This window comes from Opisthocomus hoazin, chromosome 1 (genome assembly GCF_030867145.1).
Source record: "Opisthocomus hoazin isolate bOpiHoa1 chromosome 1, bOpiHoa1.hap1, whole genome shotgun sequence".
NCBI classification, from domain to species: Eukaryota; Metazoa; Chordata; class Aves; order Opisthocomiformes; family Opisthocomidae; genus Opisthocomus; species Opisthocomus hoazin.
The window spans coordinates 38464663-38536751 of NC_134414.1; the positions used below are offsets into that span (position 1 = coordinate 38464663).

Here is a 72089-nt window from a genome sequence, read left to right on the forward strand (position 1 = left end):
GGCAATATTTGGGATGAAGAACAACAATGGACTATTTAGGCAGCCGGAGCTGATTTTCGGGAAGAGTGGTTAGCCTGGATCCTATTTAGCTGAGAATGACCTGGAATTGGGACGTGAAAACATGAAGACAACCACCCATGCATAGGCTCTCTATGAGATATGAAAGTTGAAGAAAGGCTGTTATATCTGCTGCTTTTGCCAGCTCATTTCTTCCCTGTCTACATGGGAAAGCTGTTAGGAGGTAAAGAAGGGCTGTGTCACCATCAATACACAGTAAGAATATGTGATGCTTGATACATAGTAAGAAGAAGTGATGGCAGTGTAAGTCACAGAAAAGCTTCACAGATTTTAATAGAAGATGAACCACCCTGTGATACTCTATAGAGACAAGGTCATCTTTTCAGTCTTCTGAGTTTTCTGCTGAATTCCTTAGCAGTGACATGTTTTTCTAAAAACTTCTTGAAAGGTTATCACAGTCCCTTAAGAATCATATAAACTTCTAGACTAATAACAATAGAAGATCTTCAAACTTACTGCCGTCTGGGATTTTACATCCACTAAATCCTAGAAAGCTTTACATATGGCCACAACTGCAAATATATAGAAAGTAAAGGGTGGGACTTGCAAGACCAAAGAACGTGGATAACAGGAACATGCAAAACTTCCCTCAGCGGGCTAGATGAATACCATCTGCTCAAGGCTAGAAAGGCTAGAAAGGTACATGGTCAAAAGGACTGAAGAACAATAAAAAAAAATAAAGGAGATTTACAAAATGCCTATCAGAAAAGGGGGAGAACTGAGACTCCTATGAAGCACTGCACAGCTTCCTTTCTCATTTGGTTTCTGCATCGTGTTACATGAGAGCTTTTAAGCTCTGTGGAGCAAGGGCCAGCCATTCTACATACTGTTCACAAGGAACGATATACTGCCTTGCACATGCAAATACACATAATGAATCTTATTATCATTCCTGACACAAATATTTTTGATTATTCAGAGTATCGTGGATGAGAATGAGTAATTAAAATAATATTTCAATGTAGATTTTGTTTGCACAGATACCAGAAAATATCTCTCTTTAGCAAAGCCTTTTGCTATTGCTCTTTGTACCCTAGGGAGACTTCAGATGACTGAACATTTCCCTTGGCCACCCAGCTCTGGGGAAATCATATCTTTTTGTTGGTTCCCTTGGCTTCCCAGGCAATGCAAAGAGCTGGCTCAATGTGGGACCTAAATGACAATTCACTGCCAGGAGGGAAGTAATTTTCAGGCCTCCTCCCTTTCTTCTTGCCATGAATTTAATAATACACTTTGGAAACATTATTGGGGTAATATGAAAGCAGTAACGCTGTCAGAAATCAGAAAATGCCTGATAGAACTGGTAGTTCACACAGCTTAGCGATGATTTTTAGAACTGTACATCGTATTTCACTCTTCACTGACATCCTGCAGGATTTTTCCCCAGTGAGATGTCATCTTTGCACTAAACCACCATAAGAACACTATAGGTTGGACGTCGTTGTTATTTTTCTTCCCCTTCCTCCCTGTCTCCCCCCTACTTTATATTTTTTTTTCCAGAAAGCTACTTCATGTTGCAAAGATCATCAGATGAAATGAATGCAGCCCAGCTGGGATTTGCTGGAAATGTGTTCATCTTGGCAACACCTCTTGCAGAATGACTGGGTCCCTAAAAGCTTTGTTTAAAATGATGAAATGAAAACAAAGGAGACATAATTAGCTGGTGTGTAATAATAGAAAAGGCTTGTATCCAGCTACTGTAAAAGTCATTTAATGAAGGGTAATCTGGACATAAGCCCGCACACTATAGCTGTAAAATATTTAAGCTTTTTAATGAGAGGGAAAATGGAGAGAAGGGTTTGCTAACGTGATTAGGAAAAATGCCTTTCATAACCATTTTTACAGGGGCTTGCAATTCCTGAACTGAGTTTTGTAGCTTTCTTGAAGCCAAAGCAGAGATAAAACTTTTATACCACACCAACACTTAAAAGCTACATACATCACATTGGTTTTATATGTCTGAGTGGGAACATCAGCGTACTGCTTTTTATGTCTGCAAAGGGCTACACTGGCTATTGAGTAGCATCTCCAGCTTCTTCCACTTACCTCAGATTGTAGAGTGCTTGCGGATGAGGAATCATTAATCTTAAACTTCAGTAAAAGTTGCTTTCACTGATGTTCTTTCTCATCTCCTCCTCCTTGTTCTGTTTTCATTCTCAATGTTCCCTCTCCTCCCTTTCTTTCTCCTTCCTGGAAAGCTCCTTTTTTTCATACTCCTTGTACCCGCCACTATTGGAATCAAAACAGATGCTGCTTGGTCTGAGGTGGACAAGCTGCTCTGATGTGATGAATACACACCATTATTTTTAGCCCATTCACAGGTTACTAGGCAAAATGCAGGAATTAGCTTGTGATTTTCCACGATGGGACAATCATCAATGATGTAATAAAACATATTTAGAGGTGGGAACGAGTACGATTACGGTATTTACCTAACTTTAGTGCAGATGTGTCTAAGTTTTTGTTATCTGTGCCTGGGAGGGAGGGATAATCCTGTCCTCTTGCAGGGAACACCTTCTCTCTAATCCAAAGAAAAAGCTGGACACCTGAGAAAGGTGAACACCTCTGAAAACCTCCTGGGTTATAGGTGTTCCTCTCTTCATTCAGGACAATGAATGGAGTTTCACAGCGGTACACCAGATTTCCCAGTCTTTTCTAAGATACAGAAAAGACTGAGAAGGGCCACAAGATGCTGAGACAGTGTGTATGGTTATGCATGGCTGTCTGAGACCTAGGGAGAGGAATAATGGAGACAGACTGGTTTCCACCATAAGCCTCTCTATGGAATGTCCGATGCCCACGGACAGCAGGATACCCACTGGTAGGGCCTTCTCTGCGGTCCTCTGGGCCAGCGACCATGGGGAAGGAGGGCTTGGTGACGGGGAGGAGCTGCTGGGCTGTAGTTGGGAATTTTGCCATTGAAAGTTTTCAGGGTGAAAGGAGGAAAGTCCTGGGAGTTCATGTGTCCCCACAGTGCCAAAACATCACCCAAAGCAGCGCTTGCCTGGCTGGCGCATGTGTGCTGCTGTTGTTCAGCCGGCTTCAGCTGTGCTCTTCCCTTATTTCCTAGCTGCCTGTTTTCAAGGGCTCCGTGGATTGCGCTCATTGTCAGTACAGTCAATTAGGGTAATTGTTGCCATTATTTCAGTGATATCTCACAGAAATAACATGCTTATAGACACGGCTTTCTCAATCCTTCAAAGTCATGACTGCTTCATCAGAATTTTAGCACAAAGGTTTTCCTTAAGCACACAAATAATATTTGTAGGTCTGTCTCTCATGTTCTTGGAAATTCTTCTTTAAAGTGTCCATGTAGGAATGGAGGTAATAAATATTCATGTATTTCTTCCTACCTTGATATGCTAATTCTGGTGTGAATGGTAATCAAGAAGCAGCTGAAAAAGGTTACTTGATTCTGGTCTTATTTATGAAACTTGCGATGAAATATTGTATGAGGGGTGTGTGACAACAACAGTTAAGGGCGATTTAACATTAATTGCTCGCTGGAGATACCTTCTTTGCTTTATTCATTGTATAAAATAACTAAGATTACTAGTTTACCTGTTTATTACCTCAGTGAGTTGTCTCAAATTGGGTGAAATTGGTTCTTTCTTTCCCAGCCTTCTAAATAAGGTGCTGAACTTAAGTGCTTCTAGTTGTGCACCTAATAGTCCAACCGACTTCAGTGAGTTAGTGTAAACAAACCCTAAGTGTTCGTAAGAGTGGTGGATCTTTTATAGTCACCAGCATTTAGTATAAACTGGAGAGGTCATTTCTGAGCAAGCTCGGTGGATGTTCAAGTTGACTCATTTAGTGCTTCAAGCTGAATCAGAAAAATACTTTCAGAATACTGGAGAATCTCAGATACTAAGACCCCCAGACTTTGTTTTGGAAAGCTTCATATTTGAATAAGTTGGGACACAAACCTGGACTTTGTCACTCAACTTGAGCAGAGATCCAAGCAGATTTACTATACCTCATGTTGGTGAAATGGGTGGAAGTTTGGGTTTAAATTTTGCATTGGTATTCTGAGAGGTTGATTCATCTCTGCACAGAATATTAATGTAAAAATATGAAGAGCCACAACGGTTTCTCAGCCAATTATTTTTACAAGCTGAAGATCTGAGGACTCTACTATTGATTTCAGTGGCAGCAGGGATCGGCTTTCATCAGCACCAGAACCTAATCGAGTTAGAAACGTAGCAGTGGTTCAGAGCAAACGAGTCACACCAAACTAACCTCCATGATAAATGCTTGAAGGAAAGACAAAAGACAGCTTGGCTATCTCTAAATCCATAACTCTCCTCAGCATGTGTAAACTCTGTCATGCACCATACTACACTTTTGCTAGAAGAAGTGTCATACAAATGGTCAGAATTAATCTAATTTTTTATTTTTAGCATTTCAATTGAATTGTAAAAAACAGGAATGATCGGAAAAACATATAACCCTGCCATAGCCAATTTCCCTTGTCATCAGCTAGCCTCCAATTTTAGTAAGTATGAAGTGATGTTTGTTTGTCATATTGACAAATCTTGACTCTGCTGAAAGATCAAATGACCTTTGAATGTAAGGGGTTAAGAAGACCAGATGCTCAGAACTGAGTTCATTGTAGATTCAAAGTGTTTGAAGCTAAAAGCTGAAAGACTGAGTGTTGTCTTTTCTCATTTGATGTTGCAGGTCACTGAGGTTACATGCTCCAACTACTTGAAGGCCCTGTGAATGTAAAGACTTTTCCTTTTCATCTAGCTGCTTAGTAGCAGAATAACCCATTATGGTTATAAATGGCAATTTTCTTTTCAAATGGCTGGAAAGACAAGAAGGACTAAATTTAAAACCCTGATTCAAATATGCTCAGTTTCTAACTCTTTAACATGGAAACTGGGGGATGGTATTTGACTGGTGGTAGCTGGCACTCGATTAAATAGCATCAGTTTGGATCATGAGCTGCAGCATGACCAGATGTACCCATAAACTGCAAACATCCTCTTTATTCTGTTTCCCCGTCAACACTGAGCAGGTTAAGGAAGAATATTTGGCCTTGTAAGTGGTCAAAAAGTGTCCAGTCCACAAAATGAGAAAAGTTAGTAAAAATGGTGTAGAACATGTAATATAATTAAATGCGACTTCTCTATGCTCTCTCATAATAGGCTTACTGTAAAAACATCATTACAGTTTTCTAACAGCATTTTCTTTTTGGGAGATCAGTTGTTTATCAGATTGATTTTATCGTGTAGAGGGGGTGGTTTGCCAGATTTGACACATGATATTTGTTCTGGGCCTAGATTAGCTGTGCCCAAATCATGCGGGTGATGGTGGCTGCAGGATGCAAACCTATTTTAGTGCTTGCTCTTGAGCAGTCTGAAGCAAAGTGATATTCACTGCATCAGAGATTTATTCAGTCTCATTACTGCTATTTCACCCCACTACAAGGAGGGCCTGGGTGGGGAGGACTCTGAGAATGTAAGAGTTTATTATTTCTCATTAAGGATGTGCAGAGACAATAGAGGGAAGAGTGGGACCTCTGCCAGAGGTATTGGGGGGGAAAAAGCGGGTCATTGATGCCTTCTATCAAAATGACAACTGCCAGCAGGAGTTCCTCATCAGGGACTTCTTGGGAGCAGTGGAAAAGTAGTCAGTTTTGTTGGTGATGGGAGTGATCTGGAGCTGGCATTGTATCCATTGCACCCCCCACAACCGTACTGCGGTATGACCTGCTGGTGGGAAATGGACTGTACAAAGACAGAGGTACCGCTGGCATGTAGGAATCCTGCAGAACTTTACAGATGTCAGGAAAGCACTGACAGCCTGTGCTTTTCAGATTTAGTAATCAGCTGATGCATGGCTTGTTTAGCTGTGCTATGATGGTAGCAGGCCTTTACATGCTGTTTTGTGGCGGTGAAGCTAATTAAATGTATGATTCTCATGTACTGGTTTTGCCTCACTACTGCTGAAATTTGCATGTGTTTTCATTACTCTTCTTGTTTCAGGAAGCAGATTGTAAGAATTAATTCTGTTTCAGCAAAGCACACCTCTCTTAAAAAATGCTATTTTTGCTCTGGCTGGCCCTCAGATCCAGGTGAAAATCATATACAGTCCTGGCTGACTCCCCTTTGGGCAACCTGCTCTGTTCTTGTGGATCAAGGGTGAAGGGCTTACCACAGCAGGACTGAGAGGGGAACTCTACAGGTGAGGTGACAAGTCTCCACATAGCCAACTTAATTTAACCTTTCAGCACTTCTCTTAGACCTTGGTGCTTTAGGGCTATTCCCTGCTGTAGGCTATTCCCTGCATTGGTCTTACCTAAATTTAACCATCTAAAAGTTAGGTGTCTAGCCTGAGCTAGTTAGACAACTTGCCTCCAGACTCTACTGCCAGTGGGGGGAGAGAGACAGGTGATCCATCAAGCCTGTTTTATATAGATAGACCTGACCCTCTCTGAACCATCTTTGTGCTTCTATTCTTTATGAAAGGATTTGATGGCTGCATCATTTATAGCTACTAGAGCCTGAGCCTCAGCTTTGCCATCTGTGTTGACCAGACTAAAAAGATGTACTGTCCAACATTGAAATGCTCCACAAAGATTCAAATGTCGCTGCTGAAGATGGACCCAGAGGTGGGTCACTGCCATTCTCACATCAGGGAGTGGTAGCACAGATGGAATTTAATCTGTAAACACTTTTTCTTAAATGTAATCCAAGCATGTACATTTAAAGCACTTTCCAGATTCTGGCCTCTTTGCTGTCTTCATAGAAAATTTTTACATTGCAATTGTTTTCTCCCTAGACACAAAGGAATGGGTTCTCTGTAATGTATGATGACACATTTCTCTAGAGGGACAGAAAGGAATGTTTTACTGAAAAAAGACCCATCCACCTTTCCCTTTGCAAAACGGGCAGTTATTAAGTTATTTCTGTGAATGTCCCTGCAATAATGTATTTTTTTTTTTGCATTTAAACTTGATGAGGAGCTCTTCATTAGTGCTCTTAGTTCCTTAGGAAAAGCAATCCATTGTACTAACTGGCTGGGATGCCAGATACAGAAGCTGGCACAGAATGAAACTCAGATGGTCACTATCTGCTTACTACACAGCCTGCCAGGAGTGGGATTCACTAGGAATATATGAATTGTTTAACATGTCTTCGAAAAGGAGCACATTTTTTCTAGGTGCTCGTACCTGTTGAAATGAACACCTGCTCATCACTTTGTGAAGAGCGTGAATGCTCCCTTTGCAAAACTTTGTTGGCCCTTTTAAAGTGTCTGCTCAAATACCTTAATTTTGGCCATGAGAGGTGATGTATTTTTATACAAAGCCATTGGATTTTTGGGTACTGAATATTCCTGGGTTTCAGCATCTACCAATGCTCGAAGTTTTGAGTGGTCCAATCCAAAAGAAATACAGAAACACAACTTTGATGTAGGCACCAACAAAAGGATTTATTTCACCTCTGCAAGTCAGATGTCCAGCTGAAGCTAGTTGTCTTTCTTCCTGTCTAATTAACAGAAAGAGAATCATATCCAGTATCCAAGATGCTTACATTTGTGTAATGTAAGTCACTCTTTTGAATTATATTTGTCTGTACTGGATTTAGAGAGGAATCCTGCCCCTGCTTCCCATTGTTTTCCCTTTGATGTCAGTGGGAAGTTGGATGTTAGAAATTAAGCATCTAAATATGGATCTAGGTCTTAGCTGAAAAATTTTGTTTGATTATGTTTCTGTCTGCTTCTAAGTTCACAAGTATCATCTTACCTTTTATTTTCACAGGGTAGAGGAGAAAAATCTGCATATAAATCCTTTCCTCAGAAAAATACTACGATCAGCTGAACACCAGTAATTGTGTTCTAAATCTTTATAGCCTCAGTTCTAGTCTTTAAAGTATATTTAGAATAGCATATTTAGCTGTATTTCTTCTCTTGCCTGTAGAATGCCAGGCATACCAATAGAACTATATGAATAATAAATTACAATACTGTTTATCATCTAAATTGTTGTCGTTTAGAATTTTTCTCTCAAGTGTTTCTTCTAGAAATCTATTCAACCCTCCCTGATGTCACATTTGGATGAACATTTTTCAACTGTGAATGCCTAAAGTTAGTCATCTAGATCTATATTTAGGCAAAAAATGAATGACCTGATTTTCAGAGTTGCTGATTACTTATTTTGACGCATTAATATGAATTTAACAGCTTAGCTGTAGGTGCCAAAATCTTAAGATTGTTATTTTTTTCCTGTGCACAACTTGTCTATCAAACTGCAGAACACATGCAGAATTAAATCACTAATGAGTCATGACAATATGCCATATAAAAACAATGTTACATTGATTCATTTATTTGTTTACATGGTTGGCCAGGCTAATTTTGTGCACAAAGTCCACGATGAAAGCTGTTTTACAGTGATTTGAACAGAAAAGCATATATTTCTTCCATTTCATATCAAGACAATGGTGAATTCTGTGTGAAGAAAGCACGTCTTCTGGTTGTTCTTTGTCAGATGCCAAAAAGAAATATAATCTAAAGACATTTTACTCATTCTATCAGAAAAGCAAACTTAGTTTTTCCTGATGACTTTCATTATGTTAAAAATTGAGAAAAACTGGATGCTGCACAATAAATTGACGCACACTGTAAAACAAAAGCCTTTCAGAAAACATTAAGAGCCATATGTTCATTTTAGAGATATATGGTGCCACTCTGAAATATGGCTTCCTTGTTGTGTAAAGACCCAATTCATGAAAGCGCTTGGCTGCTTACATTAACGGGTCATAACCATTGGCTTAAGGCATTGCTGAATAAGGGCTTAATAGCCTAATTTGCTATACCTTCTCTAGCTGAGTTTGAGAAGGTCCCTAAGTTACTCTGAGGATGCCAGGACTACGTAGAGAATAAGGATTGTTGAACTGTAGCGTGAATGGCAAGGCCTAGACTTTAAAGACAAGGGCAATAAATACTCTTTGTTTAGGGTGTTGTGCTATTCTCTGGTTTCACATTTAATTATTCTTGATACAGAGATGAGATTTTTGTAAAGAAAGAGGTGCAATGAAGACCAGCTGCTAGATTTCCTCATCTTTCAGAGCTGGTCTCTGGGCCCTGACCCAACAGTGGGGAGATTCCTGCTAACCACAGTGGCAGTGGGTGCAGGATCCCCCCTACTGTGCTTAATTTGCTTGAGAAAACCTTAAGGAGAATGGCTTGAATAGAAGCAAGCTGAGTGAGAACTGCACAGCTCCACCTGATATTATATTGACAGCAGGTGGTAAATGTGGATGGAAGTGCCTGACTATCACAGCATAAAGCACAGAGTCCCCTCAGCATCAGCAGCTGTGTGGTCGCTGGGGAGTTGTTTGGTTACATGTGTTTTTTTCCCATCTGTCGTTTTAACTAAATAGGTGGTCTAAATGAGTAGTGTCATGCGCAAGAACATTACATGGATTTATGACAGCTGAAATGTGTAGCACCTAGAGGATTTGGGGTCCATGAGGCAGTGAATGGATTTCAGAAAGGCATGATTTTCATCTGTGGTAGATGTAAGCTTGATCCATTATTCATCATGCTATGCAAAAGAGAATTGCGCATTGGGTTCACAGGGCAGTCTTCTGGCATTTCAGAAGGAAGAAAAAGGAATTTAAGAGAAAGATTTATATGTTTATGCTGCCTCTGTTTATGATGTGAGCAAAAGAAGTCCAATTTCCTCCTAATTAGATTATAACAGGTGCAAGCAAACCCAACAGAAGGGAAGCTGTTTGTGTAATATCTATACAGCATTTGGTGTGAGTGTAGCAGGGTAACGGGAAGCATCTCTCAGCCGTGCTTTTCCCCTCCTGCGGTCTGACACCTGCCATGTGCTCTGCCGTCGGATAGCAGTGTTGCTGGGCTCAGCAAGGTGGCTTCACCCTGTCTCGGGTAGCGGAGCAGAGTTCGGCTGTACCAGCTGAAGAAGCAAGTGAGAGTCACCTTCTGGGTCTCATTTCATGCTGTGCCTCATTCCTTGAGAACTGTGTTGCCTCGGGTGCTCCCGTTCCCTCTCCTGCACACCCTGTTTAATGCAGGCTTGGGTGTCTTGCTGTCACTCGTGTGAAAGGCATCACAGTCCTTGCCACTTCACTACTGCTGGTCCTGTCTCAGGTTCTACTTCATGCCCCCCACAGTGAACGGGGCAGCAAGCAAAGGGTAGCACATTCTACGTGCAGACATGGCATCCTCCAGCCATTTAAGCTGAGATGCTGAGATGTGAGCAGAGGCTGCTTGGGGAGTGCCACACTTTCTGCTGTGTTACTGCATAGAACTACCAGCAGAGTGATGCAGTGGACAGTTGGAGAAAGAAACGTCCGGAAGCGTCATGCCAAGAACAGCCAGAACTTGCATATCAGAAATTTTAGGTTGTCTCGATACCTACAGATGGTGGAGGTTATTCTCCTTTCTCCTCAGAATTTTATTGATGAAGTTCTATTGACGTCCCTCTGATATACTTCTGATAATGAGAAAAGAGTCCAGGTGGGCAGATACTGAACAAGGGTTATACGATGACGAATGTTTCACCCCTGTTTTTAAGCAATCCAAAGAGTAATGTACTTCAATTGAAATAAAAACTAGTGAGTTGAGAAAATTTCATTACATTTTAGAGGATGGGCAGACTTTCTACTCTCATTTTGAGTTTATAACCTAATACGTAAGAAAGGTGAAGACTGAATTTTTAATTCAACAGCTGAAGAGATCAGTACTGACATCCTGTTTGACCAGGAAGTTAATGCTACTGAAACAGAAAATCTGGAGGATTAATTTATGAGTATTATAGAGAAATGCACACAGTCATTCACGATTTTATGATGATGGAATTATTAATTGTCTTGTGGGGAAAATGAACTATTCTGATGTCATACAGTGTCTTTGTGAGGAAAAAAGTTCCATTTCTGTGTAAATACATTTAACCATTACTTCAGACTCCTAGTGAGATCATAATGACAAAGCAGTGCAAATACTGTCACAAACTGGCAGAAACCAGCCTGGCAGGAAATTCCAAACCCAATGGCAAACTTCCACAGGCTATTGGAAATCAGCTGCTGTTCCCCTAAAACAGTGACTGGGGGTATATCTTATGGGAAAAGGATGGAGTTTTTAATACATAGAAGTGCAGATGGGTCCTTGTCAGGTTTGTGGTGTGACACTCATTTACCTTCAGGTAGAAGCTGAAATTCAAACTGCAAAAACAAAAACAGGTTCCACAGGCAGGATCTGTGAAAAAAACATACTTTCTTTCAGATATTTCTTGTGACTATTCAGAAAGGCGTGTGAAGAAGTGCATTTACGACAATGCATGGCTAGTTAAGTGAACATTATAATTCTGGGGTTTTTTACAACCTGGATTTTCTCCCTACCTCTCTTTCCTTTTTACCGTTATTTCTCTGGTGCTACATTCTCACCTGTTTTTGATATGTGTTTTGAGAAATTGCTCCCAACCTGTCTACATAGAGATCTATTAATAGCTATTCATTCTCTGGGCAGGTGCTTTAATTCCATTGATAGAGTGCCTTTTTTTGAATTAGCATAGCTCAAGTCAGAGTGGACTTCAACTGATTCGGACTAAGTCACTCCTATTTTGAAGTAAGAGAGCCTATCCAAAGATTGATTGAGGAAAGAGTATTTTTCTTTGAAGTTGACACTATCTCAGTCTAAATACACTTTGTCGTGTAAACAAGCCCTCGGGAGCCTGCCATGTGTTCTGAATTACATTTGCAAGCTCTTGTGTGTATTGCAACTCATGTTCACGTGCAATTCAACCTACAGCGATTCAAGATGTTATCACTTCCCCACCTTCTCTGCTATTTATCACAGCCGGTCTGCCAGAAGTTCCTGCCAGGGTAGCAGGTAGCAGGCTGGAGCACCGGCTCGTTCAAGTCTTACCGTTCCCGTTCAAAGGGTGCCGTCTTGGCACAAACCTGGTTTCACTCGTGAGTTAAGCTGGATTGTGAACTGGAATGTGGATAGGGGACATGTTCTGTTCCTTTTGACCTTTTTTTGGAGGTGCTAAACTGTTGCAGGGGGGCAGCTGGGTGCAGCGCCATCAAGTGACTTGGCAGGCACAGAGATTTGTCAGAAGCTGCCTGAGAGGTGGTGTGGCTCAGTAGCTCACCCTGGGGTCTGGGCATTATAGACTCTGATTCTTTCCCTCATCATTGTATGAATGCCCTTGCATAGAGTCTTTGAGATTTTTCTATAAAAGGTGAATTTACAGCTTGGCCAAATTGGATCAGATTTTTTTTTAGATCAACCAGGAATATTTTTCCACCCCTACACTAGGTTCATTTGAATGTCAGGTTCCTCCGAAAGATAGCGAGGCTGTTCAGAATTCTGCCAAAAAATAGCATTCAGGAGAACTGTCTGTTCTTCTCTAACCTTGCTCTCAAAGCAAAAGCAACAAAAAATTGTACTGGTCCTCCTGAATCTTAAAAAAATACTAAGGCAAGCACTGAGCTCAGACACTTGAAATTTGGCTGTATTGCAAAGGAATGAAGATGAGGCTTCTGCCCTGGCAAACGCTTTCATAGAGGGGTCTTTACCTGTGCTTGCTCTATGACTAGATTAAGCCCACTGCAGCTGAGGGTGGATTGGACTAATAAACTCCTACAGAAAGCCTGCAGTGGTTAACAGTGGCAAAAACAATCGGTGTGCATCTTGTAGTGTGAGCATTGTTGCAGGAAAGCTTTCCTTGCTCAAGGGTCCCCAGGGCAGGGAGAGGGTGGGCTGCTTGGGCTGCTCTATTTTCTTCAGACTCTCTTGCTCCAGTTGTCTCAGAAGTAGAAAGTGGGTATGTTAATTCATTCTGAGAAGCAGGTTGGGTTGCATGATAGCAACTGCAGGTGACGCAGAAACTATCCCATCCCGAGATCCGCAGAAATCTGGCTTGCCACTATAGTTACAGTTCAGGTCAATCAGCTGCAGAGAACATCTCTGAGCATGGCTCTCCTTCGTGCTGCCCAGTATGCACATTCTCCTGTGGTCCATCTATTGATTTCTAGGAGAGCAGGGCTGCTTTGGCATTGCTTGCAGTCACAATTAGGCAAAGTGTGTATCTGGTCAGAATGGATTACTGTGTGCGTTGCAAAGCCCAAAGCATGCAATGTGCATGCCTACAGGTACAGCAAAACAGAACACCTGAATAGTTTATAAAACCAAACGAGGACTTTCTTTTCTAGGGTCAAGTATTATCTGGGTGTGAGCTTTCTTTTCACTGATCCCTGAGTGATGAATGTAGCTGAAAAGAAGGGGCTACTTACGTGAATAGCTGCTCATCTAGACTGTTTGATCATAGTCAAGTCCCTGTATAGCCCATCTCACACAAGAATGCCTGTGCCAACACTGTCGGGCTGTTTGAAGATTACAATGGACGCAGCTTGATCCCGGATATATTAATGTTCTGGTGAAGCAATGCTCCAAGGAGGCTGGGTAGGTGTAGGGTCGGTTTAACTCTGTCTGCATGCCACAGGAAAGGCATGAGAATGTGCTTCTTGCCTGGGAGCCAGTGAGGCCTTTGCAATATATGTTATGGGACTCCTTAGGGATATCGAATGTTATTGTGAAAATTTCACAATACTAATGGCTAAAGAAAGCTGCAGCTGTATCCAGCTGATCGTCTATAGGTTCTTCATCTCTCATTCCAGCTCAGATATTTTGCATGTCCTCTTCATTGTGATATCTGGCTGAAGATGAATATCTGAAGGAGGACCTTTCTGCTACCATGCCAAGCCCAGAAGATTTTGTCTTTTGAAGGGTAAATGGTTTTTACCATTGGTGCAGTTGAACATATTGTACTTTACATTGTTTGGTCCGTATAGGTGGGAGAGATCCTCTCTGTATCTGTAAGAAGAAAAGTATTACTAGAGCTGCTGTGAAAATGCATTTCTCTCATCATCTCCTTAGGCTGATCAAGGCAGCCCTGGGCTGAGATTCAAAACAACAGAAAGAGTAAGAAGCAGAGGACCACATCGTTCAGATGCGGGTTTGTTACGGGGGAGAAGATTTTTTCTTTCCCGCTTCTTAACTCTGCACAGTGTGGAGCGTGCACGTTTAGTCAAGTGGTCACTGAGCGCTTGCTGCCTCCAGGCTGGGCTGGCCACATTGCTTGTTCACGGAGCAGCTGGGGCCGTGGGTGCATGAGGCTGGTGCTGCTCTGTGGGTTGACAGAGGCAGCAGTTTTCCTGGAACGTGCAGAGCCATAAAAGCAGCTGGGAGATTTTTCCCTCTGGCCAAGTGGCTGTATTTATATTCACCAACCAGATGCACGTGCAGGCATTAGAGAAATGGCTTTTGTTTTTTTCAATAAAGGTTTTAGTGTTGTTGGGACCTGTGACATGGTGGTATGTGGAGCAGATGTTTCAAAGACATTTCTGTCGTAAGTCTTTATTACAAATGTGCCTGTAAGTGTTGAGGTTGGCATTAGCTACTCATACCATGTCCAGACATGTTCTTTTGTCACCTGGGACTGGGGACATATGTGTGAAGGACAAGTCTTTCTGAAGGAGTAGGTATTCTCACCATTGGATGCGCATTTAGGGAAGCGACAGGAACTAAATGCAAGACTCTGCGAATTTCAGCTGCAGTGTACTGAAATGCTAAACAAACAGCTGCTCAGATGAGAAGACAACCCTTACTAGGTTGGGGACGTTCCTAAATGTGTGTGAACTTTTACTTTTGAAAATGAATTTATCTGCAATGTAATGCCAAAGTAAATCAATCCTTTCAAAGTCGTGCTGGCTCTGTTTCTGAGATGCCTGTTGAAGGAGCAGTTATCTGTTGTCAGCAATAGCATGCCCCCTGCCTTGTCTTTGCCCCATGTTATTGTTGAGCAATTGTTCTTTCTTCTTTAAAAGCGTTGGCATGCAGGTTTCTCCTGCCTTTATATGTGTGGCTAGCCATCCATGCAAATCTATCATAATCCCAGTGCAATGGTACACCTCTTTCCTAGCCTGATGGCCTACGACCTTCCTTCTCCTAGAGGTTTTCTTCTACCTTTCTTTGCCATGCTGCATGAATATACCCTACTGCCTGGTTTTGTGCTTGTTTCTGGTAATGAAGTAGTTACTGCTTTTCCTTAAGTGTCCTTGCAGTGGGATTTCATTCTTCTTCACCAGCCCAGCATATTTTGATACTGCTGTCCGTGTTTCATATATATATATACACTTAGGCCTCCTCTAGGTTTTGCTTTTCATGCATTTTGATATTCTCTAACAAAGCGTGCCAGTTTTCATCTATGCTCTCTCCTTTTTGCCATCCTTTCTCTTCTGCCTGTTGTCTTCCCATTGTTACAGACCAGGACTATAATTCTCTGATTTCTTTTGGCTTTGAACTCACATTCAGATTATGCCTAGACAAAATTAATTTATCTAAGAGTCTCTGTGTTGCTTTGTTTCAGGGTAAGAAGCTTTTGTGCCAAGCCACAGAATCTGTGGCTAATCATTTCTCATTCTTCTGTCTGGCATGTACCTCACCTGCTGTCTTCTTCCTCTTGTGTCTTTCTTAGTGAAGGTCTGTCTTTTTTGACATTACAGATAATTTTTTTCTTTCAGTTTTGGCAGCTCAATCAGTTCAGTTTGTGTCAGTGGCATTTTTAAAGGTGTAACGGAAATTTTGCCGTCTCTGCAAATAATTCTCAGTTGCTCCTTCTGTTGCAGAAAGATGCCCCTTTCCTACAGCCTCAGCAAAATAAGGCTCATCCTTAGTAACCCCATTTTTTATATTAGGTGCTAATATCTCTCATACACTTTCTTATTTTGGACATTGCCCAGAGGGATGATTTTTAAAACACTAACCTGACATTCTACTGATAAAGGGATTAAATGAAAGAATTTGCATAATGTCTTCCAAAAAGATGGGCTTTATGATAGATGGCACCAAAATATATTGCATAAGAATGTGAATCACCTGGAGGGGGAAAAAGTGCAAGTAATTTGTAAAGAGATTAGCAGAGTAGGAGAGGCCTATGTTGGACATTGGTATTGTGAAATAGCAGGATTTCATTATGTCAGTAGTCACACAGCACCTTATCGAAGAGAGCTGCCCACCCTAACTTCCTTGTTTCACTACAGGACGATCCTAAAACCAAAGAAGCCCAGACTGGTTAGCTTCAGAAAGAACCATTTTGCAGCCACCTTCAGAAAAAAAAAAAGGAATATTAGCTGTTATGTTCTTGTATCACAGGATGAATTTGAATTAATACTTTCTCCATTTTCTTGGCTTTACTTCAGAAATACACAGTTTGGTGGGAGGGGGGATTTAACAAGCTTTAGGCAAGCTTTGCTAAATCCACAGCATATAGGGTACTGGACGACATGCACTGGAATGCTGATTCCATGAGGCTTGGAGTCTTATCGTGTCTGCAGGCAAAGAGTAGAAACACTTTTACATTAGACTTGCAAAATGTAATGTGCAGTGCAGTACTTTCTGAGTACGTCTGAAACGTTCTGTCAAGTTAGCACAATTAGATACTATAGCCCATTTTGAATCTCCTTCTTTTTATTTTTTGGTTTTGTTTTAAGAAAGTGTAAGTCGTACGCCTGTTCTGGGAGTGCCCTGAACAGTTCAGAGAGAATTTGAAGTAGAATAAATATATTACTTGATGATTATCCGACATATAGAACTGAGGTACATAACCTGCATTCAGTTCTTCATCCTGTTTTTGGCCTGCTAAGTTGAGACAAGTTATATCCTCTCTTTTGCCTTTATTCTGGCATGTTTAGTGTGGTCCCTGTTTCTGTAATTGTTAAGTGCCTCCTATTCTTGTTAATGCATCTAATGTCAAAACATGACTCTGAGGGAGGGAAATACTATCCAAATGCAGATGGGAAACTGAGATGTAGAGGATTATGTTCATACCACAAAGCATGATCAAGTAATATTTGACTCCAACGACTTTGGACTGAGCCAGCAGCTTTAGCGAGCAGATGATCTGAATCACCTATCCCTCTGTTGAATAATAATCACAATAATTATGCTGTAATAAACACAATGGTTAAGTTAGACTGGGTTTGAGAAGGGGTCTGCTGAACAGACCTCTGAGAGACAAAGGGGTTTCTTTGCAAAGACATTTTTGATGTATAACTCCCACTGAAATCAAAGAGAAAGTCTGTGCCCCAGGGACTTTGCCCTGGATTGCCCACTAGGTCTGTTGCGCAACAAGGAAGTACTGGTGGGTGCAGATCTACAAAGAGAAAATTCTTGTATTTTGCTGTTTTCCTAAGTGGAAATAGTAAATAAGAGTAACCTTCATGTATGACATGTAAATAAAGTTTCTCTCAAATGCAATGAGTCTGACGTTTTCCAGATGAAGGGCTCTACACAGATCTAAAGAAGATATGTTTATTTAGCAATAATTATGCTTTGACTAGGAATAAAAATGCAAGTCCCCTTTGTCTCTGTAAGGTTATGTGCAAACAGAAATATAGAATAAATTGCCAAAGCAACCGATTAACTATCATTACTTAGCTAATATTTGCTTACTATCTCGGAACTGGCTTTTAAGCATAAAACTGGTGAGAAACTATTGTTCTTTGGGGGTGATTTGCAGTACCAGCCTCTGGAAGGAACAGAGACTCACTGTTATGCTCGGAAAACAGGTTTTTCTCTTGATTAGAGATCCAGGCTCCAAACTCGCATGCTGGCTGTGCTGACTGCACAAAGCTGCCTTCAAAGCTGCCCTGCTACAGGCTGGAGCCTGCGAGTGTGGCCATGTGCGCTGCAGCGTTGCCCTCTCTGTAGCCAGCAGGACTCCAGGCACCCTACAAAGGCCGGTGGGCTTGTGCGTGCCGCAGCCAGGTGCCTTCAGGCAGTCTGCAGGCTGCCCAAGCGTTGCTGCATGGATGGGGCATGGAGCATGCTGCTCATCTGGGGTCTGCATACGTACAGATGCATCAGTACCCTCAGGCTGGTTTCCCTACTTCTCTGTGTTAGGCTTTCCTTCGAGGCTGCACCTATCCTGCTAAATGCATCCACCGCTGGGAATGATACCTGGCCCACAGAAAAGTGGCCTGTTCACACCCTGCTCAGAGCTGTCTCTTTTGCAGCAGCCTGGTGGCTTCCCTTGTATCCATGTGATGAAGCACTCATGCTTTTGGGTCTCTTCTGGGCCCCTTGGTTCTCAGATGTGATCATTGCTTTTCTGTGTGGGATTTTTTTTTATTTTTCGTTTTGTTTGGAGCATCAGAAATAACCTGAGACATGGTTTCAGTCCACCAGAGTGGTATTTCCATAAGAAGTGATATTCCAGGAGGGCTTATGGCAGGTGTTTGTCAGGATAAGACCTGGTGAGGTATTGTTGAAGGGCTGCTTAGGACCAGGCAGAGTTGATAAGGAACAAACCCTCATCAATGCCACCTTTTGGGAGTGATCTGTTTCCAGGACTGCCCTTGCAGTGGAGAAGATCAGTTGGTTCACTCCAAAAAAGAGGCTGGGAAGGAAGTGGCAATTACAAAACATCAGGATATCACAACCTGAGAGTATACTGCGAGTTAATTTGGAGGGTAGCGTAGGCTTACCAATTATCTGCAACACATATGTGCTGATTTGCACCTGAACTCTGCTCTGAAGTGGCCAAAGTGTTTTTCTTATGGTGCAGAGGATAATACATAGCCTATAGCTGTTCTGATGTGGGCCAATCTGCTCTGCTTGGACTAGAGCTCAAGCCCTCACAAAGACACTATGATTACAGCTTCAGTCTCTCTATTCCCATGAAAGTACTGTAATTTACCCCAGGAAAGCAGACCACTATAACCTGGGACGAAAAGGCCTGGATTTGTTTGCTTGCTCTACCGCCATGGCTCTGGTTCTTTTTGTTTAGACATTATCACATGCCTTCCAGGTCTTGTCTATCTTCTGTTGAATTACTAGCCATGAAATCCTCCTGCGCAGATGCAGCTTCTGCTGTAAAAAAGTGTTTGTGCAAGAACATATTATATCTATTCCCTACAAAATGAGCTTGTCCTCAAAAAAGATGCTGCTGCCAGCCTTGTGAATCTGTCGGGAGGCTTAAGCTTATGCGAAGTTTTGGTAAAAACACTTGACCCCAATGGGCCTGACTGCTCCGAAGAGTATTCTAGTATGGATGTGCCCTAAGCCTCAGCTTTCCCATTTGACACCTGGAGTTGATAGTGCTATGGTAACACAAGAAAGCCTTCTGGGTTCCTCAGCTGGGAGACAGGTTTTGTATGCAGCGGTACTACTGCTCAGAAGTAGCGCTGCTCCTGCCCTTACCACTGCCCTCCAATGCTGGAAGGGAGTAAGGGTCTCCTAAACACTTTGTCCACTTACACACAACTGCAGCCATTTGCTGCTGCCTGAGTAGAAGAACTAAGTCAAATAAAATGAAGAAGGAAAGGGCAAATACTGCACTGAGGATACAGACACAAGAAAGGACAAGAGATGACATGTTTTGGTCCAGGGACTTCTTGACTGCTTTTACAAATGCACAGACATGACCATCTGCTTAGTCCTGACTGGAACCTTCCTCCCAGACACCAAGCTCATTTTCCCAGTGATCCACGGAAGTCTGGAGAGAAATTTTAGTTTCTGTTGCACCAGGTAGAGGCTTGCATCTGACTCCACCAAGGCGTTAGCTCGTTGGAAGTGGGGAGCTTGTGAGTTGGGCTGGATGCTTTGGGAACTACAGGCAAATCACTGCTTGTCATACTGTAGTGCGGTCCAGCTGGGGAGTGTGGGGGCCACACTAGATGTTACCTGAAACTTTGTTTTGTCTCTTTCTGGATCACTGTTCTAGAGACAGGACAGTGAATCATTGTGGTCAGACGGCATGCAGCTCTGTTAAAAGACAAGAAGTGAGTAAGCATTGGTGGGTACACAGTGTTAATGCACAAGTAAGCATTAATGGCTACATAGTGTTAACGTACGACACATAAGCCTACTGGGAAGGAAATATGAGGAGATAGTCTGTTTGTGTCCCACCTGTGCTGTGTGACAGTCAAGGGAACTGAAAAGCTGTAGAGACCCCTGTGCATTTTACTTATTGTCAAAGGTCTGTCAGCCTTTGAAATCAGGGGTGTTTCTGATGTGTGAAAAGTCTAACCTGACCTACTCTTCTCTGTACCTATAAGAAGTAATAAATATCACCCAGACCTGTATTGTCTGCATGACTGAGAAGGAATAAGTAGGAATTTTTGTGATTGAGTCACAGCAAGAGGAAATGTCGGTCTACCTGTTCTAGCAAATAAGCACCCGATGTTCTGCATAACTGAGATTAAGATTAGATACCGCACCATATGGGAAAGCTTCCCTGTTAGGAAATTGGATGCAGTTAATTTCTGATGGTAACTAACTCGTGTGTTCTTTGTATGTTAGTAATTTGGCACCTATTATTATATGACTTCATGACACCACTTCTCCGGAGACCTAAAAAAATATCATGCAAGTTCCTTAAGATTTGGCTGGGGAAATCCCCAGACTCTGCTATAAAAGACCTCCTTTGTCCATTTGCTGTCACATCTGCTGGCTGAGAAGATGAAGCACACACAGGTGGCTGTGCTGCTCCTCATGCAAAACATGATTGCTCTGGCTGGAACAACGGCAACAACAGAAGTGGTAAGATAGGGGTCTCATAACCTGAGCTTTGGTGCCTTCTTGTCTTCTCACGTAATTTAGATTACTGACAATTCTTTTAATGTTACTGAAAAATTATTAGGTAAATGTTAAGATCTTTGCATGGAGGAAGTTTAAAGTGTTCCTCTATCCTTCCCCCAACTAATGTATAGGGACTGGCTAATAAATGTAAAAGTGAGGCACAGGTTTAAAATCAGAGTCAAATTCTGCCTTTGGTTAGATGAGTGCAACTCCCGGTAAGGATCTGAGTGGGTATTAAAATCTCTGTGTAGCTTCTAATTAATTGGCAAGGGCTTATAGCAGGAAAGGATCCACATCTTTGATGTGGAAGGAGTTGGGAGGTGGGGGCTTTTCCAGTTGCATGATTGCTGTCATACTCTGTGACCAGACACATGAAAGCCCTGCTGGGTGGTATTTGTGGGGTGCTCTCCCTTCCCCATAAAACTGTGTCTGATTGGGCAAGAGAGGAGTTCAAATTACAGCCATCAATCACAAAAAAACCAACAACAAAACCAACAACAAATCTGGGGAGTAAGGGAGGATTTTTTTTTTAATTTAAAAAGTAAAAAATTACATTAGTGAAAGATTTGTTTTGATTTTGCACTGCCTCTTTTATTAAAAAAATAAAAATAAAACTGGGCTTAAATTATGGGAAGAAAAAGCTTGCAAATAGCTTAAAAGCTCTTCCAAATGAAACAAAACATTTTGGTTCTGTTTGACCCAAAGTGACTGCCTTTTGTATTTTTAGTTAAAACTTGGAAAAAAGCCCATTTTGACTCCCAGTGACTCTCTCTGATTTGTCTGGTTTAGTTACCAGCCAGAAAAATCCTGCGTGTGCCCAATTGTACATGTTTTGAAGACTGGGAGCGCTGTGGATGCAGGCAGTGAAGTCAGCATCTCCTGGGAAGGTGCATTTATCTGCTCAAGGAACGGAAAGTTGCAAAAGTCAAGATGATGTAAATATGCATTGATAAACTGAGTGTAGAAAGCTCAATATATGAGACATTTCTCCTCAGCCTGCTTAGCTTTAAGCTAGTCCCCAGTTTGTGTAATTTACACCATTTGAGATGCTCTCTGCCCTACCACTGTTAATTGCTACTTGCTGCCCCCCCCCGCCATGTTCAGTGTAATCATATGAGCACACAAATGCTTGTTCAAATGGATTTGTTTGACAAACTGTCCCACAAAAGTGGCTTACGCTGTGCCTTTTAATAGACCTGCCCTTTGCCAGCCATTTGGATTTCCCCACCATCCCCTGGCTCGGGAATGGGGCTCCGGCTGGGATGTGGGGAATGCAGAAAGACCCAGGGGTGAGTGTCCTGTTGCCCATTTGATGCTCCATCTGTCACACCATTTGACACCGCGGGTGTCCTGCTGCAGTTCCCAGTTTGCCACAGAATTTGGTGAGACCCCACTACAGTGGTGACAGTGTGCTGCATCACGGCGATGCTCCGTGCCCTGCACACTGCGCGGGGACACTGCACAGCTTCAGGGACACACAGTACATTGCCAGGGTGGCAGCCGCTCTCCTTGCTGCGGCAGGAAGGCAAGAGCCAGCCACAGATGAAAATTAAAGGGGATGTATACAGTCTTCATACATAAAAGACTCCCAAGGTGGACTTGGCTGTACTGTTGGCAATGTGGCGGCTCGTCCCGGCTCTCCCTCCCCACAGCGGGATGCTGTCCCCTCTGTGGTCCTCATAGTGGAGCAGGACTCGTGCCCCAGCTGTCACAGCTCGCAGCCTGACAGCTTGGCGTGCAAGGGGCAGCAAGCCCTGTGCCGAGAGGCTGGAGCGCAAGCTGGGCGGCGAGGACCCGGCATCCCTGCTGGGAGGACGGTAGTCTCTGGATTTGGGGCATGGGGGCATGGCGCTGTCATTTCAGACTGCCACGCAACCTGCCAGGGCTTCCCATCAGAGTCCCAGCTCACTCCTCCTGGGCAGGCTGAGCGTCCCCTGCCTTGCGCTGGTCACACAGAGCCTTGCTTCGAGAAGAGGTGTCCGTAAAGTGACACTGTGCCCGGGGAAAAGTTAGTGTCCTCAGAAGCAGATGAGAAAAGCTGATTAATTTTACAGTTGCTGGGGATGGCTCCCGTAACAAAATCAAAGTGCTTTGGAGCTGCAGGATTGAGGCTGGCTGGTGGGGAAGGGACAGTGCTGTATGCAGGAATTCTCACTGAAAGAGGCTTTCCTTTGCATTTTAGGCTCCTCATCTTGATACGACCCTTCTGTATCTGACTCAGCCTAGCAAGACGACTGAAGATCTGCGCACTTCCCCGAAGGTAAGACCATTGCTGTTCTTCAGTAAAGTCTGGAAAAGAGTAAAATTATGAACATGCGTTCCATTTTTCAGATGTTACAGAGTCACTCACAGACTTAACTCTGATACAGGTACATCAGTTAGGCTGCCTAGGAAAAGGCATTTAGGTGTTGTGTATCCAGGCTTTTAGGCAGTAGCGAATTCCCAAAATCATCAGTGCTGCTGCCGTGTCGTTCAATCCCTTAAGTCACATTCAAAGGTCTGTCATTACCCTGGTGAGTACTGAACCAGACCCAAGACATGAAATAGCTGGGGCTGTGGGGGTTTGATGGCAACATACCAAATAGTTTCGTGGTTACAGGCTCCCTGGAGAAAGGGGAAGACTTCTTTTCAACTCTGCCTTCTCATGTAAACCAGAACAGGGCCTTGAAGCTACCTACTGAGGAGTGCCCACTTGTGGTTACTGGGAGTGAGAAAATCTTGATTCTCCCTGTTCTACTTTGCTCAAATTTTATTCAACTATTTGCTAATAGAGGGATTTGAATCTGATTTCCATGCCTTCTGGTACAGTGCTTAAGTCCACGGTCTGTGGATTTCAGGTTTTGATGTTTTTCCTGCTCTCTGTCAGTGACTGCTAAATAATATGTTTGCTTTGGAGCAGATTTGATGGGACAAACTTGCCCTGAATGGTCCTGCAACCTAGTATCAAGAACACGGTTTGTCCAAAGCACAACTCTAGATCAGATCAGAGATGGCAGGCAGCTTGATGGCAGGTCTTCATTATCCAAGCTGGCCCAGTTTGGCACCTAGGACGTGTGGAGGAACCTCTTCTGAGAGACACATAAGTCTCTGGCTGGAGTAGCGGGTTTAGAAAATTAAATGTAGTTAGGAGTCTCTCTCTGAGTCTCAGTTGCAGGACCCAGACCTCATCCATCTCCTTGCCCAGCTGAGGTGGCCTCTGTCCCTGCTGTGTGGTTTCTGTGGATCCCACTCTTTGTCTTAGGAAGAGCAAGTAGCTAATTCAAAGCTGTGAATGCCACTGCGCTACAGCGGAGCTGGAAATTAAGCACCGAAATGGCTAGGCTGTTTGGAAGATGTAACCCTAAGTTCACATTTAGGCAGCTGAATAAATTTCCTGGTCTTCAGAAAATCAAATACCTGCCGGCTCCTATTCCCTTTCTTAAATTGAAGGGATATGGAAAAAGAACATTTTTCATAGCTTCAAATATGTGTCTGTAACAACTTAATTTTACAGGGTAAAATGTTACTGTCAAGTCCTTGCTGTAGGCTAGGACAGTTTGCTCTCTTTTAAGCATTCAGTGTAAACTATTAAACCTGAAAAAACATACAACTCCGTCAAAAGTAACAGCCTATCTTGTGCATTTTTCTACAGGACAAGGGAAGATATTTTTCATATACGGTTATCATTTGACTGGTGCTATATTTTTATGGAAGTATTTACTGATCCAAGGGGCTTTTAACTAAACAATGCTTCTTGGTCTCGTCAATGTCATGATCCCAATGTTTGTAATGTCGTTGGGAGAATGGAAGCAGTTTGCTCTGCCCAGGCTGGCTGCTCCTTTGGGGAAACTGTCTCTTGGCTTGGATAGAAGCCGCACTCACTGCAGTGAAGCTCTGCCTTCAATTCAAGGGTCTTTCATAACACAAATGTTAAAATATAATGATTGTTTTTCATAGGGATTTTAAATGCACAAGCTGGAGTTTTTTTGGGAGAATAATTTTGGATGATCATATGAGTACACTTATGAATGGTTTGTTTAGCACATGGGATAAGCGTGGTATCTCTAGCTAAACTGATGGCTATATATAGTCAAGACTGTCATTTATAGTAGAGTATACAATGTATAGTTCACGCTATACTATGTATGGAAATGTATACACATATATAGTACACACTATGCTATGCTACATATAGTATACTCTCTCTTGGTATACATATGCATATATAAGCTATGTTTGTGTTATACACAGAAGGGATAGAATACACTATTTTCCACATAAAAATTAGCATGCCAGTGCACAACAGTCTTACAGAGGTCCCATATACTCATTAAGCCATATGCATTTCTTTGGACGTATTTTTTTTTCTTATCTGTTTCTTTTGCTATTGCTGAGCAACTTGCCATCCCAGTCATGCCCATATGCAGAGGACTCAGAGATGCAGAAGCATCTAAGTAACTTAGAAACCTGTTTTTCATAGTAATTTAGGTACCGATAGCCGTAACTTCACAAGCACTTGAAAACTTAGAAAAAGTTTGCAGCATGTTCTCAGTGGGATTTTCAGAAGTGCTTTGGTAACCTACCTGGCAAGGAAATCAAGGGAAATTATATGCTGGAACATTCTGGAATGCCAAAAGATACTTCTCTGCTTCCTTTCATGTTAAATATCTTCAGCAGTCTGTCTATGAGTGAAATTTTAAGGTCCATGGTGCTTGAATAGCAAAGACGAAACGTCTTTTCGTGTTTTCTTTCAAAACGAGATGCATGCTGTTTGTTATGGCTGTGGCAGAGGCTGCCAAAAGTGTGAACTGGGATCATTCGTGCTTGCTGTTCTTCTCTTCTTGGGCTCACAGATCAAGACAGCTTTGCTGCTGGCCATCACTGCATGTTCTGGGCTGGTTTAGCTGTGAGGAAGTTAGCTGAAATCACTGTGAAAAAGCAAGGGAAGAAGTGCAGCAATGTCAGCTTTCAGTAGATAGTTTTGTTGTGTGGTTGTTTATTTTTAACAGGGAGAGAGAAAGAGAAAACATGAATAACACTGGGATTTCTGCAAGGCAGGAGGAGACATTATACAAAAAAGTGTATTTAAAAAGCAAAGCTGTAGCTTTAAAATATGCAGCTGCATCGAAGTGTGTGCCAGAATAAAGTAACATCAAATATTTTTATTAATAAATTTGTGATAGATTTGTGAACCAGGGAACGTTTTGTGTACAAACAAAAAAGAACTTCTCCAAACACACTCGGTATTCAGCCCAGTGTTTATAGGAAATTATGTGCTTTGGCTGTAAATTATGGTAAGATCATGAATTGCCAGCCCTGACCTTCCCATACACCGTGCACATTGCTCCAATGGTGATGCTTTGAGCATGCAGACTACCAGGACAAGGTGATCCATGCTAATGGCATGGGCAATAGGTTTGCAAACGATCCACAAACGTGGATGGGCAATGGGCGGGCTGGTATGTGTGCAGTATTCTGTAGCAAAATAAGCATCTCCACCTTAGGCTGAGCCTGCACAGCTAATTCATCAGCTTTCAGTGCTGTGTAATTAAATGTGTATGTCTGTTTGCTGGGGCTGGCTGAGAAACTTCAAATGAAGCATTTTCCTTTTCAAAACTTTCCCTGTTACTAGCTCTGTTTTGGTGCTTTTATCTCTATGGACGGAAATGACTAGATGATCTGATCAATTCAGATTAACAGAACAGTAACTATAAGACCTAACTTACTAAGTTATTATTTTCCTGCTGTTGTGTGCTTTTCTGTCTGCTAGAAAAGTTATTTCATTGCCTTATACATCTATCCTTTCTGTGTACAGCACAATTATACACTGTCCACAAGACTGGGAAAGTAAGGACTATCATATGTCTCTGTTTTTCCAATGGTAAAATCTTTAAACAATACTTTAATATTTTCAGAAATATTTGTTAGGCTGAGTCATAAAAATTGCTAGATACTTTGAGTTCCTGGGAAGAAAAAGGTGAAAGGTCTCTAGTAACGAAGTTGCTGATCTCACAATTGTCACAACTCGAATGATTGTCAGACATCAGCTACTGATTCCGGAGAAGAACATTAACATTTTTTCCTTACCGATTTGTTATTGCAGCTCTTTGCCAATGTGTCCGGCTCTGTGGATGATGAGGGAACCTGTCAGTGCTCTGTGTACTTGCCGGATACCACCTTTCCAGTGCAGAAGGTTGAGAAATTGGAAATTATAGCCACAACACTCTTGGAGAGATTTGAGAGAGAGCTTTCTCTGGTAAGGTGTTCTTTTCCCATAAATACAATTATTGTATCTTTGCTGAAAAATGGTTGCCTGTGGAAAAGTACAGTAGTCAGTGGTTTTCTGTGACGTGTCTTTGAAACCGTGGGAAAGAGGGCTCGGTAACAACAAGAAGGGTGATTAAACCTCAACTTTTTGACATTGTAGCATGCTACACATTCGAATATCCTGAGGTCTCTTTTCTAGGCCTTTCCAGCTAGAGGCATATCGTATTTTTGGAGGAATGGTTATGTTTTGCCTCTTTTGGCTCAGTTTTATTGGTTTGTGATTGCTACACAGAGCTACAGGAAGCCAAGTCTCCTGCTCTTTCATGTGTTATTATTTGTATCAAGCCAGCCAGATTGTAAGAGGGAAATGAAGGGAAAGAGGAGAAAGGTCACCACAGCCCAGAGTGAAGAAGTAGGTGAATATCTGTCCCTTCACTTCTTCTGCTCTCAGAGATTAAAAAAAAAAAATAAAAAAAAAAAAAAATCTTCCTTGTCAGCATCTGTAGCTGTGGCAGTGAGACTGCTGAATTATGCATTGTTGTTGAAGTCAAATACACCTTACACTACTTTGGCTCCTTGTTGCATGAATTCAGATCCATTTTTTGTGGAACTCAAGCAAACCACACACACTGCAGTGCACTGGGTGAAGCTGCCTGAGAAGACAGAAATCTGGCCTTGACTTTTGATAGTGGATAAATATTCAGGATTCAGATTAGGTGTCCAGGAGAAAGTGTTTCCTTAAGGAACCAAGCATCTTAAGAAATGAAGTGTCCTTGAATTAATCAGCAGAAAAGGCACAGCATTAAATTATAAATTCTAACTATAAATATTCATAACCTTCCTCTGGTATAATCAAGAACAGATAAGAAGTTGTGCATAAAAACCACAACAACAAGCGGAGGATCCTGTGGTTGCATCTTTCAGTTCAAATCATTTGTTCTGCAAGAACTGGAGCTAACAATGAGACACATTCAGCTGTCAGCAGGGATATGAAGGGCAAGCTGATTGAAGTCCCACTGCCTCCAAGCACAGAAGTTACCTGATGCCTTGCAGGATGGAGGCGTAGCTCAGAGCTAATGATCCATGAAAATCACTGCGATTTCAGGTTCCCATACTGTTCCCTCTGTGGTCAGTGCCAGCATTTTAAGCTAATTGCACTGGGACAGGATCATGGGCATGATTCCCAGTCAAAAAGTTGATGTGGTTCTTCAAGGTGTTTGTGTACCACCTTTCCCAGTCACTTGCCCTGCTGTAACCAGTCTCTTACCAGTACTTTCCTCAGAAAGGTGCTTCTTTCCTTTAGGATGTGTGACATATCTGCTAGTCCCATGCAGCTCTGCAGAGCATCTCAAGTGCTGCTTGACCTCTCTGTGTAGACAATGTCAGATTCAGGCCTCTAGCTCATATAAAGACGCAGGATACTATAGATACCTAAAATTAGGATGGCACCTGTGTGGTCCTGCTTAGGTGCCCAGCAGTGTAACACAGTGTAGACGCTGACCTTGGCTTTCAATTCTTGCTGCAGACAGTGAAAATTCTTGACCTAACTCAGGCTTCACTGAATTTCATCCTGTCGAAACCAATCAGCCAAGCAGTGTTACAATGCATCTAGTTAGATAAAGTGTGACATATACTTTGATGTGATCCAGGCAAAGAGATACTTTGGGTCAGAAATGAAAATGAACAGATTGCATTTTGATGTAACTCTGTGTGCATAAGATTTTTCAGTTGTGATGTTGTTTTTCTGTAGAAAGAAGAAAGCTGTCAAGCATTGCCCTATTGATATCTGAACTTTAGTAATCTCAGATCTTGTGATGCACGGATCTCCACACATAAATATTCTTCACCTTTCCTGTTGTGGAAAAAACCCTCCTCATAAAATCCTGTACAGTAATTTAGTTGTGATAACACTCATAGAAAAAATGAAATGAAACGGAGGAAAACCCAGTTCTCATTACTGATCACTATTATAAATGATTCTGAGCAAAATCCTCAGGGGTCGTGCTCAAACATAACCTAGTCTCACCACAGGGGTGGGAATTTCTACTGAGTGCTTGCTTCTTTGACTCTGAGAACCATTGCGTTATTTGCTCTTCTAAAACACCCTTTGAAGTTCATGGGAGGTTTTTGTGGGTAAGAGATGCAGGATTGGACCCTCTTAAGGATGCTTTTCGTGTGCTAGAAGTCCCAGATAAACAACCTGATTGAATCATTAACCTTTTGCCTGATTGTAGGCTAATTCAAAAAGCAAGGGGGTCCTTTTATAGAATCAGCAGGCAAGGAAGCTCACAGATAAAGAGATGCTCTCATGCACCAAATGAGTACAAACCGTAGGCTGAAAATACCAGACTAATTTTTCCTCTGTCACATCAACCTTTGCCAGCGTAATCATGATTACAGAAAAAAATTAACCTTTCAAAGCAAAGCAAGAATTGGCTGCTCTTAGTAGGAAAGGAGAGAGGACACCTCCGCAACAGGGATGGATCACCACTTCATCCCAAGGAGACAAAGTGCCTTTCAGAACTTGGCTCACAAGAGCCACAACATCCTCAAGTAACAAAAACAGCAGAAAAAATCATGCCTGCCCTCCGCCAGGAACAGCTGTTTTCGAAAGAGGTTAACTTGCAGTGGAATTCTTCTTGGTGTCAGCTTGCAGACTGCTTGCCAACAGTGCTTATTCCGGGTCTGCAGAGGTTAGGCCTGCCCGAAGCCAGTCTCCTGGGCCGAGTGACTTTATTTTTTTTTTATTTTTATTTTTTTTTTGTCCTATCTTCCTCATCTTCCCTCAGCTCTCCCACTTTTTTTTCTTTTACATCTTCATTTTGCACCTTTGTTCCCCCTTCTCCACTCTCCAAACGTGTGCTGGAGAAACGTCTGTTTGCATGCTGCAAAACCTGTGTTGATAAATACCAACTGCAGGTACACGACACAGTAAATGAGCATTGCAGATATTTCCTGCCCTTTTCATTCGACGAGTGACAATATTTGGAAAGGAGGAAAAACTGAAACTGAGGAATATTTTTTCTACACATGCCTCACATGCCTCCATTCTCTTCCTATTAAGGGCTGATACAGGCCCTGTGCACACATCACACCCTGCTTTAGACTTCAATGACAAATGTGGCAGCAATCAGTACCAGTTATTGGTCTGTATCCCTAAATACGGGATATGCACAGAATTTCTGTGCCAGTCTGTCAAGAGACAACAGCCAGTCCCTAGCAGGTATCTACAGCAGAAGAGCAGGGATTACAAGCTGCTTAAAACTATCTGCCAAGAAACAGAGCAACATCATGTTGCTTTTTCAACTGATATTTCTAGACTACAGAAGCTCCTGAGCCAGATCTGAGCAGGTGGGAAAGTCTACCCAGGGCATTGCAATGCTTGACATGTGTGCTGGATTTGTCTGCAAAAGCAGTATAGATGTGCTGGAGCAGCACTGCTGAGAAAATTATATTTGTCCAACAATTCAGCAGACGAGCTATTAGCTGAAGTTTGCTGTGATGCTGGCGTGGCTCTATAGAGCACTGCAGAGTGCTGGGGCTAGATCAGGCTCAACTTGTATGGATATCTCTCAGCTGTACTCCGCTGGATGGTGTTGGCATGTCCTTAAATGACCTAGATGGCTGATTGAGTGAAAACTCTCTGATGTGGGAGGGGAACTTCAGGTCTGTGTCCTGCAGCACTCTGCAATCAGGGCTGAAATAGCTATGTATGCCTTGTTCCAGCCCTCAGCATTTTGTCCAGGTGCTCAGGACCCCAGAGTAAACTCCACATTCGCAGGTTTCTCACTAATGAGTAGCCATCACTAATTCCAGCAGTCTGTTCATTTCAGTGGTTTGTAGATTTGATCTATACTGCAGCATTATTACTAGTATTAGTGGTAGTGGTGTTAGTATCAGTATTACTGTGAGAAAGATTATTAATACCTAGATAGATTTCCATCTGTGGACATACATACCTTCACACAGCAGTGCAATTTTGTTCGGACATGGGCTTGCTTTATACTTCTCAGGCTGTAATAATATATGCTTACTTTTTGGCTGTGCAAACTCTAGGCACACAGTTCAAACACTGACCTTTGAAGAATTTTTTCAGAAGACTGTTTTTTTAAGTGCATCTTTGAACTCCAAACTGATTTTGGTGGTTAGTGAAAGTGTGAGGTCCAACCACTTCAGGTGTTTCCAAGAATACCATCCAGTTCTTCCTTCTATTGTCTCCTGAACAGATGATGGTGACATATAGGACATGGAATCCCATCTGTATTTGTTTTAGACAGATACAAGGAGCTAGGTCTAAGTCTTTATATGCTATTATGTTTTTTATGCTTAATTGTAATAAACAGTTTAGTTATTCCTCAGCTTGAAGTTACCCAGGCTTGACCTGGAACATCTAGAACAGAGGTGTTATGAGTCAGGGTGCTTCTGCTTCAGCTTATGGAGACGTGCCAGTTGGTATCAGAGCAGCTCAAAGTCTGTCTGCTCACACTGAGAACAGAAGATCTGTTTCAAACCCTGATTTAAATGCACGGGATTGAGCAGCCTGTTTCTGGTGTACATTATGTATGTGCATGCAGAGGGGTTTGTTCAGGTTTATAGCGTAGTTGTGCCACTATTGAAAATTATGCTTTTGAGAAGAGGATCTTCTCACTATGGTTCTCTTCTTAAACCACATCACTGCATATCTTCTGATCTGAAAAGATCCTTTCTGTCTTTCATGAATTTCCATTCCATGAGTTCCTATACCTCCTCTTTTCTCACACAATGGATTCAATCAAAATTGAAACTAATTATTTGATAAGTGTATTTGTTGGGGTCCCCATCCCAGGGGCTTCTACCAGAAAAGGAGAACAGGGAGTCCATGGTCTGCACACCATGACAGGATTTTAGAGGCCATTCCAGTGCCAATGGGGAAAAATACTGACTTTCATTTTATATTAAAGTGGAAGAAAAGAAGGTTATCAGTAGTAGTCAGCATGGATTCACCAAGGGGAAATCATGCCTGACCAATCTAATAGCTTTCTACGATGACATGACTGGCTGGGTAGACGAAGGGAGAGCCGTGGATGTTGTCTACCTGGACTTCAGCAAGGCTTTCGACACAGTCTCCCATGATATCCTCCTAGGGAAGCTGAGGAAGTGTGGGCTGGATGAGTGGTCGGTGAAGTGGATAGAGAACTGGCTGAATGGCAGAACTCAGAGGGTTGTCATCAGCGGCTCTGAGTCTGGTTGGAGGCTGGTAACAAGTGGTGTCCCCCAGGGGTCAGTACTGGGCCCAGTCTTGTTTAACTTCTTCATCAACGACCTGGATGAAGAGTTAGAATGTACCCTCAGCAAGTTTGCTGATGACACCAAACTGGGAGGTGTGGTAGACACACCAGAAGGCTGTGCTGCCATTCAGCGTGACCTGGACAGGCTGGAGAGTTGGGCAAAGAGGAACCTGATGAGGTTCAGCAAAGGCAAATGCAGGGTCCTGCACCTGGGGAGGAACAACCTCATGCACCAGTACAGGCTTGGGACGGACCTGCTGGAGTGCAGCTCTGCGGAGAGGGACCTGGGTGTCCTGGTGGATGACAGGTTAACCATGAGCCAGCAGTGTGCCCTGGCTGCCAAGAAAGCCAATGGAATCCTGGGGTGCATCAAGAAGAGTGTGGCCAGCAGGACGAGGGAGGTTCTCCTTCCCCTCCACACTGCCCTGGTGAGGCCCCATCTGGAGTACTGTGTCCAGTTCTGGGCTCCCCAGTTCAAGAAAGATGAAGAGCTACTGGAGAGAGTCCAGCGGAGGGCTACAAGGATGATGAGGGGACTGGAGCATCTCCCCTACGAGGAGAGGCTGAGGGAGCTGGGCTTGTTCAGCCTGAAGAAGAGAAGGCTGTGAGGGGACCTAATAAATGCTTATAAATATCTGAAGGGTGGGTGTCAGGAGGATGGGGCCAAGCTCTTTTCAGTGGTGCCCAGTGACAGGACAAGGGGCAATGGGCACAAACTGAAGCACAGGAAGTTCCGTCTGAACATGAGGAAGAACTTCTTCCCTCTGAGGGTGACGGAGCACTGGAACAGGCTGCCCAGGGAGGTTGTGGAGTCTCCTTCTCTGGAGATATTCAAGACCCGCCTGGACAATGTCCTGTGCAGCCTGCTGTAGGTGACCCTGCTTCAGCAGGAGGGTTGGACTAGATGACCCACAGAGGTCCCTTCCAACCCCTACTATTCTGTGATTCTGTGATTCTGTGATTCTGTGAATACAAGAATGGTTGAGAGGATGTGGGCTAAAAATCTTTCAGTCAAAGAAGTGATAGTTATGGAAATCCTACTGCTGTAGAGAGAGGAATTTAGACTACAAACACCATCTGAGAGTATAAATATGGAGCTACTGGTGCAACAAACAAATTGTATTTATTCCTACTTCCTACCTTTTGTGATATAATTGTATTGATTTAAAGGAAAACAGACATGAATTTTATGAAGCGCATAGTAAAGAAATCATGTATGTTTCCCAAAGTGCTAAATTTCAAGGAACTAATATTTTCCAAGGAGTGTTCCAAGCCCATATCATACTCTTAACATTCTGCATCACAGTGTTTGTGTTGTGACCTTTACCTCAGCAGACACATGTGTGAAAATATATGTATCTGGACAACGGTTTAATGGTTGAAAGGCTGAAAAGGCTGCTATGTAAATTACTTTAGATAAAGCCTGCAATAAATTTTACACTTTCATTTAAACCAGATTTGATTTCTAACACTGTGTTTAGACATTATCCCCCTGCCTGAAGGCAAACCCCAAACCAGTTCTGCCAACTTTTGACACAATTCAAATGTACACAGGGTAAAAATCCTATCTGGATTGGGAGTCAATAGGAAATAAAGCTGAAAAACTTGGGAATCCTTTATTGCATTTTTCAGCCTCCTTGGGTTGCTTTTGTGTGATCATACATTGCAGATTTCCTAATAAAATTTAGGCAAAGTGAGTTCTTGTCATAGTGAGAATAAAATTATCTCACAGGGACAATATTGGCAAAGAATTAAAAAAATGGAAGACTGAGAGAAAAAGTCTGCCTTCAGTTATCCCCAGGCATTCCTGAGGGGACTTTGTGGAACTGCCAACAACAAATCAGGGTTAAATTTCACATTTTTTATGTATGTGAAGAGAAATTCATTTATGTAGTTTATGTGAAGAATATATACGTCAAGCATGTGGAAGTTATGCATGGGATACTCAGAACTCTAATAAAGTTGTCAAACAGACTTGCTTTATTTGCTAACCTGGACTTAAGTATGTACCTTTTCTTTTGCTTTAAGGTTAGAGAGTACTCAAAAAAGATTGAACTGTATCAGCAGAAAATGCTTAATCTAACCATCAGAGTGGAGAAGATGGAGAAGACCAGTGTATCTTACACGGAACTGGACTTCCAGTTACTGAAAGTGGAAATCGTTGACCTAGAGAGACTGGTCACTAAGCTGAAATCCAGCCTTGTTGGAAGCAATGTCATCGTTGAGCAAATATATTTGGAGGTATTGCCACAGTCTTCATTAGCCACAGAGGCTTCAAATACATAGATAGTCTAATCTCTCTTTAGTGTTTAGGTTGAAGAAATGTAGCCTGTCTCTACTGCAACCAGTGGAATTATTTTAGCATTTCATCAGCATAAATTAAAAGAAAGCTTGACCTTAAATGTATTAACATCTTTTTCCTTGATATAGAGCATAGAAAAGGAAAGAAACCTCAAAATAAATGAGGACCGCTTTATTTTTGCCAACTATCTGTCTGAAAGTTAACAGTTTTGCATAGCATTAAGCACATGAGCTGATTTAATTATTATAATAAATATTAATTTATAGACCCCCAAGCTTGAAAACCTCTGTGCTTTAACTTAGACAATCATAAAATTAACTTCTGGTTGCTAGGGCAGTGGCCCAATCAATATGAAATCAAGAAGTGGGAAAGACTATCACCTTCCCAGCAGACTATAAATCACATTATTAAAATTGTAATTAATCACTCACCTAGAGAGAATAGTTACTTCAGATGGAAAGTGAAACATAATTTTCTCCATTGTCCTCTAGATTATCAAGTAGGTGACTGAGAACATTATATATCTTTGCAAATAAAATTTCCAGATACTTTTGTAAGGCTGGAATAAGTACTTTTTATATATAATAGCTAGTGCTTGCTTGAGACTTACTGGATATTTTTATATTACATATAAAGTAACACTATATTTTTTGCATTATGGAATACAACTGAGTGTTAAAGCATTTTCTTGTGGTCACATACCTCTGCTAGAAAGGTAAAGTTCAGGCTAGTAGGATAAGGTTTATTCTTAGGGATATTTATTAAAACTTGTTGTGTTGCAGCTTCTATGTTATGATCAACCCTGCCTGCAAATATCTGTAAAATAAAGTTGACAGAAATTTAAACATGTTCTCTTTTTTTCCTCTAGATCTCAAATCTGACTATACTGGTAAATGAACTAGAATCACTGGACAAAAACAATATCCTTGAAATTCGTCGACAAATTGTGTCTCTCCAGAATCGATTGAAAGAGTGTGAAGAGAGCACAAACAAAACTACAGTACCCCCTTATTTCCCACCAGGTAAGCATTTCACTTTTATATCAGATAAGAAGCCACATAATAGATGGGTAGGACAGCAAATGCACAGATTTCTCTTTCTTAATATTAAATACAATTGTAATGATACTACTTAGCTCTTGAAAAATTGAGGAGACAGCTCCTAATGTTTCATCAGTGGGTTCAAAAGGAAAATGAGGGCAGGAAACAAACACTTCCAAACACAGTAGCTGTTTTCAGCTGCAAAAAAGTTGCAATTTTCTTCTCACCTGCAGTGTGAAAAGGGAGTCTCTAACCCCCTTCTCTTTTTCAAAACAATTGCCCTTTTTTTTTGTGGGAAACTATGCTTTTTTCTGACCACATTTGATTTTTTATAGTTCCGTTGAAAGTGACCTGTGTGATGGTAATTTTACTCTAGCACTGCTTGGGAAATGTATGAGCAACAGTTGGCGTACTGAGGCTCTTGGCATGCAAGCTCCGGAAGGTAGCTTTGCATGAAGATTACTTTTGCTTCACAGGCAAAAGATTCTTCTAAATAAGAAGGTCAAGAACCTTGGGGGGAACTTCTGGCTCAAGGAAATAAGTGGGAGCTTTATTACTGATTTCAGCAGAACTAGGATTTTACTATTTTCTTAGCTAAGAAAGGCTATGTTCTGGGGCTCAGATCAGTGGTTTCCAGAGTGCAGTTTGTATAAAAGTGTCAACAGTCACAGGGCATGTGGTAATTAGTTTACAACTGGAATAATTTTTGTCTTGATGGTGTGTTCAGTTTGAAAAATCACATTGTGAGTGGTGTCTGAGACATTTTAAGAGTCAGATAAGATACACTGGAACAAACCATTTAGGAAACACTATTTCTTGCTATGCCAGGTCAAGCATCCCACTTGCTAACGGGCAGGAAGGTTTATCAAACTGTGTTGATCTCCTGAGTGTTTTATACACAGGGGGTTCGTTCTGACAGAGTATTGTAGGAAAGAAAGTGCTCTGTTGTATACAACACCTAGGGGAAGGGTCCTGCTTTTTCACATTAGCAATTAGCCAGAGGAACTCATAAAAAAGGAGGAGTGGTATTCTACTTGCAAGGAGCACAGATTTGCACCCACCATCATTTACCTCTCCTCACCTGTGTGCCAGCTAGTTCAAGCGTCTTGTTGGAAATGTGAGAGGCAGAAATGCAATCTTCCCTTTGGGTCAGCAGCCTTTCCTATTGCGATCTCCTCGGGACTTTATGGCGGTGCAGGCAGCTGCTGCACTTCTCTGGCAGCATGCACGAGTAACACTTTGTCTAGGGGATCAGGTAGCAGAGAAATCTGAAACAAAAACCTGCATTGCAAAATCTCAAGGCCCTTCTCTGCTCCTTAAGAAAGGGCTTCAAGTGTTTCAACGAAAAAAAATAGCAATGTTTTAAAAATATTTGAAGGGCATCTCATTGATTTATTGAGGGTGACGGTGTGTGGAAAGAAACAGCCTCTTTCTCTTCAAGCCTACAGCAAGCTTTTGTTTTGGTGAGAAAGTACTGAGCTCTGGAACAAGAATACCGTGTCCTTCCATGAGTGATGGAGGAAGGGGCTGCTTTTACACCTGGGTGGTTGGCATGAGCATTTGTGGCACACAGGAGCTTTCACAGAGTGGGAAAGGGAGGTCTGGGCTTCACAGTGCAGCCGCATGCGGGGGTAGGGAAGTCATATCTAGAGCAGGATGATAGCTCTGGGACGGGTAAATGTAACTGCAGAGCACTGTGACTGCAACAGAATTATTTAGCATTGTTTCTCAGGGCACGGTGGGGACAGAGTTCATCTGGACCGAAATTGTACTGCTTTAGCATTGCTTTATTCCTGACTGGTGTGCCAGCTAGCTCAGGCACCTTTGCATGTCGCTGTATTGTGTGGGAACCACGCAGCAGAAAGTAACCTAGAAGTCCAAAACCCCAGGTGCTATGAACAATAATAGCTCCATTGGCTTCAAGAGAATTGCCACCACTGACTTCAGCTGAGGACATCCTCTGGTGTTGTCTGTGAGCTTATCTTCTGCCCACAGCAACAGGAATGCCAGAGGGGTTAGAGGAAGTGTGTGCATGTATTGTCGTGGTCACCATTAGGGTGAGGGTAGTCTCTGAGGCTGGCACGAGGAACTGGCAGAGCAACTGCGGACGGCTGGCAAGTTTCCTGCGTGTTGAGAGATGCCAGCTGTACAGATAACCTAGGTCTTACATAGGCTCAGATCCCTGCTAATCACAGAATTGTAGAATTATTTCGGTTGAAAAAGACCCTGAAGATCATTGAGTCCAACTGTTAACCTAACACTGTCAAGTCCACCACTACACCATCCACACAGGACTGGCACATTTTGACTTTGTGTGCCTGGCAGTGAGCAAGTTTTCTCTGGGCAGAGAACTTTGCAGAGCAATTACATGTCCTGCAGACTGTAAATGAAAACAAGTAGTAGCAGGAAGATGTTATTGCTTGGGGAGATGGAGTAAGTATGTGAAAGAGCTGAATTTTCCAGATGGTCATTTTGGGGGCTTTGCATGGATGCTCACACCTAGGCCTCTGAAGCTCTCTAGCACTCATTTATGCATTTGAACACAATTTCCATACGTTTTCTCTGCAAGCCTGAATGCCTTGAATTCCTGCCAAACCATTTGGCCTTGCCCTGCTTTTAGTTCATATTATATTTATAATGTTTGTGTTAAACTGACTCTTTGTCCTGTTTTCAGACTGTGTTTTCTTTACCCCCTTCATCTCCTCTCCTGCATATTTTGGGAAGGCAACATGAACCAGAGAGAGCTTGGCTAATCCCCAAGCTGTCTAAGACCATGAGTCTAAAGGCAAGTTTAATTAAAGCTTCTTGCTTCTCAGTGCTGTAGTACGCAGCCCCTCTGACTCTGTCCCCCAAGGCTTTTGCTGCTGTATTTCTCAGAGCGAGCAGGCCTGTTCTCCATCAGCACAGCAGAAAGAAATTGCTGGTCTGCATTTGACTTTCTCTCCAACTGGAGAGGTGGGTGTCTCAGTGTCTGAGATGGGGCTCAGTAAATATATAGTCAGTCATCCTCCTCATCATCACTGGCTTCCCTACCTGCAGCAGTTCCTGGCTTCTCTCCCCTCACCACTCTAGTGAGAAGAAGTATTTTTCCACTCTAGTGGGAAAAAGTTTTTCTTTTGCGCTGATCTCATCTGGCTGCATCAGGGCAGGCATAGAGAGAAAAGACGCCGGGATGGTTCTTTGAGGACTCTGTAGCAGATTCTTTGTCACATCTCACTGAAGTGACCTGAGAGAGGCAGCAGGAAGAAGTGAGTCAGATGAAACTCTCAAAGGCAAAAAGAGAAAGAAAAGGAAAAAAGAGCAAAGCTTTTTCTTTTTTCGTGGCTTTTATACATTTAGAAACTAAGGATTTCAAGTTATTGGTGAATAGGTCTCAGTAGGAGGAAGATCTGGTGCAGCCTGATGCTGAAACTCAGGCATTCCTGTTGGAGTCTTATAGTGATTTCACTTCCACCTTGTGTTTTACCTTCTACATACCCATGACGTCTGTGTTTTTTGAGTGTTTTGGGTTGTGTTTTGAAATAGATGCATCCTTACACAAATAGAGAGACATGCCTACAAGGCACCTTGAAAGAGCTGGCCAGTGCCTCCTCTTCAGGACTGCCTGAAAAGCCCCTGGAGACACATGCATGTCTCCATGGGCAAGAGAGGGAGCTTAGCTGAGGCACCTGAATTTTAAGTTGCCTGAAGGTAGGTCAGATGCACTCCAACCCTCCACCTTATCCTCTGTTAGATACTGACAGCATAAGTCTTCTCTGACGCAGCTGTCAGCTTGTGTGAGTGCCCTGTGATACTGGTGAAGACTGAGGTGTCTGTGTGGGTCTTCCTATGTCAATGAGACAGTAGGAGCAAAGATGAGCCTTTCTCTGAGCAGCTCTGTCTCCAATGTCTCAAGCCATAGTAATGTAGATAACAGTTCACACATCTGGATGCAGTGGTCTGTCTGATGGGAGAGGAGTGTGCACATCTGGTGCTTGGGAGTAGGTGTAAGCATGTAGCACCAGCCTGCTCCTGGTCTCTGTGCCCCTCAAGGGAGCTCCTTTTAATGTGTGTCCCACCTTGTGATCTTCAGCTGCGTAGGTGAACTGCGGTTCCTTCACTTCTGTGATCAGATGTAGCTGCTGGAGTTTTTCTGGAACTTGTATGGTTGGATTGAGAAGGTGACATGCTTCATGAGTGCTTCAGAGTGAAGTGGGTGAAGCGAGACCTGACGGGATGCATCTCATGCTCAGTTCTGCAGCCCATCGGCCAAGCAAGTTAGGATCCCCTCAGTCCTGGCAACTAAGTTCCAGCTCCTTTTCTCATGAATCAGAAAGATTAGTAAACAACTCAGCTGAGATACTGGTCCTTTATGCAGGGAGAAGAAGTATGTTTGTATGTACCTGTGTTAGTCCTCCTTTCGACTATTTGCTATATAAGCATGAACAAAGGCAGGCAAAAATACCAGGACGTCATTTATCAGTGGCCCAAAACAGTGGAGAAAGGAGTCAAAAACTTGAAAGTTTGCATAATGCATATGGATTTATTTCAAGTACCTTCTAATATTTACAAAATTACATGACACTTTGTTTCCTTTGTGCATTTTTTTTCACCACAAATTCGAACAGGGAGGGAAGCTTAGATTAAATAAACAACAATGAATTCTTCTGAACCTGTGCAGAAGACAGATCACCCTCTGACTACCACAGATTTTTCTGTGTAAAAAAAATAATAATAATTCTGTGAGAGTTTTCAAGGAAATCAAAATCAAGCACACACTCTGTAGAAACCTCAGACAATTTTTGATGTCGTTAAAACGGAACACGCTTCTAACTTTATTTTAATAATTCATTGTTTCATAAATAAAAACCAAACAAGTGTTCAGCAGAGAGATCTCTTTAAGGGAAGAAATAATAATTTATTATTTCTTTTGTAAAAAAGGTCTCTCTGCTGAACACACGTTTGTATTTTATTTATGAAACAATGTATGAATTATTAAAATAAATCTGGAATGGTGTTCTGCTTAATGACATGAAAAATTAGTTGAGGTCGCATATAGATGAGCTTAGCAGTGCTTCACTACCTGCAACCTTCTGTGCTATATTTTTCTAAACAAATCAAGAGTTTTAGAGCATTTAATAACCATTTAATTCTGAGATAAGTTTATTGTGATTTAAGAACAGTAATATATTCAATATGTCACCAGCTTGAAAGAAGCCCTCACGCCAGAGGTAACAACGCATAATGGGGATATAAGAAAAAAAACAATTCAGATTGATTTATGGAGTTGGCAGGCTGCAAGCTGTTTTGCACTGTCTGCCTTAGCTTTCTTCCTCTGCATGAGCTGAGGTATAAGCACCTCCAAACGTTGGCATCTGAGCCAAGTGCTGAGGCCATGTTACTGGCCGTGCTACGTGCCACATCCAGAGATCAGCCTGGCCAGCCATACAGCAGCGCCTTCCTTGTGTGCTATATTTGGAAATGAGGTTTCTGCTCCAGGGCCTCATCCTTTGTAAAGCACTTAAATGCATGCTTAAATGCTCATCTGCTCCGAGCCAGGAATGCCAATTCGCTGCGATTCTTGGTGGCACGGAGGGAAGCAGTGTTCGACCAGGGTCATCCCATATTTCAGCCGTGAGAATCCCAGGATGCAAAAGGGACTTGGGGAGGAGACTGGGTTGTTCACAACTTGTGTGACCCTCTTTGCCATGAGCTGGGCACTCTGTGATGCAGAGCTACTCCCATGGCCAATACTGACCCCAAGTAATTTGCCAAAGTGGCCAGGGGACACGAGGATTTAGATCAGCATAGTGCTATAAATTTAGTATAAAGCTGGTCCCCACCTTCCTTATAGATGTTGAGAGGAGGCTGCAGAGTCATATGTCCCCCAAGTCACTAGCGCAAGAGAGTACAAGACTGTAAGGGATGAAGATGTTATGTAGTGGAAGGAGAGAAATACTGCATTTTGAGAGAGGAGGAGATATGGAGAACTTCGCTGCCCAAACCGACTTTATACATCAGCACTAATGTTACCCTCTTGCTTGGACATTTCTAACATTCAGGCCACAGGTTTCCTTGTCCCAGAGGCAGAGCACCTTCCCCCTAGGCAAAGCAGATCAGAAAAATAGTTCTCTGCATTTGCAACAGCCCATTTTTCACCAAATGTCTCCCAGTCTTTTTCCAAAGATAGTACTTCAGACTTGTCTACTTCTGCATTTCTCTCTATCTGTGGGATGAGACTAGGATGTCTGTGACCACAAGATACCTCCTAGGCTTTTTCTGGCAGTGGCTTTAGGAGCTTTCAGCTCAGCTCCGTAAGTATTGTCTGGCCTTGCTTAGGGATAGCCAGCTTTGAAGGCAAAAGGTAAATTTTCTCCGTGTTATTTCTCTTTCTTCTTTGAATGAAAACATAAGTTATTTCCACGTTGAACATTCCTTCATATGACTGAGTTTGTGAATAGCCATTCTTTTCATAAAGGCGGTAAGGAATTGTGGCATAGTACCCATGCAAAGTATTCAAACCTCAAAAAATAAGTGACTTTCACCACTGGTGCCATAGCTGGTGGTGCATGGAGTTCTGTGCTGAGGGAGGTATTATTAACATCTAACAGTTGTGGCCGTTAATTTATCCATTAATTGACACATGAGACTTGGGGCTATTCATACTATATCCCATCTTTAATAAAGGTGGCTGTCTAGTTGCTAGAGCACCCCACTGAACTGGGAAGCATCGGAGTATCCCTAAGCTTGTGCACTGGTGTCAGTCACTTGACATCTCGGCTTCCATTACGTCAGGTGAACATATCCTCACAATGAAAAATCTAGGACTCTTTTGTGTCAGTAAGGCAAAAAGCTAATGCTTAAACTTGGAAAAAAGCATGCCAGTTTTTGCCAATGGTGGGGCCCATGGTCATTCATGAGTTGAGGATTTTTTCCACCAGTGACTTACATTATTGAGAATTTATCAGGAAACCAGAATGTCACTGCCATTCACCATGAGCAAAGGAAAGTATTTCTTGTATCTAAATTCATTTGGACTTTTTTGTTCCAAAGAATGTTTGTCACAATAGAATGTTCATTTTGCTTCCTTGTTTGTTCCTGGTAAGCGTGGAAAAAAATCTACTCAGCTCAGCAGCGCATCTTAAAAAATGTTCTGTAGGTGCAAAAAGCCAAAGATTTTGGATTTTGGGTAGCAAAATTTAAAAAAAAAAAAAGAGGACTTTTCCAGTATCCTGAAAATGGCTTCATAGTTAATACGTGGAAAACAGCTGTTCTGGTTCAGCTTGAAGTCATATTCTCTTTAGAGTTGCCTCACATGAAAACTCAGAGTAGTATCAGTCTACATTTCTTAGGCTATGATTGTTACTGCCTGCAGATTTCTGTGAGGGCCTGAAGTGGAAGGCACCATGCGGCTGTGACACGCTGTTGTAAAGCTGTAATTCTGACAGCAGAATGCTAATCTGAAATGTGACGCTGGAAGTACTGCTGCTGCTCCTTCCTTCCCCTCCTCAGTGAAATACATAGAAATCAGATGCTCCTCTTTCTTTTTTTCCCCATCTCCCGTGCTCTCAGTTCCATTGAGGTAGAAAATAACCTAAAATGCTTCTGAAATTGTATTTTCCGAGGGATTTCCTAGTGCATCAGGCTGTCATGCATCAAATGGGTAGAAGCAGAAATCTGTCCCTTGTCTGGAACAGCACAGTAAGCACGTCTTTTTTGCACACTAATCGTGATGTCCCTATCCCTGGGACTAACGGATCTCTCTGTCTTTTCTCCACCCCCACCCCACCAATAGCTATAATAATATTTACTCTTTTTTTTTTTAACTAACTTTCTGAGTCAGCTTGGAACACTTAGTGACATCCAGTTGCTGACCTTGGCCCAAAATGAGCCTTCTACACATGAAGCTATGCGTTTACGTCTGTGCTTTGCCACCAAGCTAATCCAAAGTAAGCACACTCTGGAGGCTACAGTACGCAAAACTCTCTCTTAACGACATTTGGAAAAGCTAATTTTTCCTCTTTAATTGCAGGTAGCTGCATTCACCGTGGACTGCTGAATGTTAGCCAGCCCTATATTGTAAAGCTGAACTGGAGAGGAGCTTCCTACAAATATGGTTCCTGGGGTAGAGATTACTCTCCCTCTAATCCAGAGGAGGAAGTCTATTGGGTTGCACCACTGAACACAGATGGGAGATACTTGGAATACTACAGAATTTATAATTCCTTTGATAATTTGCTGCTGTTTAAACCGACGTATGAACGTAGAATAGTATATGGGGAAGGAAGTGGTGCTGCCCTTTATAATAATTTTTTGTACTATCAAGCTCATAGTTCAAATCAGATGGTGAAGCATGATTTTAAAACAAACACCGTCGTTTTGAGGAAGACGCTTCCAAATGCTGCTACCGGTAACCGTTTCTCTTATGCAGGTGTATCATGGCAAGACATAGATTTTGCCGTGGATGAAAGTGGGTTATGGGTAATATATTCAACAGAAAATAGCATGGGCAACATTGTGATTAGCAAACTCAATGAGACCACACTTGATGTGATAAATACTTGGCAGACAAGACAGTACAAGCCATCTGCCTCCAATGCTTTCATCTTATGTGGTGTTCTGTACGCCACAAGGCCAGTGAGCACTAGGAAAGAAGAAATCTTCTACATGTATGACACGACAACTGGTCAAGAAGGAAGAATTAGTATCATTATGGATAAGAAGTTAGATACAATCCAGAGTATTGATTACAACCCCACAGATCAGAAATTGTATGTTTACAATGATGGTTACCTTCTAAGATACGATACGACCTTTCAGCCTTAGTATCTCAGTGACATAAGCGAGCAATAAAACTGGCAGCAACTGAAATGTGAGCTCCGATACGCCTTTAGACAATAGTAATGCCAGTTTCGGGTTCATCTGGTGTGATGTACTGTAGCTGTGGGTGTTTTATATATTACTTATTCTCTTTAAAGGAATTGCCCACTCTGGTCAGCAGTATTGCTGGCAGCAGTGTTTGGCAGTGCTGGGTTCTTTAGGTTTTGATTCATTTTTACTAGTGGTCGGTGCTTTAAATTGTCCTGCCTGTAAGGGCAGATTTACTGCCTAGATTTAGTGCATTTTGTTCACAGAAATTGACAGGCACAGCCTACCTACTGACCGAGAAGATCATTACCCGTGTGCATAACACAGGCAAGCCACCCAGAAACTGAGAGCAAATTTCCACTGATATTCATCAGAGTGAATTGAGGCCTCAGAGAGTTTAATCAAAGCATTAAATAGTATAGGAAGTAGACGTGGTCGGAGGACAGCAACCTGTTGGTTTGGTTAGGTGGAAGCAGCAGTACCCGGCTCCAGGCTCCAGAAGAGAGGGTAGAAATGCACTTTACTGTTTGGAGTCCTACCACAGGGAGAGAAGAGATGGCACCAAGGCAGGGACAGAGCGCTCTGCCCTCGCCATCGCTGATGTACTGAGACAGCTGCACCAGGGCCGCACCGGTAGCTGTCTTGCTTCAGCCCGGCCACCTCCCAAGCTGCCACAGCGTCAGGCTGGCTTCCTGGAGCCACGCTGGGGGCAAAACTGGAAGCAAGGCTTTCACCAGCTTCTCTCTCTGCCACTCTGCTGCCCCTAGCAGCCCCCTGCACCTAGACCTGGCCTTATGAACAGTCTTACTGCAATCTAGCTATGTTTTCTGGTCACCATGACTCCATTTTCCCGGCAGCACAGTGCGAGAAACACTGTTTTCCTTTCCCCTGTGCTCTGGCAAGCAGATGCAAATCTTTCTGTTGACTTTATTGGCCCTGCGTAGCTCTTAGGTGTATATCATGCATTGCCACAGAATGACAGCCACGTTGTTTAATGTGCTTCTATTCAGCATTTTTGCCATTCTGTAATTAGCTTTCTAAAAGCCTTGTTAGTGTAGGGTCCCAATTGTTTGCTGGGTAATTCTGTCTTACAACAAGTTAAAAAGGTCTTGTGGAAAACACAAGTCTTGTCAAATTAGTTGGATATGTGATGTGTTTTTTTTAATGGGTGTTGCATAACAGCTTCTGAGTGTGTGCACTGTAACAACGTCTTGCCTTCATCATGTCAGAAAGCAGGCTGAAATATGGAAATTCAGAGATCTACAACAACAAAGAAAGCAGTTCACGTGGTTCATTTTCTTCTGTTACCTATGCAATTGTGTCTGTGCCTTCTGATAATCAATACATATGCAAATGATTGCTTCGGTTTTAATAAAAAAAATATTTCAGAGAATCTCAGCTGTGCTACAGAGTCATGTAAAGCTGCTTGTGACAAATTGGTAACTTCTGGGATGCAACTGGAAGCCAGGGCACCAAATGTTTGAAATAGGATCATTGCACTCGCCTGGGCTCTGTGTGCTCGAACAGCTCTGGGAACAACGCAGAGGTGTGAATCAGTATGTCAACAAGTGTGTGAGAGGAGCACAGAAATATGTTAGCTGGTTAGGGTAACGTTCCTCCACCAAGCTGAGATGTTACGAGACATCGGAGGCTGATGAACTGATGACACGTTTTGAAGCCAGGTGCTGCCACTTATCAGGTATCAGCATCTGTTTCTTGGAAATGTGTGAAATGAATCTGAAAGCCATGGAGGCGCTGGTGCAGTAATCTGATCAGTCAGCACAGGCAGGGCTGCCGTGTGTATAATCCGTAACAGCCCAAGTAAAGATTTGGCTCAGAAAGGAAGAAGAAAATACTGCATAAAATATTTTTTCCCTCTATATCTGTGTGTGTGTGATGCAAGGTGAGCAGCTCTCCACTTATTACCAAGAAATGCTGTCAGCATGGGCATTGAGGCTCCTCAGCTCACCACTGCTTAGGGAGGGAGATGATGTTAGCACGTGTGTTACTGATCCCGGGGAACTGACTGTGATTCTCAAGTCTTTCCTGGGGACAGGTCCTTGTGGTCTAGCCTTCTCCCCTGTGGAAAGAGCAGTTGGTCTGGACTGGAGGTGTCAATGGAGGAGGTGGCAATGCTGGGGCTGTCCACCATGCTCAGCTACAGTGTCGCTGAGACCTGGCGTGACCTGGCACCGGGCTCAAGCTGGACCTCACTAACATGGCCCAGAGAAGGTAAGACAGTAGCAGCGGCCGTCTCTTCCGGGGACCACACAATGTCACTGCAGAGAACATAAACACGATCAGGCTGGACCTCAGATGCTCAGTAGCAGCAGGAAAGCAGAAACATCCCTGCACTTACAAAACCTTAAAATGTCTTGTGTGGAGGGGCTGGGTCAGGATATTTTGGTCCTGGCAAGGCTGAGCTTGTCCTTTGATTTTTCTTCTGTGCCAATATTTCTCAGGCTGCTGGTGCCAGCAAGGGCTCCCCTGGGGTCTATCAGGGCAGGGCCTGGCAGCCAGGAGCAGGGCAGCCGGGGGGCACCGGGGCAGCCCCAGCTCCGGGCATTGGGCACCTCCCTGGGGACAGGGACGGGCTGAGGCCAGGCCAGGACATGGTCCACTCGTGGGCCCAGCTCGGCGATACCCATGGCCGGGCAGGGCAGGGCTGTGGGGAGCTGGAGCCCTGCCCTGCTGCGGCACCCCTGGGGCAGGGGCTGAGGGCCCCAGGGGGCTGACATGGGGTCCCGGGCCGTGGGCAGGGTGGGGGACCCCCGGGGGTGGGCAGGGTGGGCAGTGAGGCACGTAAGTGCCCCTGTGGCCATGGCAGCTGGCAGTGCTTCTGTTCGTGTTGTAAGAGGCTTTGCAGAGCTGTGGAAAGACCGTCGTCCTCTTAAAAACAGAAAAATAAAGGCACAAAATGACTGTATTTCAGCTCTTGGCCTATTGATTTGGCATCTCCCCGTGGAGGTTTTGGGGTATATAAACAATATTGAACATAAATAGCACCTGCCACAGAGCCCGGAGGAGAGGACATCTGTCTGCACGGTGACACAGGGAACTGCAGTACAGGGACTTTGATGCAATTTCGTTGATGAGTGGTTTTCACACCACCTGACCTGAGGCGGGAGACTTGGCTCTGATCTGTGCCATGGCTGCACGCAGGGAGAGAGGGACCTTCTGCAAAGGGGCACTTCAAGAAGCAGGAGTAATACATCTTTTCACTTCTTCCCTTAGACTTGTCCTTTCAGGCCTTGGATGAAGGTGGTTCAGTAGAGCTGGCTGCTAAAATTTAAGTGTTTTCTTGAGCTGGTCACAGCTCACAACCTTGTCCTCTTCACACAACCCTCTGGCCCTGTTGCCCCCTCTCCTGTAGCTGGCACTACCTCTGCTTTGGTTGGAGGGTGTTTCCTCCTCTCCTTCCGCCTTGGACATGGAGAAGACCTCACCCCCATGCTTCTTAGCATGAACTGTTACTGGTTTGGTGGCTCCACACCACTTCTTGACATGGCTTTTGCCTGCAGTGACATGAGTTTCACTCTGATCCTTTTTACCCAGACTTTTCTGACACCCACCGACTTTGTTCCCCCAGTCTGTTTAAAGTGCTGTGACAAATTCATCCTCTTTTGCCTTTTGCAGCCCTCTTGGTCCCATCCTCTCTTTAACAAGTTAGATACAAGCTCTTTATTCTTTGGTCCAGGACATTCACATCCTGCCCTCTCAGCAACCGTGTTACCTGAGCCTCCCTGCTTTGCTGCCCAAGTGATGCCAATCTCCTTCATCCACTTGTTCCCTTGTCACCCACCCTTCCCTTTATCCCACGCTGACACTTTTTGCTGGGCTTCCCTCTCCAAACAGATCTATCGGCTTCCCTGGCCCCCTCCAAATTTTTCACAAACTTTTCTGTGAAACTCTTGATAAATTGCCAACTGACTACAGCTAACTTGTTGCCTTCAGTAGGAGACGGGTATTTATTTCCATCGTGTATTCAATTAGCTGGCACATGAGAGCATAAAGCTGGCACATATAAACTCTGTTATTATTCATTCCCGTATGTCACTCCCTCACTCTCTGTTACATTTGATTGTTGTATCTTGTCTTAAACGGAGATTGTATGTTCCTCAAGGGAAACACCTGTCTCTTAGTTCGGGGTAGTACAGCGCCTAGCGCAAGGGGCTGTTACCTTCCTCCTCTCTCCCAGGTATTTCTGAGAAACAAACAATAAAGAGCAGCAAGATCTGGCCAGGGATTGTTGCATGCATCTGTGTTTTTGTCTGAATTTTCATGCATGCTGCTACGTGTGCTGCATATAAATCGGCTTTGAAAAGTAGGCAAACAATATGCTTCCAGACAACTGTGTAAACATTCTGTTGGAAACTGTTTCAGTAGCTATGTGCACATAATGTAGCTACAATGCACCCCTAAATTTGTACCATGTGGGGTGGGATCACTTTTCCTCCTGTAAATATTTGATTTCTTTCCTTTCTTTCTTTGCGTTTTTGTGACTGCACAACAGTTGCTCCCTGAAAGCCAGAGACCAATGGCGCAAGGGCGCACCATGCACAGAGCCTGCAGCTATGATCTTTTTCACGCTGCCAAACAACCCGTGATTTTGCAGGACTGGGAGTTCTCCTTCTAATAGGACAAAACGCTCGCTTTGTCACTGAGCTGGGTTTGGAGAGAAGAGAATTAAGGAATCGCAACATTGTGGTTCGTAAATGTGAGCACCTGTGAGGGTGAATGTGTCTGTCTAGCAGGAATCGTGTCTTCCCCTCTGCTTGCTGGGTTGCTGCCAGTTTGCAAGCTGTTAGCCACGTACGGGGCAGCAAATGAAGTGAGAGAAGCTGCATGGGCAACTGTTCTTTCGAGTCTTTAGGGAATGGCTCCTGCCACTGGCCTACATTCTCCTGGCCAGTTGGGCTGTACTTGGGCTTGGGCCACGAGTGAGGGCAAATCTGGCTTTAAACCATTGCTCTTCCTCAGCAATGAGGCTGGAAATTGGTGGCCAAGTCCCCAGCTCAACTGCTCACAAACTTCATAGAATCCTAGAATCATAGGTTGGAAAAGACCTCTAAGATCATCAGGTCCAACCGTCAACCCAACACCGCCATGCCTACTAAACTGTATCCCGAAGTGCCACATCTACATGTTTTTTGAACACCTCCAGGGATGATGACCCAACCACTTCCCTGGGCAGCCTGTTCCACTGCCTGACCACTCTTTCAGTAAAGAAATTTTTCCTAATATCCAGTCTTCTTTATCTTCTGCCTGCTATGTGTGATTCCTAGGGAGCAATGGGACACAGCTCTATCCCGCATACATCTCTCTGCCCTTAGTTACTTCTATGACTTTGGAGAGGGAAAGAGATGGACAATACTGCTATACATCTAGTGGATCCACTGACAGCAGAAGGTGTCACTGGAAGAAGACATCTGAGTGTGCTGCTTTTGGCTGGAGTTGTGCAGAAGAGGGGCAGAATCCTAGACAGAGAACCCAGGAGGTCTCCTTGTCCATCCCTCTGCTTGAAGGCAGGATCATGTATTTCTGAGCTGCCTTTGACAGCTGTTCATGTAATCTGTTCCTTAAAACCTCTAATGATGGAGATTTCAGTCTCTCTAAGTGGCCTCTTTGGGCACTTAACTACCCTCAAAACTGGGAAATTTTTCATAAACCAGCTCTGCTGCAAAATAAGCGGATTTAAGAAGATAAGCATGACTATGTTGCTGACACCAAAGGCTCAGCTGCCCCAGCATCCTCTACATAACAGTGGCCAATAGCAGAGTCTTCAGAGAAGCGTATAGGAGCAAGGACAAGCATGCAGCAATAATCCTGCCACTGGATTTTCTTAGCCTGAAGTGTGGAAATGTCTCATATATCTCACATATAACACTTTGAACTGGCACCATCTTTTTTACTTCTCATGGGTTTGCGCCCTATCTGGTTTGAAAGGGAAGCACTAAGGAGCCAGGAAGAGAAGAAACAAGAAGGAGGCCAACATTCAAGCGCAAGCAACCTCTCTGAACACGGAAAGTCCCACGGTCTGCCTCCTGCGCCTAATGTTTATAAATGGTGTGCACGAGATATACATAAGCTGTCTAAGATATAGGAGCCACCCCTGGGATGTCTTCTTCGTCAGAGAGGCACAGAAGAACTGGGCTGTCATTATCGCTCAGGCTCCAGGAATATTGCATTCCTGCCTGCACAGTGATACAGTTTACAGAGAAGGGATGGAGAAGCTGCACCCAAACCACACACCTTAGCCCCTGTAAGGGGCTGGTGCTGTAGTGGGAGTTGAGGGCTATATGGATTTGTAGAGGGTTTGGCTCTGACTCCTAGTGTTGCAATGGCAACTGACTAGGAGATTTCAGTTTTTGGCATTTACTTCTGGCTGGCTCAGTGTGTCGGTTGATCTGCAGCCTCCTCTTAGAAGCTCAGGTCTCTCACCGGCTTGCACGGGGAACCGAGGGTACGTCTGTGCCCCGTGGCGCAGCTCCTTACAGTGACACTGAGTGCTGGCCCTAAGCCAAGACAATGTAAAGCCGCCAGTGCCTCTTGGACCAAAGACAGAAGCCTCTTTGCCATCTTTCATTTGGCAATATAGCCAGCTTTTTAAACTGAAAAACAGGATAGCTGTTTGAGCACCATGCTTACATGAGCACTTGGCTAGCAGACTACACTAATGTGACTAACTTGCTCCCAGAGTGCAAGCACTGTGCCACAGAAAAGACCCAGCTTGCTTAGAAACCCCTGAGAAACTCCTCTGTGCAGTGTGGTGTGAGTACATCAGTCGGTACTTTCCTCAGTGCTGGGCACTCTGCAGCTGGATGCGAGAATGCCTTTTGGGGCTCTACCTAGTGAGCCACGGCTTTCTTAACCTGCTGGGTTCTTGACTAATTTTACATGCAGCTGTGCGACTCCGTTAATTAGCTCCTGATCTGTAATCAGGGTGGGTCAAAGAAGGAACTGGAAAGACTGAGGTGACAGAGGATTGCTGCCATTGCCCATGTGATGGAAGATCAGTGTTTGAAAGACTGACATAAAAGAACTTGTATTCTTGATGATGGGAAGCACACACATACACTGCACAAATCATTACCATCTGTATTATGAACAGACCCCAGAGCATTAACCTGTTCTATTAGTTGCCCATGCTGGAAATACTGTTTATGTTAGCAAAGCTGATGTACAAATCTTTCTTATGCATAATGCAGGACATTTTATACATTTGACAGGAAAGCAGTTTGAAACATTTTCAATGGAAACATTCTCCGCTGAATCGTTTTATTGTGATGAAAAATATCCCCAAGAAACAGTGATGTTAAAGATGCTGGGTCTTTGGAACTCCGGAAAGTCTGGAGTGATCAAATGCACCTTGATTTAGCATTTTCTGCACTTCCCTCTTTCGTGTGTTTTAAAGGGGGAAGAGATTCATTTGGCTATTTAAATGGGAATAATAACAGTTAGCTCTTCGTATAGTATCTTTTATCTGTGGGCCACAGAGTCTTTAACTAACAGCAATTTAGCATGGAAACCTCATTGTGAAGAAGGGGAAAATACAATAACTCTCCTCATATTCATGCTAAATTCCATGCCTTTACAAATGGGTAACGAGAAAAAGTCAGCTGGAAGCTGTAAAAGATCTCTCTATCTGCAAAGTGTTCATTTTAGGTCTTCCCTCCCCTTGAGGAATGCACAGCTTTGCAGAACAGGGGACAGACAGGTTTCTGTGGGTTAAATGCGGGGCGTACGTCTGGGCTTTCATCTCTGTGCTGACCTCTAGGGTCTTTTCCCTTCAAGCAACCTGGGTCCCTTAAAAACTTTGGGGTGCAGCTTCACTCTATGCCCTGCCACGCAGGAGAGGAACTGGTGTGGGGACTGGTACTGCTGCTGGCATTGCCAGCTCCCGCAGGGATTTCTTAGTGCAAATCTTTGGGAACCAGATTATGTTATGGAAGTGATTCTTTGATGTCTTCTTATTGAGGGCCTGGGGGCTTTAACTCTGTGTCTGTTCTCAGTGGGAGATGGGAAGTATTTTCTCTTTTCCCCAGCTCAGACTAATTTCTGTTTTTCCCTTCATACTGGCAGTCAGAGAAGTGGCCCAAAGAGATTCAGAGGTGCGTCTGCAGGCACAGAATCAGGCTTAAGGAGGATGGCAATTATTTTTCTTCTTCTGATCTTCTAGAGTGATGGTCAGAATCTGGAGTGATGGTCACAGCATAAGAACCTCAAGATGCAAGAATGATCTTCTGTTGATTTTTAGTGTTATCCAGTGTTAACTCTCCATGTTGCCATATGGAGAAGTATGAGCAAGGAACATCTTTCTCTTGCAAAGCAGCTTTCCTAAAATCATTTTAATATAGTTAGATTCATAAATCAATGGCTTTTTAAGTGCAGCTATTCACCTCCTGGGAATGGAATTGTGGATTCATATCAGATCACAGAAATGCATCAACCCTCAGAAATATAACTGGCACTGTCTGTACTGTAAGGGAAATAAGTCTGAGTCCAAGTCGCACAGACTGGCACTAGTCCCTACTGGTGAGAATGCCCAGTTCTTTTATAGCTAAGTCTTCAGGAAATCTAGTTACAGACGTTCAGAGCAGAGCCAGGCAGTGAGGAAACACCGTATGGATGATCAGCAGTCCAGCATGATTCCTCATCCTCCATTATTTAGTAGTATATATCTTCTCTTAGTGCACAGCTTCAGCTTCCAGCATGGGGGTTTCTATGACTCACAGGCAGGCCATGGTTACACTTTTTTTTTGGAGCTAGAGAAACTGAGTTCCATATGAAATATATCTGGAAAACATGAGCTGCAAGTTTTTCCACTGCCAGCTTATGGTGGGGTTTTGGACAGGATGTCATAAGTAGTGTGTCCAAGGCAGTCTGAAGGTGGTATTAATGGGATATAAATGAGAACTGTAAATAAAGGGATGTTACCAAAACAGAAAGAATGGTTTTGAATGGCTTGGCTTTGAAAGGATTTTGGGGGAAACAAATAATGAGGACAGACCACAAGGTTTTTGGACTTATAGTCTTCAAGAAAAACAATGCTTGACCAAAATTTCCTGGTGCTTAAATACTTTATTAAGTAAGCCTTTAGCACATTTTCCTTTAAATATTGGTGTGTGTCTACACGTTGTAAAATATGTTCACAATGTACTTTTGTCCAAGAATTATTTAGTACCCATAAATCACACGAGTTTATTTCATACAGTGGAAAATGCTGTTAATGGAACAATGCACTGAACAGGGTTCAGCGGTAGCACCTGTGGAGCATTCCCAGGTGTTAATCTGTCATGCATGTTGATGAGGAATGATTAGTAGTCTGTGACAGGGTGAAAACCATCCTGGATTAGCCCACACTGTAAAAAACCTTCTGCTTTTGGGAACAAAACACAAGGTAGGTGTTACCATAGGTACTAGTGGCTGTATTGACAAGGTCTCAGTTTTACTGCTGAAATAGGGTGTTCCCAAGAGCACCGCTTAGTTTTAGACATTGCAGACACGATCAGCAGAAAAGTGGTTAATGTGCTGAGAGCTGGAAAAGAGATGATGGTTAAATGGAGCAAAAATTGCCATTTTGTACCTGACTCTTCACAATCTTGCCTTCGTTTGCAGCTGTATTGTGTCATCAAACCATGTGCAATCCATGGGGTTTCAGCTGCATGACTCCCATTAACTTTAATCAGAGTCAGGAGAATAAACTGCTGAGCAAAGCACTCTGAAAAAGTACCCCTTCATTCTTAACAATTATAGTACTCTACTTTGTGTGGTAGGCAATCTTTAGGAGGCAGAGCTGAACGCTCTATAATTTCAATACCTGGTCTTTGTGCGTAGTGAAATCAGCACTGTTTGCAGCCTGCTCCCTACTACGGTCGACAACTGATTTCACTACACAAATGACCAAATGATTGACTTCAGCATTCCTCTAGATGAAACAGATACAAATCTTCCAGGGAGATAGCAGCTGTGTTCTGTGCATGTGAGTGAGGTTATACAGGATGGAAAGGCTGTTTAGGAAGACTCAGCGTTGTCGTCCTTTAACAAAAATTGTTGCCAGGATACTGCCAAGTCATACAGGATAACTGCGACTGTGGCAGTTCTAGCGTTACAGAGACGAACGAATAACAGCAGTCAGAACCAGTGTGACATATTTAAGGCTAGAGCAGAGGTCCAGGTGCAAGGTGATGTATCCCCACTGCCACATTTCCATGAACTATGGCAAGCATGCAAACACCAGGATGGTCCATGCGAACCGCCCTACAGCAGTCAGAGCCTGTGAGATGCTGAAAATCCTCAGCCCTCATTAGTGTCAGTGGCTGAGAGATATGGCTGCTCAGAAACCCAGATAGGCAGCGAGCACGTAGAGCTGGCATCTAGCCCCCTCACTGTATGTATGCTTCCTGGCTTTTATGCCTGGGTTCAATTGTTCTGAGTAAATAATTGCTCTCGTTTACAAATCTGCATTCTGAATAATTTCTTCAGCATTCAAACACGCCCCAACCTTTTACATGACCCTCAAAGTGCAGATAAAACCGCTGAGATTTCCTGTGGGAACTTTAAAAAAACAATAACCACAAACTCCTCTGAAGGACAGACAGAAATGTGGTGAAAGTTTCATTAGTGACAAACTCTAGCCCTTTTAGTTGCACTAGCAGCCATATTTTTTGTTCAGCGGGACAGTTTTTGCACAGATGTCAAGTTTTGCTACTTGAGGAATGTGAAAATGAGAACAGAGTTTTCAATGCGTTCGGATCAGTAGGCATAATCAGGTCTCAAGACTACCCTTCCTTATCCAGATAAACAGTAATTCTTTACAATGATTTCTGAAGTGTACCATGTTCCCATTTACTTAGACACGCAGTGCTTATAGTGGGAACCATTGAAAAGCGTTGTCCTGCATTATCTGAGGGATTTTGAAGGAAATGAAGCAAATCTGCTTTACAATACATTGTTCCTGCAAGGAAGGATCTCACAGAATCTAATCTTTTTTTCATTCATTTTTTAGTGTAGCCTGCACAACAGAGGCAGCTCTTCAGCATCATTTGTATGATAATAGCATTATTTTGTCCCAAATATGGTGCACATCTCAAGGACCTCCATAGTCACATCAGGGCGATTGTTCAGTCCAGACAAGTGGCAGGCAATTGTGGGGGGAACATGTCCAAACCAGTGAAGTGAATTTCAAATATTACCATTAAATCGTTACATTACCTTTTTTGGCTGCCACCAAAAAGCCTTTTCAGCAAGGGGGACGTTTGGCTCCCCACAGAATTTCTGTCAGACCAGAAAAAAATGAGCTTTTTAGTCTCCTGAACGTCACCTGTCTGCCTAATCCTGGATTGCAATAGAGCTTTAGGCAGTCAATTAATGCTTAGCCTCCAAACAGAGGTCCTTTTCAGTGTGCGTGGGTAATTAAAGACAAACTTCTGGGAATTTTGAGATGAAGTAGCAAGTCACTTAGACCTGAATGTAGTTTAGGTCTAGAGCTGTCTGAGGTGTATAATAGTACTGTGCCTGGACCCACAGATGTTCCAGAGGGGTCTATGCTTCGTATCTGATAGCCATGATACCCAAGGGTATCTCGTATGGTCCTAAATACCCAAGTGAGAGCAACCAAAACCTAATTTATTAATAAGTATTAATAATATTAAGCATCTGTAGGGAGTACTCTAAAGTCTGCAGAATGGCTTGCTGTCTGAGATTTAGGTAGCATTCAAGGAGACTGCTTCCTTTTGTCCTTCTTCTGTGGATTATACAGGAAGCCCAGGGAAGCTGGCCTCCTAATTCGTGCACTTCACTGGGATGCCTAAAGCTGGCAACGTGAATCCCCCAGGTGTCAGTTAGAACACTGCCTGGGCTTCCACAAGCGAAACTAAATGCTGCCTATGGCACTGTAAAAAGTAGTTTTGTTTTAACAGAGCAAGTGATTTGGCATGGTTGCTTTAATTATAGACCTGAACTCCCTTTTCCTTTTTGTAAAGCATTAGCGAATAGCTCATGAAGTACTTGTGACTGGCTGTGTTTCATTCATGGTCCTCTCCGTGTGATGAGTTCGCTGTGAACATTTGAAGTTCACACTCATTATCATATTGCAAAGCCACAGGAACCAGATGGAGTGGAATTTAATTCACGCAGCTTTATCAGTCTACAAGATGTATTTACTTTAAGCTAGTTGTATAGCCACTGTCCAACTGTGATTCACCCTCTCCTTAAGGAAAAACATGTAATAATAAAAATAGATAGGCTGGGTAATACGCTGGTGTATTGTGACCTGTTAATTGGATTAGATTAGTTGTGTGTGGTTTAGTTCTGTGGCCCACTCTGATATATTTTGGGCCATTTGAAATTCCTTAGGGTATACTGCCTTGCCTCTATCTGGTGTAGTGAGACATTCCGTGTAGCCCTTGTGTCATACGGACCTCTTCTAGGGAATCTCAAATGGCCCTAGGTGCTTACAGTGTGAGCAACTGAATCCCTGAACCTGTGTCCCTCAGTCATCATGGTCACTGAAACTGGAGATGTCTTTATCTGATCAGATGTACATGTTTATTTTAGGTTGTGCTAAGTACCTTTCTTGACTCTGTTGTCTATATTCACTTTGCCTCTTGGAGAAAGCCCACCTCAAATGTAGAGACCTGCACCCTGGACATCCACGTCAAAGTGTTTGAATTCCACTGTTGCATTTGAGGCAAACTAAGCTGGATGAGATGAATGTGACCCAAGGGTTTTGCTGCTAATAAGAAAATAACAAGTAATAGAGTCTGCAACTTGAGAGCTGGGCCAAAAAATTGTGAGAAAAAAACCTAGCTCAACTCACATTAAACTGGATCATCTCTCATTTGTTTGTAGGGGGAGATGTAGGGACCCAAATTAACATGATTTGCTCCATACTGGCATAAATAAAACATGTAGTCAAATAAAACCATATGTTCCACATATGGTTGAATCCCCTTATTTTCAAATGAGGTCAATTTTGATATGAAAAAGCCATTTCAAAATAAAAAATGCAAAAGACTTCTTTTGAAATGTTGAAGTGTTTTGCCATTTTGAAAGTCTCATTCCTCTTTTTTCAGATGATATGTTAAATAAATGCAAATCAAACACACATAGTTTCTATCATCACGTGAAAACAATATATTTTATCAAATCTATTATTCACCTATATTTTCAGGATAGATCTATTTCTGATGTGTGAGCAGACAACTTACATAACTAGCACAGTGTGAATTCAGTTGTAAGAAGATGAGAATTCATTCTCTGTGACTCAACCTTGCAAAAGAATGACTGAAAATTCAGCTCCCACAATATCTGTGCTAAGGTTGGCTATATAATGATCTTTACTAAATAGACTACGAATGGAAACTAATTTTTGCTTCTAAAGAAATATACTTGGACTAAGTTTTTGCTTGAATTGAAAACAAAAAGGAACTGGACTTGGCATACGAGATAAAGGTAAGGTCTAGTCTTCCTACTTTATGTCTTTATCTTCAATTTTAAGCTGCTTGTTAAAAGACCTGTGTATAGTAATTATCTAACTTATTACATGGGTGCCCTCTGTGTAGATATTCAAGAATGAGAAGTGCTTCTGAGAAGACTCTGAAAAGTTATGTAGTCCATCTACACTTGATCACTTGAGTTGGACAGATCATCTCCCTGTCAGACTTCACTTTTCCATATTTGCTGTGTAGGGACTGAAACATTTCATTCAGGAGGACTGCCTCATCATACGCCTAACATTAAAATCTTCAATTAGGGGCCAAGATCAGCAAGACAGATTCTATTCTAACAGCCTAACAATGTTGTTTCCAGCAAGCTGGTGAGTGTTGGCGGTAGGACTAGACACCCATATCATGCATCTTCCTATAATGGTAGCTGAGTCTTCCATGATTCATGCAGTCTCTTTTTCTCCTTGCTCTAATAAACCCCAAAAGCCAGTGGAAGTGCAGCATTCCTTTATGGGATCATTTTTAGCGGAGCATCAGTAGCTTTGCAGGCTGCAGGTGACTTGTTTTCATCGTGTGGTGTTGCTGAGATGAGGAGGAAAATAAACTGAAATGAAAAGTTTCTATTGATGTGCACGCTGCTTTCTTAACTATGGCCTAAGGCTTCTGCAGGCAGGGATCTGGACAGGAATCAATTTCATGCTTTTGGCAGTGCTGTCTTAAATCATGGCACCACAAGGCTCATGTTCTGGACCCTTTCTTAGAAAGTAGTCCCGCAGCCAGATAGGTCAGATGTTCTGGGAAGTGGCTCTACAAAGTCTGGAGACTCAGATGGAGTGAACCCACGTCTCCTGCTCAGGGAGCTGGTCTCACTGCATGTGCAGTACCATGGCCTCCAGCATCCTGAAGACACCACTGATTTCTGGAGTGAGTTTGCTATATGAGTTTGGACAAGTCACGCTTTAGTTTCCTCATCTGTAGGCTGGGGATTATATTGCTGGAATGAATGGAGGTTAAAATCACTGATGTTTGTAATTTGTGTTGATATTCTCTGAGGGGAGGCAGGCACAATAGAAGTGCAAATAAATTGTTGTGACTGTTTAGTATTTCAGTAAATGGAAAAGCTCTTCAAAGCAGAGTTCAGAGCAAGTACAATAGAGTGGAAAATTACATGTGCAGAGCTAAGAAAGACGATGGAAAGACACGAGGAAGCAATTTCATTGCAGTCATTCTAGTAATCAATGAGATGTGGACATTTATTTGCCGATGTGGATTATATTAGCAATGAGTCTTTCAAGAAGGACAATGTTGAATTTGGGTAGGCAAGGCAAATATGAAACTTCAGAAAGATGCAGGTCCAAGCTTGGTCACAGAAGTCCAAATTGGTTTCCACTTCCCCCTTCTTGAACATTGTTTCTAGGCAGAAAGTAGAGCCATACATTTCTCTGGGGAGGGGACAGCTGAGCAGGCTCATGGCTTTAAGATGGCCTCATGCTTTCTGCATGGATCTGCCCACAGTGGGACCAGGAATTTGACATCTTGGAGCAACAGAAGATGGTTAGAGTTTGGTGCTGGCTAAGCACCGGGTGGACACGCCGAGCTGAGATGACCTCTGTGAGTGTTGGCAGAGCGCACGTGGATAGTGGGGCTTGTCATGAATGTCTCAGGTCTGCCCACCTCAAAGGGGTGAGCATGGGCTTTGTAGACACTGGAGGGGTGAGCATAGCTCTGCTGAGTGGGAGGGGGGAGGCCGCTCTTTCTTGAGCCGTGATGTAGGGCGTCGTTGCCAGTTGGCGAGGAGGGACTTCTCCAGTGGCAAGGCAGGAGGCACGTCCTGAGAATGAATTATCAGAACTGGTTCCTTGTGGGCAAGTTATTAGCATTTGTTGTCATTGTTATTCCTCTCCTTAAAACAGGGACAGTACATACTATTTCCTAATAGTGATGAAGAGGGTGTTTGTAGGTGCATCTTGAATATGAAGGCCTCCATACATATGCCATGGTCTACTATTCAGCAGCTTATGAGAAATGAATTATTTTTTAGCCTGGCTCTTAGAGGAACAGTTATCCCCAGATCAGTGTTGTCATCATAACACTCTGCACTATTGATCAATCAGCAAAGGTGTCAGGGCAGGATGAATGTGTATCATTCCTTTGGGCATGTTCCCTCAAACTCAGCACTGACGCATACCATGAACTGAAGTCCTTGTCGTGTTCCTACATATGCTATGTCTGTCCCTGAGCAGGTCTCCTAAATTCCCAGATTGTCATTCTCACACTTCTAATAAGCAGTTAATCCCCTTACAGAGAGAGGTGGCACTGAACCAGACCCCAGACATAGACTACCCTCCATTCCGGGAGGTGGATAGAAGTGTAAGCGAACATGTACTTAGAGGTTGCAGCAGGGTCTATACAACCAGCAAGCTCCCCTTTCTCAGTTCAAACAATCCTGAACTTTGATCTACTAGGAGTACTGGTTAGAAGCAATAACTGAAAACTTTTGTCTCTCCTATATAAAATGCATCCATACAGGACAATATTTCAAACTGGGGTAGATTATATAGTTTCTAGTGCAGTGGGAGGATGATGGTACACAACAGATCATGATATGCACTAATTTTTAATATCTATGCATCACAGAAATGATAGGAGAGAGAAGCCCCGAGAGGATAAAAGATGTGAAGAGATAAAGACTGGAAAGGATAAAGTGAATCCTAAAACCCTAAAAGGCTTGTACCTGGAAGCTACATGAAATGGGAGAGGAGGTTAGCTGTCCTGGAGAATGAACACAGAAATAATCTGAGCTGTGATCATACAATATTACTTTATTTAAATAATCTGTTTAATTCTTTTTACTGTGTGGGATCTTTTTCTTGGAAACTGGGGTCCTTTTGACACGGAAGGAATGTTAGCCCTCCTTAAAAATCTGACCCCGCTACAAAAGAGACTGCTAAGAAAAATTGAAAACAGCCCCTTAACAATGGATGCTTCAGTTTTACTGCGCAAGTGTTGGAAAAGCATGTCTCAGGACTTCCAGAGAGCTGCTGCATAGAGCTGAAAAGCGATTAGGACTGGCAAATCACTGCATAGTTTTGCACTCCCAGTCTTGAGACTGCCTCAGTAATGGTGTGACTTACTCAATTCAATATAGCCTTGAAAAGGGACCTCTTCAGCTCAGAAATGCTGTTGTATAGACCACTCATTTACCTCGAGGGGATTGTCACAACATTTCCATGGCAATTGCTGTTGTAAGCTGAGAAACGTTCAGGAGGCTGCCATAATATAGACACTGGATAGTATGTACTGACTTGTGTGTGAGTTTGCATGTGAGAGAGAAAGACTGTCTAACGGAAGATCTATACGACCCACTAACATAGCTGAACTAGCTGAGGTGTTTCTTTCAGTGTTGTAAAGATCTGTTTTTAGACCAATTTCTGAGCTTCAAGTGGATACATTTGCACAAATCAGGATTGTTTTGTGAATTATTTGTCAGCATAAAAAGAGGGCTTAATGCATGAGATAATGTATTCATAATGCATAATTTGACTATTTTAGAAGCAATTATGCTTTTGAAACCATCAGCATAATCATAATGCAGACAAAATGGAGCTCTTAGTAACCCCCATGAAGCCCTCTTCCTTTCCTTTGCCACTGGGCATCATATAATCTTTTTTTACCTCACCTGAATCCTTTCTCCAAATCCCAGTATACACAGGTCATGTTAAAATCTTATCATTTCTTCCTATACAATATCAATAATAGTGGTACTTTCCCCTCACCTCCATTTTTTTCCCATCTAGACCCTTATCACATCTCATTTCACAAACCATCACTGTGTTTAGTCACCTCAGGAAGATTTCTGAAAATTTAGTGTAAAATAGGTGCTGGGTTGGAATTTGGGGCCAAATTTTCAGTAAAACCTTAGCCACAGTTCAAGTTTGCAGCTGTGCAGGTCAGATAGCAGTATTACTGGAATGTTGTAGGAGTTGGCTTCTGCCCACCAGCTGACCTTAACGGGAACCATCAGCAGCTTGGGGCTGTAGAGAAGGGAGGCAACATGTACATTGCTACATCTTGAATGTACCAACAAGGTCCTCGGGGCAGGCTCTTGCAGCAGTACAAATGGAGCCTGGTCTAGCTTCTGGCTGCGGCTTAGCTAAAAGGGCAGGGAAAAGAATGAAGGCCTGTCTGGTGGTGCTGTCTGTTTCTGTGGTGCTCTATGTGTGCAGTATACTTCTCACCTTATTGATGCTATGGCCGTGTGCAAAGGCTATTGTCACCTGGCTATGGTTTGTGGCATATCACCTGCCTTTTCTTTTGATTTGATGACCTGCTGTATGTTTGACAAGGAACAAACAGCTGGGGTGCTTGGCTATCTTTGAGAAACTTCACTGCTATTATTTTTGTAGCTCTATTCTTGGTGTTTCTTTCCACTTCATCATGCACAAGTGTTACTCACCATGGCCTACCTGGCCAACTTCAGCATGTCTAAACTGGAAAAGTGGGTGAAGAAACTCCAGTTTTATCCATGGCTTTTCCTTTCTGGTGATGGATGGTGCTGAGAAGAGAACACTGAGGGGAGAAAGAAATGGGCAAAGGGCTGTGTCAGCTGGGAAAAGACTGAGATGTTTTACACATCTGCAAGATGTAGGATAAGGAGTGACAGGCTTAAATTAGAACAAGAGAGCGGTATGATCAAGATTTGGAAAGGTTTTCTAACTGGAAGGACAGTCATGCATGGAAGAGACTGACTGGGGATGTTAAAGTGTCTTGAAGGTTTTTAAGGCTGGACAAATAGCTGTGAAGAGTAACACAAACTTGGTTGCTCCTGCTGTGGTGCTGTGACTAGTCTGAACAGCCTTGTGTGATGCCAAAGCTGCTGTTCAGGTCCTGTTTGTGAGTCCATCTCCTGTCTGGTAGCTCAGCAATAAGTTTTTCCTATTCTGACTTACAGCCATTACTTTAAATTCTGGAATTAGACTTGGTACTGATTTCCAGCTTCACTCCTGAATTTTGCTTGTAGCCTCTTACTGTCTTGTTATCTATGTTAGTGAGGCATCTTGCTTTGTTTTTTCATCACTTTATACCTCTTGAGGATCTAAACAGTAGCAGCCTGACTAGTTAGGATGCTTTTTACTGTGACCTACCTTGGGTTTCTGTATTTATAACCTTGAATCTGTCCCAATTAGCTTTACATATGGTTTCCCAAGGCTTTGCAGAATATTTCAGAATTGATCCAAGCAATCAGATGTGTCATGCAGAGCTCAGATTATTAACAGCACATTGACAGTTGAAAGGTATTTCATCTCTCCTTGATGATCACAAAGAAAATTCTTCAGAGAAGGAGTCCTGAAGTATTTGTAAAACTCTTTAGGAAAGCCGTGTGTTCCTGTTATTTACCACTTGCTGACAGATGATCTGTTATCCCAGACCAGAGAACAGGACAGAATTTTTGCTTCCTCTGCTGACATTTGCAGAAATTTGTCAAAGGTAGTTCATTTTCACACCTGCTTTCTCTGCTGTGATCAGAAGAAAACCTTCTCATATCTAGTGTCTTTGTCCAATCAGTCTGGATTTACATGGTGTTTCAGGGTGTATTGACTCTTCACTGTGACATCCAAACCATCTTCTGAGTCAACAACTGAGTTATTCTCTTTTAGCGGCTCAGAGTCCTCCTGGTTGAACCCTGAACCTCACTGTAACATACAGAGTATTTTCAGTTAAAACCTGTTTTGATCTTTTTGATGGAAAGACGCAGTCTAACAATCGTGGTGTTTCTCAATAGTTTTCCTGAGATCTGTTATCTTGTTCTTTTTATATTCTTTGTGGGGACTACAGTCACTGTGACCACTGAAAGAACAATTTCATATGCTTTCTGTATTCCTCTACAGCTTTGAAAAGCATGCACTTCTTGTATGTGTGTGTGCCTGTGTATGAATGCACGTGTATATTTATTTCCAACAAAAATTAAGACAGTATAAGAAATTAAAATCTTATATGACAAGCCCTCAGTTGCCAGTACTGAACACAGAATACAAAGTAAAATTAAAACCCCGTATGCTAGAAGATCACATTAGGAAGAATTTGACATTTATCGAAAAACAGATGGTGATTAAAAGCATAAAACCTTGATTGTCTTGCTAAAAGACAAACCTCATAGTTCTGTCTAAGGAATGTCCAACATTTCAAATAAAACACTCAAGGCATCAATGAAATCATAGGAAGACCAATCACAAAGCGGTTCTTATATATGTTCTTATTAGAAGTGCAGTTAAAATCTCCCCTTTAGAAGTATCAAATTTGTTGCCTGACAGTTTTTTGGAAATGAATCTTCTTCGCCAGGAGAAGGTCACAGATAGTAAACAACAGAGAGAGCACGTGTGTTAAACCAATTTTATTAAATGGGGTGGGGTGGAGAACTGAACAGTCTGTTTCCCTTCCACCCTGCTCTTTCAATATAGCCCAGCTTTCAGTGAGTTGTACAAGGACGCAGTGTACTGTCCTGTCTTTCAGAGTGTGAACCCCATGGCAGTGGGGAGGTGCCCGTGTTGATCACACTGGAGCGAATGTGGGGCAAAGAGAGACTCCAAATTAATCGGTAGTCTGTCCTGTCCTCTTTCACTTGCACCGTGCAATTAGATGCTGATCTCCACGGGGTGCCTGTGAGCCACCTAATAAAGGTGTTTGCTAATCAGTAGCTTTGTGCCACAGATCCCTAAAAGTCTGTATCCTGCCTGTAAAGGAATTTATGAAAGATGAGTAAGAGAAGCATTTTATTGTCAGCAGATTTATATACACTTTCTTGTGGAAAGAAGGTGGATGCATATTGTACCAGGCAGTACTCTTGGGCAGGTGGTCCCATTTTTACCTCCAACCAGTGCATCTTTTCCAGGCTGACTGCGCTCAGACAATGTCTGTTCTGAATGTACCTTCTAGATGAGCCTGTTGGTGGACACAGATTGAGATATGCTGAATTTATATTTATAGGATCAGTTATGTACAGTTTTGCTTCATCTTTGTGCTAAACAATTTATCACATCTTTGTGTGTAATCACAGTGGTGCCCTTAGGAGTGACATATTGATAATTAGCAACAATTGATAGACATATTCAGCTTAATTGCTTCATTGTTCTGACTACCCATCCTTCTCTCCATGTGTAGTTGCCATGTCACCCATTGATGGATGAGGTTTTTTTTATTCTCTGTATCTAAAGCCACCCTGCACACCTCAGACTTGTTTGGTGTTGTGTCCTGCTTTGTTCAGATTATACTGCTTCTCTGCATTGGCCATACTTTTTTTCTCCTTCATTTTCACCTTTCCTTTCCCTTCTGTCTTGGCCTTACTTCTGTCTTCTCTATGTTTCACTGGCTGCGCATAATGATTTTTCAGTCTTCACTCACACACATTTGCTCTGCCAAGCCTGTTTCATAGACTGCATTCTTTCTGTCTAGGAACAGTAGCCAACAGCATGGTCCTAGAGACTTGATGATACAAGATATTTCCTGTCAGAAATATCCTCTAAAGCTCTTTGGAAGTCAATGACTATAAAACTCAAAGTACAGAAACAGATAGTAAGGCCTTAAAAAGGATGGAGGCAGGGAGAGAGAAACATATGCAGAAGGTAGTACATCCTAACTTGGGACAGGCGTCATGGCAAGATGGCTGAATCTCTCACTGAGGCAATTATACCTTTTTACACACTATCAAGGTGGACTAAATGACTGTCTTCAAGTTGACATTTAGCTAATGGGAAGTAGACTATGGTCATGAACTGCAGTATGTGACATCGATTTTTAACATGATTGTGCCAGTATCACTGTGTTTCATCAAAATACTTACTTTTTTGGTTACTCAGATTTTGATTTTTTGGCTGGAAGGTTGTTTTTTTCTTTCATAGCATTGCAGGTGTTTTAAGTCAAGATCTACTTGCAAATTAGAATGTAATTTTGAGAATAAGAAATGTGGTAAAAATATGTACACACATAAATATGAGGTAGTTTAACACCAAAAGAGAACTCTAAAGAAAAATCTGAATGAGACATTAGAAAGTTAAAGTACAGGTATTCTGACCTTGATCTAAATGGTGTGCAAGATGTCAGAAAACCATTAGTTCTAGTTCAAGAAATTGCAATTAGTATCTACTTATTAATGATACAGAAAGCAAGAGACAAAGAGTGAAATTTGGAGGGGCAACACCGAGGACTATGATGACAGAAAGGAGAGCTGGAAGTGTTGGTCAAAGGAACATCTAAAGAGTCTGGACACTGAATACTAGAGCTCTGGGTCTGCTTCAGAAGGTGCAGGATGGCTAGTGAAAGCCATCAAAGTAAAACAGAGAGAATACATGGAGAAAGACAGAGAAGATGGTGTTCTTGCAACGCTCTGTGCGAACTTGAGGACTCTCTTAGAAAGTGTTCAGATCTCAAGTAGATAAAGCCCTGAGTAGCCTGAGCTAAGCTTACCCTGCTTTTAGCAGAGTGTCAGATGAGAAGATACCAGAGGTATTTTTCTTTACTTTTTACACCAACAAAGGGAACAAATTCTTTTCATTGTTAGTAAGTGCACAAAGGCCTTGTGCTATTATGCTGTGAAATTTCATACAGAAGAAACGGTGTAAGGAAATCCTCTCCTTTACCATAAGGTTAACATTATTGCATCGCTAAAGAGCAGTAACAGTAAAAAAAAAAGGAAAACATTTTATTTTGCTGACGCTTGCAATAGGTAATGACAATATCAGCAGTAAGAACCTATTAAGCTACTTCAAATTAGCATCTGATCTGCTTTAAAAAGGCACTCATTATCAGTTAATTCATTAAGGGTATTTGTTGAGGTTTAAGACATACAAAACAAAAATACCTCATCTGCAAGTAATTAATACAGAATTACATAAGCAATACAGTTCACAAATGAAATACTTATATTTGAATTCCTTTTAATCCACTTGAAAGAGCTACTTAGATCTTTAATCATCAGATAAATTAGATATGTTTTGTTAATTACCTATCAATCAATATTCCAGTTCAGCGTCTACATTGCTCAAGAGAAGGGCACACAGTTGAGACAGGAGTTTTTTTCATTAAACATTCTTTCTTATTTATTTTCTTTGTGCAGCTGGCATTGAGGGTATTAACCAACTCAATTGTTCAATAATTGAAGGGAGAATTACTGTGTTTATTTATTTATTTTTTGTTGTGTTATAAGTAAAGCTCCCAGGAGATTTGGTCATGTATTTGTATGCAGTCAAAACCCATGCTAAGTCAAATAGTCTGCTTGCCTTTTTTTTTTTTTTTGGTCAAGTCTTCAAGAGTAAGTGTAGTTTTATTTATAATTATTATGACAAAGACACCATTGCATTTAATCTCTGATTTCAAGCCTGAATTGACTGGACTGTTCTTGCAGTATTATGGATCTATTGATTTTGTAGAGCCAGCTCCCTGTCCAAGGAAGGCACGCTCCTGTGTCTGAGTGGTGGGTAGGTCCTCAGGTTGTGTAAGATGGAAGCATTCAGCACCGACAAAGGTCAGACTTTATAATTCATTAGTCTTCTGGCATATTTTGGAGGAGGACAGTGGCGAAGACGTTCTGCAAGAAGGTTACACCACAAGGAGAAATTGACTGGGCTATGGTTTAAGCTCCAGCACTCAGTAAAAATCCTGCTATGTTTCCCTGTTCAGGGGCAAAAAATGGATCTTCAGATAAAAAGTGGGCCAGACTGTTTCTTTAAAAGTTGTTCCAAATGTTTCACACCTAAGTTGAAAATATCTACCAGTCTAAAGCCAGGGATGAGAATAGTGTTAACGTCTGATTTGAAAAACACTGAAAAAACAGTGTTAATAACGAAATGCTGACACAACTTTATCTATAGCCCTTCTAGCAAAGTAGTTATAATATGAAAAAGTAACGTCCAATAAAATGCAAGGCAGAAATAGCAAATTATATTAGATGTGACATATTAGCCATAAGGCCTTTTCTAAACTACACTGAAAAAATTAGGACAAGGGTATGGTAGTATATTTCTCCCCAAAGCATGAGAAAGGCCTAGCCTCCAGAGCATTCCCTCTGAACTTGTATTCTATTTCTAGCATGTGTTTTATTAACTTTTATTTTTGTTTTGCAGGCTAGACACACAGCACCAACCTTAATGTCAAATTAGATAATTAAAAGAAATAGTCATCTTAAGAAAAATCATTCAAATAACTGTCATGTTGCATTATAGTTTTTGCTGCTAGCAAAAGCCTTAATTAAGTCTGCAGAATGGTTTCTTTTCTCATGCTCTGAACTTCCTAAGCAATTTTTCTGTTAGAACTGCATCTTTATGTTCTTATAGAAATCATCCAATGCATAGAATAGAGCAATATCTAAAAAAAAAAAAAAGTAGGATGGAAGAGTTTCACATAGAGTTATGCCATTTATCAAGTTGTAGGAAAAAAGTGAAAGCTAGAACTTTCGGTGTTGCCAGATTTTATCTGGAATGATGAACACAAGCCTAACGAATCTGCTGTATAGTGATGAATAAATCAGAACAAGAGCAAATGACATATTAGTATGATAACCTGGAAATATGCTATGGAACAGATCCTGTCCTTCTCATCCTGCACTGAGGTTACCGAAGGCGGGAGTAATCTCTGGCTGATGCAGAACCAAGTTTACCCCAAAATAAATTTTCCTAAAGGAAAGAGCGTTGGGGGATCATTGCTGCTTTGAGCAATCTCTGACTGAAACTGTAATTCCCAACTGGGAATCTAATTATGCCAGGGGCTGAAATGGTATGTACAAGGACCAGAAAGGACAAGGAAAATTGAGCTGCACTTGGGTGCTGAATCAAGCAGAGCACAGACAGATCTGGAGGGTTGGGCCTAATGAATGCATACGTAATAAACTGCAATTAATACCGCCAAAGAAGTCATTGGTGTGGTAGGCATTACTGGAATTAGCAAGTTGAATGTGTTTTTACTGCTTATGAACCTCCAACAATTCTCCTTAATATGAAAAGCAGACTCTTCCCCATTTGCTGCATTTTGATTTATATCATGAAGTGGTCTCAGCATTCATGAAACAGAGTCATTTGAGTTGAAACTAAACTGGAAGCAATGGCTGAGGGGATCACCTACTGCACTCGAGCTGCAGGTGGCCATTCAGTCCACAGAACCAGCCTAGAAACATTATGAAGTGAAATACTCACAAATCTGTTTTTTGGGATGCCAGAACCTCTGCACCAACTCCTGAGCTCTGTAGATCCAATTCTAGTGGTCCAAACTGCTTGCTAAAGCAGTTGGAGAGATCCTCAAGCCCCAGACACAAACTTTGGCTATGAGGGAACCATGGTCTCCTCTGTCTGGTATTCACATAATATGGGTACAAAACGTTTCCAGATCAAAATGTTCCACTGTCACATGTTCCTACCTACACAATGTCCTGTAGAAATGAAAGTGACTAGATGAGGTAGCACGTCACGGTGAGCCAAACTCCTGTTTTTTCACTGAGTTTCCAGATCGAGTTTTTCCTGACTTTGTGAACTCCTGAATTCAGTTGGGTCTATTGCTTGTTGCACCAGTGAAGCCAACAGAAGTATTGCTGTCTGTTAGGGCTTGACTGTGAAGCCGAGTATTGCACATATCTCCAGACTATTTTGAGAGTATGATATTCTAAGATGGCCTTTAATATTAGCCTAAATTTCCTTTCTGCAGATTTGAAACAGTAAAACTACATTTCCCCCATACTTTGCCCTCTCTACCTCAGTGGTAAGTGTTCTGTAACATAAGCACATAAAATTATTGGGTCAGTCCATACTTTTGGGATCATGTGCACCAGGGAAATAGCGTCTTCCTGGGAATACATCCAGAGTTTGACAGTACTATCTTAGTGTGTCAGGAGGAAAAACAACTTGAAAGGAAATGCAGAAACTTTCCATGGAAAATGAAAAGGTGGTCAAATGGAGAAGGAAAGAAGAAAAGTAAAACAAACAAACAAAATGTTTTTTAGAATGTTTCATGACATGAACAGAGGGTCCAATATGCTGGACAGACCCTCCACCAAGGGAAGTCTGCTGCCTCCCTGGGGCCCAGATTAAGGACATTGCTAGAAAGCTTCTGAGCATGGTATGGCCCTTGGACTACTATCCATTACTGCTCTTCCATGTAAGTAGTGATGAAGCTGCAACACATAGTCCAAAGGCAGTCAAAAGACACTTCAGGGCCTTGGGACGGTTGGTAAGGGGATCTGGAGTCCATGTTATTTTTTCCTCTCTCCTTCCAGTTGCAGGCAGCAAAGTTGGAAGAAACAGATGGATCCGGTCTATTATGTGGCGCCATGGCTGGTGTTACGGCCACAGTTTTGGTTTTTTTGATAATGGGATGGGCTATACAGCACCAGGCTTGCGAGTGTCAGATGGGATTCACCTCTCTCTAAGGGGGAAGAGGGTCTTTGCTCACAAGCTAGCGGGGCTCATTGACAGAGCTTTAAACTAGACTCGAAGGACTGAGGGGGATAATACCAGGCTTGCCAATGACCAGCTGTGGGGTGACACACCAAGGTTTGAGGGACAGGGTGCCAGCAAGGGCCCTCAGTCTGTTGCTCTGAGACATGCTGGCTACACTGCAGCACACTTGAGGTCTTATGGAGATGATCCAGGAGCTCCTGAGTTAGTAAAAGTCAACAGGGAAACACCAGTGAAATACCTCAAAGGAATTAAAGGACGTTCCTCTAAGAAGCTGACATGGCTGACAGCCCAGATGAAGTGCCTCTACACCAACACACACAGCATGGGAAACAAACAGGAGGAGACAGAAGCCACCATGCTGCTAGAAAGCTACGACCTGATTGCCATTACTGAAACTTGATGGGACGAACCCATGACTGGAGTGCAGCTATGGATGGCTACAGGCTGTTCGGAAGGGACAGGCGAGGAAGGAGGGGCAGAAGGATTGCCCTCTACATCAAGAAATCAATACAATGTGAAGAGGTGTCTCTGAAGAATAGCCATGAGCAGGTTCAAAGCTTATGGGCAAAAGTCAGAGACCGAGGCAACAGAAGAACCTTGTGATTGATGTCTAATACAGGCCACCTGATCAAGGGGAGCCTGTTGACGAAGTCTTCTTACTCCAACTACAGCATCGCGCTCGCAGGCTCTCCTCCTACTGGGGGACTTCAGCCACTCCGACATGTGCTGGAAAAGTAGCACAGTGAGCTGCAGGCAATCCAGGAGACTCCTGGAGTGCATTGAAGATTACTTCTTAAGCCAGGTAATAGATGTCCCTACCTGAGGGGATGCAATACTGGACCTGATGGTCACCAATGCAAGTGAGCTCATCAGTGATGTCAAGACTGGAGGCAGCCTGTGCTGCAGTGATCATGCATTGGTGGAGTTCGCAGCCCTGAGGAATATGGGTCAGGCGAAGAGTAAAGTCAGGACCCTGAATTTCAGGAAAGCAAAATTCCAGCTGTTCAATGAGATAGACAGTCAGTAGGACCCTCTGGGAAACTACCCTCAGGGACAGGGAAGCAGAACAGAGCTGGAAGATATTTAAGGACGCTTCCTGTAAAACATAAGAGCTCTCGATCACCAGGTATAAGAAATCAAGAGAGGTAGGCCGGAAACCAACATAGTTTAGTTGAGAACTGCTGGTCAAACTAAAGGACAAGAAGGAAACGCACAGGCAGTGGAAGCAGGAACATCCTGGGAAGAATGTAGGGACACTGCCCGATTGTGTACGAATGGGGTCAGGAAGGCCAAGGCACTGATGTAGCTGAACTTGGCAAGGATACAAAGAACAATAAGAAGGGCTTCCACAGGTATGTCAGCCAGAAAATGAAGGACAAAGAAAGCATAACCTCCCGATGAACAAGAATGGCAAACTGGTAGCAACGGATGAGAAGGCTGAGGTACTCGGCAAATTTTTTGCCTCAGCCTTCACTGTCAACCTCTCTTCCCACATCTCTTGAGTGGGTGGACTGCAAGACAGGGACTGGGGGAGCAAAGTCCCTCCCAGTGTAAGGGAAGACCTGAACGTATGGAAGTCCATGGATTCTGATGAGATGCATCCCAGAGTCCTGAGGGAGTTGGCTGATGTAGTTGCCAAGCCACTCTCCATGATATTTGAAAAGTCATGGCAGTCAGGTGAAGTCCCTTCTCACTGGAAAAATGGAAACATTGCACCTTGCACCCATTTTTAAAAAGGGTAGAAAGGAGGACCCTGGGAACAACCGACCTGTCAGCCTCACCTCTTTGCTTGGGAAGATCAT

General features: G+C 42.7%; 1 protein-coding gene across 2 annotated transcripts; it reads left to right on the forward strand.

Moving 5' to 3' along the window:
• The first annotated feature begins 20580 nt into the window (after nucleotides 1–20580).
• OLFM4 (olfactomedin 4) lies at nucleotides 20581–44360 on the forward strand. 2 transcript variants are annotated; one of them, XM_009942814.2, is made up of 6 exons: nucleotides 20581–20661; nucleotides 22883–22960; nucleotides 26783–26935; nucleotides 34242–34454; nucleotides 35384–35537; nucleotides 43567–44360. In XM_009942814.2, the coding sequence occupies exons 1-6, from the start codon at nucleotides 20581–20583 to the stop codon at nucleotides 44358–44360; spliced, it is 1473 nt and encodes a 490-aa protein (XP_009941116.2). The 2 variants fall into 2 exon arrangements, with proteins under 2 accessions (XP_009941116.2, XP_075278775.1); XM_075422660.1 differs by having other exon boundaries at nucleotides 20581–20658.
• Nucleotides 44361–72089: the final 27729 nt, after the last annotated feature.

Bases quoted from the DNA above. Each gene is read 5' to 3' on its own strand.
- OLFM4 (XM_009942814.2), top strand. From the start codon at position 20,581: ATGAAGCACACACAGGTGGCTGTGCTGCTCCTCATGCAAAACATGATT. The intron at 20,662-22,882 runs GTAAGATAGGGG...TTTGCATTTTAG, and splicing joins CAACGGCAACAACAGAAGTG to GCTCCTCATCTTGATACGAC. The intron at 34,455-35,383 runs GTATTGCCACAG...TTTTTCCTCTAG, and splicing joins TTGAGCAAATATATTTGGAG to ATCTCAAATCTGACTATACT.